Source organism: Dasypus novemcinctus, chromosome 10 (genome assembly GCF_030445035.2).
Source record: "Dasypus novemcinctus isolate mDasNov1 chromosome 10, mDasNov1.1.hap2, whole genome shotgun sequence".
In the NCBI taxonomy this organism is placed as follows: Eukaryota; Metazoa; Chordata; class Mammalia; order Cingulata; family Dasypodidae; genus Dasypus; species Dasypus novemcinctus.
This window is the reverse complement of record NC_080682.1, coordinates 22,634,920-22,707,008: the sequence shown is the minus strand read 5'-3', so window position 1 is coordinate 22,707,008 and position 72,089 is coordinate 22,634,920. Positions and strand designations below refer to the sequence as shown.

Sequence of the window (72,089 nt, the reverse complement as noted above, 5' to 3'; positions counted from 1 at the left end):
CATTACACTCTTTTCAGCTAAACAATCTGAGCAGAATTTTGTTTGTAACCATGTCCCTGACTAGGGTAAAATGGCTTATGGCAGCTACTCAATAAATGTGCTATATTAGTAGCAACAATAATATTACTGTGGTGACAATTGTTGCTTTTGTTTAATTTGTAATTGTTAATGAAGCTTTATATTACATAAATATTACAGAAAAAATATAAAGGTTTGAAATATTTCTGGAGTGACCATTGTTGGAGTTTAAAGGAGCAAATGAATGACCATCCTCTGGGACTCTGAATTAATTAAAGACAACACATCAGAGTTGGACATTAAAATTTCTAACAGGATTGCTGAAAAACTTGTATTTGAGAATTTTTCTTAGACTTATGTTTTTGTTCTACTTTCTTCTGACTTGAAATCACTCAGAGCAGAGCAACTAGACAGACCCTTCCTCATTCTTTCCTTGTGTGATCAGTCTCAGTCACATAGAGCAGAACAGGGTATTTTGGGTTCATGTGTGCAGTTGCAATGACCTTTTCATGATCTCACCCATCTCCATTTAACTGACTGAGGGAGAGGCATGGAGGGGATTTAGGGAGAAGAATTTGAAATGTCCTGGAAAACCTTTACCTCTGATATCATTTATACCTCTCCCACTCTCCTTCCTAATCTGCTTGGGACCCCTCCAAGATCCATTAAAGTAAATGAACTAATTTAATTTAAACCAACCTTGATATTAGACTCCAGAGTCTAAAATTGGATTTCTGTAATTAAGAGATAAGAAGAAAAGAATTTAGGTCATTATGGGATAAAGTGCTATTTCTGTGAAAAGTCTTTGAACTTACAACCCTTTTCTCACCATCATTATTTAAATATGCATTCACTAAGTCTTCACTAATTGTTGATTGTGCACCTAAAATTTTGCACAGATCTCTATAGGAGATACCAGATGAAACCAGATAATTCTACCTTCAAAGCATGTATAGTATAATAAAAGACATGGAAAGATAAAGAAGGAGACAAAGGCCATGAGGCAGGAAAAGAAAAGCACCAGGTGGAGGAAAAACTATTCCAGCTAAGGAGGTGATAATCACTATTATGGAAAATGCTTTGCAATTTTAAAAAGAGGAATACCTTCATAAATGCCCTTAATTCAATCTCAGTGTAAAAATTGGCATAATGTGTTTTCTGCATTTTCCAAATGATACAATGTGAATCTAATGATTAACTCTAAAACTAGGATTCTACCCATTCAAATGTGGCTTTTATAAATGCTTCCAAAAGGAGGCACAATGATAACTCCTGGTTGATTTATTGATGAATGCTTCAGGGACAGGGGTTTCAAGTTTAGCCATTCAGGTATAAATCTTCCCACATTTTAGAATTTGGGGGAGGCTAGGTGTTGGAGAAAAGTGACACTCACTGGGACACAGAGACTGCTGACTGCAGGCAGAAAGTTTATTGGGAAGTTCTCCCAATGGAGAGAGTCTGAAAAATAAACTTCAGACCATCCCTGGAAGGTGAATATGTATTTATACATTACATTTCTAAGTGGGGAAATGATAGTTGCTGGAAGAGGGGAGGGGTAGAGGGTTTGAGTTAGGTGCAGGGGACAACAGGAAGCCTTAGAGGCAAAAATTTTCCCTTGTGTGGCTAGAGGATTGTAGGTAAGGAGTTATGCACTCTTGAAAACCTGGAGGAGTCAGTGATGCTTTGATCTGGTAAGGGTGAAGAACTTTTTCTCAGTTTGCTCCAGTCTCCATGTGTTTTCTTTTTTCAACCTTTAGGGGAAGTGCTGTGCTTTTAGGCATGTTGGCTATTGGGGGTGGGGGGCAGGGCTTGTCTTCCCTCAGTGCATATCAGGGGGAACTGAGTAACAGGTTTTTAATTATTGCAAACCTAGTGTGGGGGAACCTCTAACATACCTCTTTGTTTATATATATACATTGGGACACCTGGGTATTGGGGTATACAGTACTGGGCAGGATAAGAGGGTGAGGGGATTAGGGGCATTGGCTTGATCTGACTACTTCTTGCTGTCAAGAGGCAGTGAAAGTTTCCCTTCCATCCTGTCCAGCGGTCTGTGGTTTCAGGTTCTGCAGGGGTTGATATTGATTGTTATGTATCAGGAAGATGCCATCCACATGTTCCTGGGTCATTGTTTGTACAATTCTGTGTATTAATCAGGAGAGGAACTGTAAAAGATAGAAACCAAAAGAAGCAGCAATAAGAGCACTAATGGTGTTGTAACATGTAAAAGGATTGATTTTAAGGGTGATAGTGTGAACTATGGAAGTTTGTATGGAAAGACTACAAAGGAGGAGTTCATTGACATATTGGAGTACTGGAGGGGAGTTGAAGGTCAGAGAGGTCTCAGTGTAAGTCCTGTTCAAAAATGTGGGGACTATCTCTAAGGCCCTAGGGAAGAACTGTCCATGTTAGTTGTTGGTGATTTAGGGAGTCTTCAAGGTCTATCTATATGAAGGCAAAAATGCCTTGGGAAGTCTCATCTAGGATAGTACTGAAAAAAGCATCTTTGAAGTCAATTACAGTGTAAAGAGTAGTTTGAGGAGGTATGTGGGACAGCAGACTACAAGCTAGGGGAACGTTAGGCTGTGTGGTTTCATTCAGAGTTCTAAGGTCCTGAACAAGGTGATAGCTTCCATTTGGTTTCTTTACTGCTAGGATCAGAGTATTAAAAGGTGAATTAGTTGGACACAGAAGGCCAGCAGAACAGAGCTTATCCATACTGGGTTTCAAGCCTTGTCAGGCAGAGATGTATAGAGGATACTGAGGAATATTTGTGAAAAAGGAGGGTTTCCTTAGGACTATACTGACAGGGAGATGGTGTGATGTGACAGGAGGAAATTGCTATCCCAGACCTGGGGACAAACTTCTGTCTGCTGAATAATGCCAGTATGAATCAGGGAGGGAGTGGATATGGAAGAGAGGAGGAGAAGGAAGTTGGTTTGGGAGGATGGGAATGTAAAGAAAATGGAGGAGTGGAGTTTAGACAGTATATCACAACCTAGGAATGGGGAGGGACAGGTAGAGATTATGAAAAATTTGTGGGAAAACGTGTTATTTTCAACTGATCGTATAAGTTACTTGGTTATTAAAGAATGGGATTAGTCAACTCCCACAATAGAGATTAAAGAAACAGATAAATGTCCTGAATGTTCTATGAGGGCTGAATATATGGCTCCTGTGTCAATTAAAATGGAGATTATCTCACCTTCAACCTTGATGATAACCCTCAGTTCAATCTTACTGATGCAGATGTGGGGTCTCCCCAAACCCAGGACACATCAATAGTCTTTTGTAAGTCCAAGAAGGTCTGAAAAGAAGACTTCTGCTCTGGATCTGTAGGGTGTGCTGGAGGAATTTTCCTGGAAACAGGGTTTTTAGGACAATTAGACTTCCAACGGCCCTTGCACTGACACACCAGGCAAGGCACTGATGCGGGCATTGGATCAGGTCAGGAGCCCAATGCCCTTATTTCAGCATTTGAAACAGGGTCTGGATGGTGGCTGAAGGGAAGAAGAGGGATTAGGTTTTTGAGAATTGACCCTGAGGGCAGAAGCAAGGAGGAAGGCTTTAACTTGATATAGCTTATGCTTTTCCAATTTGGCTTGCTCTTCTCTGTTATTAAAGACCTTGAAGGCCACTTTAATCAGGTCTTTCTGAGGGTTTTTAGGGCCATCCTCTAAGTTCAATAGTTTCTTTAAGTTTGAACCATAAAGTGAGTGTGTAAGTATAGTTGACCAGAATCTGAGTCAGTCTTTAAATTAGTATATTTAAGGAGAGACTCAGTTAATCTATTCATGAAGGCAGCTAGATTTTCATCAGGTTTCTGTGAGTTCTCTTTAATTTTAACATAATTAACTGCTTTAGGGGTAGGCTTCTTCATGTCTTCTATTATGCAGTTTAATAAATGGGTCTTATGAGCAAGGTTGGTGGAGCCACATTGGTAATCCCAGGGAGTTAACGATTAGAACAGCAGTGAGTCTGGTGGGTGTCTATAGGGATCTTGGGTATGAATGGAATCTGTAAAAATAGTAGCAGCAGCTCAAATGCTGTTTTTTCCCTCTGGAGTGGTGGAGGAGGTAATGATAGCTCAGGGGTTCTGACAGGTGAGGTCATATGCATGAGTGAGGTGTTAAAATTCTTTAATGTATGTAGCAGTGTTTTCAGAGAAGGACCCTCTCTTTGGCTTAAATCTAAAAATGAAAAAGGAATATGTACTCTGGCAATTCCTCAACTCCTGCTACTTCCCAGAGGGGTAAGAGAGGAGCTAGCTTCTGTGTGGAGTTAAGAGACTGCAGGCTGGAAGATGTGGAGGGCTGTGGCATGGAAGGAGGGGGAGGTAATCCCTGAAGCAAGTATGAGGAGGGAAGAAGGGAAGGGTGTAGAGAGTGATGATGAAGTGAGGATGGAAGAAGAGGTGGAGGGTGAGTTCAGAGATAACACTGGAGGATTAAATGGAAGAGGTAAAAGGGGGAGGGTGTGATCTGAGGGATCAAAGCCAGAGGGTTCAGAAGTTTTAGTGGGTGGAAGTGATTAGGAGGAAGTTTTCTGAAGAAGTTTCTAGTGTAAAAGAAGAATTTGGTAATAAGAACAGGATTGACAGAGGGATAGGCAGTTGCAAAGGTAAAAGAAGGCCTAAATATAAGATATCTCTGACCACTGTCCATTGCACTGAATAAAGTTCTCTAACTCTCAGTGAATTTGGAAATCAAAATGCCGTTCTCTGGCCATTGAACTTCACTTTGTGGCCACACAGAGGTTGAAAACAAAAAGAGTTTCTTGGATCTATAGTCTCCTTTCAAGTACAGAGTTTTAAGGTTATGAAGGAGACAACCCAGAGGCATTATTTTGGGGTGGGCTGAAAGTTAATTCCCCATTATTGATGATGTGAGTGAGACTAAGAATCTCTAGAAAAAGAACAGGGAAGATTCTGAGTGAGACATGTACCCATAAATTAGTCAGAAATCACCCAAGGCAACAGGAGACTGCACTTGGGACTAGGCATCTCCAGAGCCAATGGGTCTCTTCCCACAAAGACATGGCCCTCTCACCTGTGATGGCTCTTGGGGATGGTGAGGATCACGGTCCTAGGACTAGGATTTTTCAGTATGTTGTCCTAGATAATGGAAAAGGAAAGAGAGAGAGAGATCAGGATCCTCTGGAGGAGAAATCCTTGATTCACCCAGTTATGATTCAGTGTCCGGTGTTGGATGTGTTCTTGGCAGTGAAAGATTGGAGATTCCTTACTAATCAATCAGTCAAAACATGACTGCAGTACCAGGGTTTCAACACCAAATGTTGAAGAAAAGCAGTGCTCACTGGGACGTGGAGACTGGACATGGCAGGCAGAAAGTTTATTGAGAAGCTCTCTCAAAGGAGTGAGTCTGAAGAATAGACTTCAGTTCACCCCTGGAAGTGGGAATATGAATATATATAGTACATTTATAGGTAGGGGTACAATAGTCAGTGGGAGGGGGTGCAGGTTTTGAGTACGCTCCAATAGGAGCTGTAGCAGTATGCTATAGTTATGGATTCCAAAAATAGATATTGAATTATGTTTGTAAACTGGTCTGTCTGAAGTTTCATATTTACTTAATTAAATTATGATTAGGGCTTTGATTGGGCTAGGTCAGTAGGGCATTGAGTCCCCACCCCTTGATGTGTGAGAACTCACAGATAAAAGACATGGCAAAAGAAGACAGTTGGACTTTTTGATGTTGGAATTTTGATGCTGGGGTTTTGAGATGAAGCCTTAGGAAGTAAACATACAGAGGATCTTGGTTGTGAGGAAAAAGAAGAAAGGCCCAGGAAGAGCAGAACTCTGAGTTCAGGGAAGAATCCTTAGCCCAGAAAGAAGCAAGCCTCTGAGAAGAGAGGAACCCAGGAAGCCTAAACTCTGGCAGACATCAGCAGCCATTTTGCTCCAACATGTGGCAACAGACTTTGCTGAGGGAAATAACTTGTAACTTGTGCTTTTTAACCTGGTAACTGTAAGCTTCTATCACAAATAAATACCCTTTATAAAAACCAACTGATTTCTGGTATTTTGCTTCAGGACCCCTTTGTCTGACTAATACAAAATTTGATACCAGAGAGTGGGAAAGTACTTTTGCATTTACCAAAATGCTGGAATTGTTTTATAAAAGAGTAAAGGGCTTTTTTTTTGGAGGAATTGTGAAATGCTTGAGGGAAAAGGCCTAGATTGTTTTGAAGAGATTATTGATAGTAATATGGATAATAAAGAGACTTTTTATGATGTCTTAGAAGTAAATGATGAAACTATTATTGGAAATTTGAGGAAAAGAGATCCATGTTTTGAAGTTGCAGAGAACTTACCAAGATTAACACCTGGTGTTGCATGTAAGGAAGAATTTCAAAATGGTGAGCCTGGGCATTTAGCTGAAGAACTTTCCAAAGTAAACCTGGAGAATGAGGCTTGACATCTGATTGAAGCTTATGGCAAAATGCTAGACAGGAAAGATAAGCTGAGGCCTGAATTGTTGGGCACAAAGAAAACAGAAACTGATTCAGGGAAGTCCAAGCCTTTAGAAATCAAGCTCCAAGATAATAGTGTACCATTGGAGGACTTAACTAAACTTGAAACTTGTAATCAGGATTTTTTTTTTAAGATTCATTTATTCATTCTCTTCCATCCCCTCACCCCCACCCCAGTTGTCTGTTCTCTGTCTCTATTTGCTGCATCTTGTTTCTTTGTCCACTTCTGTTGTTGTCAGTGGCATGGGAATCTGTGTTTCCTTTTGTTGCATCATCTTGTTGTGTCAGCTCTCCGTGTGGGTGGCACCATTCTTGGGCAGGCTGTACTTTCTTTCGTGCTGGGTGGCTCTCCTTACAGGGTGCATTCCTTGCATGTGGGGCTCCCCTACATAAGGGCCACCCCTGTGTGGCATGGCACTCCTTGCGCACATCAGAACTGCGCATGGGCCAGCTCCACACGGGTCAAGGAGGCCTGGGGTTTGAACCACGGACCTCCCATGTGGTAGACAGATGCCCTAACCACTGGGCCAAGTCCATTTCCCCTGTAAATCAGGATTGTAGATGCAATTATCTCAGAAAGACTTGTGGAAAGTCTTACTGTCTGAAGGCTTGGACCCCTTCTATTTCCATGCTAAACCGAAAAGCTTTTTCAGAGAGTTGTATGAGCAAAACCCCTGTTAGCTTTGACTAAAAGGGACTTTGAAATGAGAGATTGAAGGAGAAACAGCTTTAAGAAGAAAACCATGGAAGCTGAGCTCTGGAATTAATACATTGCTTTGGGCCAAGAGAGGAACCCCACTCATGTGTACAGAGAGAGGGGGTTTCCCCAGCAGTTGTAAAGGGTAGTGGATGTTCTCACCTGATGTTCAGGGAGAGTTTTCCACTCAAGGGTACAGAGAAAGTGGAGCTCATTCCTCAAGGATCAGGGAAATTGAGGTCAACATTCCATAGGTCTGAGAGGGGCAGGCCTGTATCCCATGGATTAGGGAAGGTGAGGTGTTCAATTATTTGTTCTGTTAGGGTTGAAATTGTATGCCGAAGTTTAGGGAAAAAGTTGCCTTCACTTCACTGTACTAGGGAGGCTAAGACCCTAACCCAAAGATTGGGAAATGTATGAGTCAGGTTTCTCTAGGGAAACAGAATCAACAAGGGATATATGTCAATAGTAAGAGATTTATCAGTCTCTCATGCAGCCATGGTGATGCACAAGTCCAGGTTCTGCAGGCAGGCTGCAACCAGAAGCTCCAATGAAAGTCCAATGAAGATTCTTGATGAGCTCTGGAAGATGCTGGCTGTCCAAAGATGAACTGGGAAATTCTTTCTCAATGCTGGAATTACTTCCCCTTTTAAAGGATTCAATTGACTGGGTTAAGTATCACTCACTGCTGATGGCAGTCTCCCTGCTTGACGTAATTATAACCAGCTATCTATGATTTACCACTGCAAAAAAGTCAATGGTGACTAAATCCATAAATGCCCTTCTATTACAGTTAGTTCAGTGCTTGCTTGCGGTCGCCCCTCGGGCTGAAGTGTGGTTTGCTGGCCTGGCGAGGGGCGGCGGCCATGGTAGGCCTATTCCAAACCACTGCCCCCATAATAGGGTGGTTGGTCGGGCCCACCGCCACCCCTGAAGGAAGCTCAGCATGGGCGCAGAGTGCCCTCGGGTCTCCCCTTCTCGGCAGCCATGCTTCCGCAGCCGCTCCTCCTCCCGGATGGGGCCACACGATGCCTTGTGGGGCGGCACCCTTCTTCTTCTTTCTCCCTGCGCAGGCACAGGGCGGAAAAATCCAGTCTGCCCTTTTCCCTCCCCCCAACAGCAGCAATAGCCAGGTGTGGGTGGAAAAATCCAGTCTGCCTTTTTCCCTCCCCCTGACAGCAGCAACAGCCAGGCGTGGGCAGGAAACTCAAGTCTGCCCTCTACCCCAGCAACAGCAGCCACCAATCACTAAACCCTGCCACTTCCCCCAGCAACAGCAACAGCAACAGCCAATCCCTAATCACCACCCCTCCCCCGTCCAGTACCTCCCACTGACCTTTCTCCGACAACCAATCAGAACAGGGCATGGCTTCGACCAATCAGCCTTCCCCAGCCCCTATAAAACTGTTGCCTCTCCCTCAATAAAGTGGACTTGCGTGTTTACCTCGTCTCTGCGGTAGTTCTTCTGCCGTGCGCCCTTCAGTCCTGAGAGCCCCCGACAAGGGCCTGGCCTCCCTTGTCCCCAGTTTGTTGCCTGCTTCTCCGGGCAACCCCCTGATCACCGGCTTCGCCGGGCAACCCCGTCAGCTGAACCGCGCAACCCCTGTGAGACCGACCCCTCGTCTGCTGCCGGACCAACCCCTCGTCCCAAGTGGGACTGACCCCTCGTCCGCAGCCAGACCCCACCTCTACCGACCGAGCAAGCCGTCGCACTTGCTTGACCAAATAACTGGGTGCAGTTACCTGGCCCAGTTGACACAATAGCCTAACCATCACAGTCTACCCATTGTCAATTCAGCAACCATACACTTTACCTTAAACCATACTTGGTCTCTAAGTAAAAACAAAAACGGAAATAAATATATATATATTTATATAAATATAAATATTATTAATATAGATATATATATATATCTTTTTTTATTAAACAATGTTCAACTCTCCTGAGTTCAACTGGAAACACATTAATTCCATACAGAATAAGGTGCAAGTTCTTGGGTAATATTCACTCTCAAATTGACATCCTCAAATATTATGATATGAAATGGATGCAACTTGTTATATAATAAGAGGGAAATCTGGGGGAGAAGACAAAGAAATTCATTTTGTGTACATATACTATCATCATAATGAAACAAGGAAGAAAGATTCATGACCATTATAGCCCTCATTTCTGTAACTGGTCACATAGTCTGAGTTCATATTTATCACTACCTTCTTCCACTACCCATTCCATGTTTCCATTACCCTCAGCAAGCACTTCAGCTGGCTGTGGTTCTTTGCCTGGTGGGGTGACCCAAACTTTCATTCCTGAAGATTCTGGGCCATTGTTAGTCCTGCTTGGATTGGGTTGTTACAATTTTCCACTGGACATGGCAATACTAGGACATGCCCTAGAGGATCTCCTATATTCCAGGCAAACTCTTCTTTACTCCCATTATGTAGATGCAGTCTCATTTCCCCGTGATAGTCAGGATCAATTACCCCAGCCAGAACAGTAATTCCCTTCTTTTTCTGTTGATTCAGAGGTAAGAGGAACCCAAAGCTGCCAGGTGGCAGTTTTAACTTCCAGTTCAGTGGAATCATTGTTGTGGTCCCTGGTGAGAGCACTCCTCCTTTTGGGACCAAAACCTGTAGATCAGCAGAGTTTGAGGTTGCAGGGACAGGAAGCAAAACTTTTCCTACTGGGTCACTAGGGGTAATAGTGAGTGGTGCCACTCCCATTTCCACCCCTTGATTCCTGGATGCATGGATCCTGGTTATGGGAGAAATAGCACCATAGAGTGGATGCTGATTTAAAGCATACATAACCTCCTGGAGAACATTGCCCCAGCCCTGAAAGGTATTGCCACCTAGTTGGTGCAGTAATTTAGTCTTCAAAAGGCTATTCCACCATTCTATCAATCCAGCTGCTTCAGGGTGATGGGGAACATGGTAAGACCAGTGAATCCCATGGGCATTTGCCCATTTCCACACATCATTTGCTGTGAAATGGGTTCCTTGACCAGAAGCAATGCTTTGTGGAATGCCATGGTGGAAGGTAAGACATTTGGTAAGTCTAGAGATGGTAGTTTTGGAAGAAGCATTGCATGCAGGAAATGCAAACCCATACCCAGAGTGTGTGCCTATTTCAGTTAAAATTAATTGCTGCTGCTTCCATTGTGGAAGTGGTCCAATGTAGACAACCTGCCACTAGGTAGCAGTTTGGTCACCTTAATGAATGGTGCCTTAATGGGGTGGAGTGTGGGCCTCTGCTGCTGGCAAATTGGGCACTCAGCAATGGCTTTAACTGAGTCAGCCTTGGTAAGGTGGTCCATGCATAACCTCTCTCCCTACCTCCATGGCCACTTTTTCATGAGACCACTGGCAATGACAGGAATTGCTGGGGAAAGAGGATGAGCACCAGCCACAGGGTGAGTCATCTTATCTACTTGATTATTAAAAACTTCCTTTGCTGAAGTTATCTTCTGGTGAGCATTCATGTGGGACACAAAAATTTTCATGTTTTTTGCCCATTCAGAAAGGTCAATCCACATACCTCTTCCCAGACCTTTTTGTTACAAATTTTCCAATCATGTTCGTTGTAAGTCCCTGACCATCCTGCCAAACCATTGGCAATAGCACATGAATCAGTATACAAATGCACCTCTAGACATTTCTTCTTCCAAGTAAAATGAACAACGAGGTGCACTGATCAAAGTTCTGCCCACTGAGAGAATTTTCCCTAACCACTGTCCTTCAGGGGTGTCTCAGAAAGGGGCTGCAGTGCTGCAGCTGTCCACTTTCAGGTGGTGCCTGCATAATGTGCAGAATCATCTGTAAACCAAGCCCAAGTTTTCTCTTCTTCAGCCAAAGCTGTGGGCTGGGAAAGAGAAGGTAACATGGTAAGGGTGGTGACCATGGGCATTTTGGTGACTTCCTCATGTAACTTACTCATGTCTTTAGGACACACCAAACAGCATCTCTATTTGTCATGGAAACTTCCAGCACCATTGGATCTGCTGGATCATATGGCCAAAGTGGCAGTGCAGCTTGCACAGCAGCCTGGATGTGACACAGAGCCTCTTCTTGTTCCAGTTCCCAATTGAAAGTAGTAGCTTGTCTGGTACCCCAGTAAATGGGCCTGAGTAGCACACCCAAATGAGGAATGTATTGTCTCCAAAAAGACAAACTAAGCATTGTGCCTCTGTTTTGGTCATAGAAGAAGCCAGATGCAACAGCTTATCCTTCACTTTAGAAATAATATTTTAACATGCCCCACACCACTGAACAACTAGAAATTTCACTGAGGTGGAAGGACCTTGTATTTTAGTTGGATTTATCTCCCATCTTCTCTCACACAAATGCCTTACTAATAAGTTTAGAGTCTTTGCTACTTCTTGTTCACTAGGTCCTATCAATATAATGGATCAATGTGACCTCCATAAGCCCCTACTCTGATCAGTGGACCACAGTGATGTTTTGGGTCTTCTGGAATTAATGTCACTTCTGAGCCAATGTCTAATAATCCCCAAAATGTCTGATCATTTCCTTTCCCCAATGCAGTTATTCAGGTAAAAGGCCATAGATCTCCTTGAAGAAAGGTAGGAGGAAGATTAACTGTATAAATTATGGGCAGTTTAACGGGATCCTTCCCCAAGGAGACCTGGCCTCCTCCTCATTCAAGGAGTTCTGGGTCTGTAAACTATCTCAAGTCTGGGAACTGATTAAGGGGCCATGAATCTCTGTGTCTATAATTTGAGGTATGGTTTTGTTCATTTGACCCAGAACTCTTCTGTTTATATAGATCCCAGAGAAATTTAGTAGACTACCCATCTATTTCACTGGTAGGTACCCCAGGATGAATTAGCCAATGTCATAACTCTACATGACTCAGACTACTCTGAGGGCTTTTCTGAATCTTTCATTGAGGTAGCCACACCCACCTTGACTTTAGAGATTAACTCCTGATACTTGACTTTTACCAGACCGACATCCTATCATCCCCATAATGTTTAAGTATTTTAATTCCACCACTGCCCTCCCTACAGTAATATCTGGACTACAGAGAAGAGCAACCACAGGGCTCTTCAGGGAAGATAGAGTTAGTCTTACAAATGTATTCCTCACAGTCCTGGTTAAAGGTGTGTCCTCTGGATATTCCTGGGGGGGGGTGGGGAGCGGGGTTGGCAGCTTTCAAATGGTAAATCCATTCTAGCATTCCAATCTCCCTAAGCCTTCGAATTCCCTCTTCTACTGTGTACCAGGGCAAATCCAGCATCTCAACTTCAAACATGCTATGCCATCTTTTGGCCCATGTTTCAATCAGCCATCCAAACAATCTGTTAGAGTCCTTTTAACCCCTCAAGCTACAGCACTGAATCTAGAATTTCTGCTTAGTGAGGCCATATCAATAAATTCAGCCTGTTCCAAGTTTATATTCCTTCCACCATGATTCCATATCCTTAGTATCCATTCCCACACATATTCCCCTGATTTCTCTATATACATTGGAAAACTCATGCACTTCTTTATGAGTATACCTTACTTCTTCATGGGTCACACTTTGTATTTCACATTTGGGGGCTTGTCGTGATTTTGGTCTAGTAATAGGTTTTGGAGACAAGAGATGTAATGGGGGTGGATTAGGAGAAGGATTAAAAATGCCTTGCAAACTACTGACCTCAGGGCATTCCCTTGCATTTTCTTCTTTTATGACTGAATTAATCTTTTCAGGAGGGCTTGGAAGGCAGTTTCCTCAGTATAGACTGGAGGCTTGGCAGAGTGTGCTGGAGTTTGGCTGGTTCATGTCTCAGGGCTGTAAGTTGTTTCAGACTCCCTGAGGCAGGCTGGAGGCTGGATGATACAAGGTTGACAGGTGTGGTCTGGACAGGGCAGGCCATGGCAGGCTTATCTGGCAAAGTCTCAGCAGAATTTGGGGTTCCAAAGTCTCCATCAATATCATCATCATCCCATATGTCACTATACCAATTCTCTGGATTCCACTCTTTTCCAATCAATGCCTTCACTTTAACTGCAGAAACCCTTCTGGGAAGGTGTTGAGTCCCCACCCCTTGGTGGGTAGAAACTCACAGATAAACACATGCCACAAGAAGAGAGCTGGGGTTTTTGATGTTGGAGTTTTTGATGTTGGAGTTTTTGATGTTGGAGTTTTGAGCTGACGCCCTGGGAAGTAAGCACACAGAGGAGCTTGGTTGTGAGGAAAGAGAAGCAAGACCCAGGAAGAGAAAACCCTGAGCCCAGAAAGAAATAAAGCCCTGGAAATAGAGGAACCTTGAGCCTGGAAAGAATCAAGCCCTGAGGAAAGTAGGAACCCAGGAAGCTTGAACCATGGCAGGCAACAGCAGCCATCTTGTTCCAACATATGGCAACAGACTTTGGTGAGGGAAGTAACTTATGTTTTATGGTCTAGTAACTGTAAGATTCTACCCCAAATAAATACCTTTTATAACAACCAACTGATTTCTGCTATTTTGCATCAGCACCTCTCTGGCTGACTAACACAGAAGCACTAGAGGTGAAATTTTTCCTTTGCATGGCTAGAGGGTAGTGGGTTAAGGAGTTATGCATTCTTGGAATGCTGGAGGAGCAGGTGGTGCTTTGATCTGTAGGGGATGAAAGATCTTTATCTCACTTTGCTCCAGTCTCCACATGTTTTCTTTGTTCATCTTTTGGAGGAAGTGCCATCTTTTCAGATGTATAGGGTATAGGGGTGGGAGACTTGTCTTTGCTCAATGCATGTAAGGGGGAACTGAGTCACAGCTTGTTAATTAGTGCAAACCTAGTGAGGGGGGAGTTCAAACACTAAGGAAGCACTACACCTTCACAGGTGAGTCAGTGTGGGGTCCCAGGCTCTGCCCCAGAATCATAGACATAAGTTAAAGGTCAACAACCCTCCCCAGAGATGAGAGAATATATAGATGCTTTCAAAAAAAGAAATCTTCCTAATGTAGTAAACATCTTGATAAATATACTTCCTATGAGTGAAAAAATAACCTGTCTCCATACGTATGTTTCATGTGACACTAGCTGAAACAATGTTCTCATACCCTATGGAATATCCTTGTTCTGAAAACTCGTATATCATTCCTCATTTTTACATAGCTTTGTGGAGTACTATCTTCATTAATTAAACCACAGAGAGCCTCTACTGTCCGTATATCCAAATGACGCTTATGCTTAACTCAGTACAGATGTGTTCTTTGTTCTCACGGCCACAGAAACTCATACCCTTCAGGACTTGCGTTGGAACAGAAGGTAACCATGAAGCCACTGGTGACGTCAGAAAACTAAAAGATCTACATACCATGAAAAAGCAAATGTAGTGAGTTGGCAAAGTTACCTCATGATTTATTCATCCATTCAACTCATGCTTGTTTAGTACCTGCTGTGACTCAGGTCCTTATCCAAGCTATGGTGATAAGGCACAAATAAATCCCCTGCACTTACGTAGTTAAAATTGTAATGGAAGAGGGTAGATAACAAACATATAGCTAGATAATAATTGTAGGAAATAATAAGCTGTATGAGGTAAAATAAATCATGGTTCATGATTAGTGAATAATTTGAAAAGGGGCAAATTTACACAGGTGGCCAGGAAATACTTTTAAGAGGAGGTGTTATTAGAAGAGAGATATAAGTAAAGCAATGAAGGGAGCTACTCAATGCTTTGGGGAAACAGCATACTAGACGGAAGGAATAGGGAGCACAATAGATCTCCTTGGCAGAATGTGCAGAACAAGTTCAAGAAGCAGTGAGAAGATCAATGAGGCTATGAGTAGCACTGAAGGAGGAAGTCATCACTGATGGAGCATACTCACACTGTAGAAAAACTGCTACTTCCCTAAGTAGGCTGCAAAAATTACCATTTCTTTCTGCCTATATCTCAGCTTTCATTACAATCCTCTGTAAAGGAATACATTGTTTTTAAGAGCTCCAGTCAGACCAGTCTTAATTAGCATACCAAAAGACATGTAGAATTAAAAGAACCTTAATCTAGTAAAAAAAAAAAAAGTGCCTAAATATGATAGTTAAAACCACATTCACTGAAACTGCCATATATTAACCCACTAGAACAAGTCCTCCCTTATTAACTTGTTAAAACATTTGCTTTCCTTTTTTATAAATAATGAGGGGCTTGTCTAACCCAAGGATAAGTTTCTGCTTTCTTCTTTGCCCACAGAACTAACAGAGAGTAGTGAGGCATGCACAAAACTTAAAATAATCTGGAGATATAAAATTTCCCCTGAGCATACTCAAGGTGGGCAAGAACAACAGGAAAGAAAATACCAGACCTGAGAGAAAGCAAGAGGTCTGATAGGCTACAAACTCACTCCTCAATTTAACAGGACTCATCAGCCAGTAATAATAAAAAATGCAATCCTTAATTTGAATGTGGTCACAGCCAATGATAATAACTTGAAATCATTAATCTAAACTAATTTAAACTAACCACATTCAATGTGTGAATAGCACTAATATCCCTAACCCCACCTCCCTTTGCTTAATCCTTCACCTTTTCAGCTCAGAAGACAGATCTGAGGGAACTAACTCTTCTTCTTTTCACAGAGCTAGCCTTTGCTAGATTGACATTTTTCTTCTCAAAACCTAGCATTAAATGATTAATTCTGAGCACATCAGGCAAGGGCTCACTTCAGAAGGAAACCTGCAACAATAGGTAGGAATGAAGAACATTAGACATGGCGAATATACAGCTCTATTATATTTCTTTTTTATATTTCTTTAATAGACCAGTGACTATTTGAAACAAAAGTAGCCTCAATATTACATATGGTCTATAAGGAATGAAGATGTAAATTATATGTCAAAAATAACACTAAGAATAGGTGGTGATACATACTGTTACTGTAATACGTGAAGCTTAGCCCACAAAATTTAAAGTGGCAAAATATGAAGTATAAATACTGAATGTTAAGTTAATAATGGATATTTTTAAAACATCAAAATTATCAAGAGTGGCATAATTTAAAAAAAACATAAAGGAAATAAAATGGACTCTTAACAAACATCGGAATCATGAAAAGATATCAGAAAAAGTGGAACCAAGGTAAAAAGGAACAGAAGAGTGAAAGAGAATTGAGAAGGAGAGAATAAATAGAAAGTTGGCAGATATTTACCATTATAGCAATAGGAACATACCAAATACATCAATAACATTAAGTGTAAATGATTACTTTCATTAATTTAAAGCCATAGATTTCCAGACTGCAAAAAATTAAAAAATCTGCAATGTGCTATCTATAAGTGAGGCAATTTTACAATGCAGAAATAAATACAAAAATAAATGAATAAATAAAATCATGGAAAGTGATATAATTTGCAATAAATAAATTTTAAAAATCTGGAATAACAATAGATGGATAGATAGATATAGATAAACACAATAGTTTATATCAAACAAAATTTACTTTATGAGAAGAGGCATTGCAAGAAATAAAGAGGAATATTTAATACAGTCTGTCTTTTAGGACAAGTAGGTCATAAATCAATAAGGGCATACACTATCTGAATAATACTATTAATGAACTTTATTAATTTACCAAAATTAACACAACAACTGAAATATGCACATTCTATTCAAGCTTAGGTGGAATATTCACAGACATGGGTCATTTGTGATCCATAAAAGAGTTTCAATAAATTTTAAAAGATGAATATCACATGGAGCCTATTCTCCGCCAACAATTGAATTACCTTAGAAACCAATAACAGTAAAATATCTGTACATCCCTAAGCATATGTTAATTAATCACATGCTTCTTTACTACCAAGAGTTTAAAAGAAGACACTAGAGAAATAAGAAAATAACTCATATTCTACTATAGAACTATTGTGACTAGTAATGGAAGAAAATGTAACATTGATCTGGAGAAAGTGGCAGTAGTTTGTGAGGACAGGGAAAGGGAAGAGATGAGATGTGGGGGCAATTTTGGAACTTGGAGTTTTCCTGTATGATGTTGCAGGGACAGATGCTGGGCATTATATATCCTGCCATAACTCACTGAATGTACTGGGGGGAGAGTGTGGACTGCAACGTGAACTATAATCCATGTGGTACGGCAGTGCTCCAAAGTGTGTTCACCAAATGCAGTGAATGTGCCACAGTGATGGAAGTGGTTGTTGATGTGGGAGGAGTCAGGGGGTTGTGGGGTATGTGGGGACCTCTTATATTTTTTAATGTAGAATTTTTTGTGAACTGTGTATCTTTGGAAAAAAATTACAATTTAACAACAAAAAAATAATGTAACTTGAGTGATAAAAAGAAACTATCAAAATTAGTAACTGGCAGTTAAAGAAGTGTTTGGGGGATAATGTATAATTTTAAAAACTTTTATAGGGAAAGAAAAAATATCAAATCAATTATCCAAACTTTCTCTTTGAAAAACTAAGAAAGAAATAAAAGTAAACACCAAGATAGTATAAATATGGAGGATTGGAAATCTATTACATAGAAAACATATATAATGAAAACATATACAATAGAAAAATAGCAAAATTTAAAAATTGATTTTTGAATAGTTTCATTAAATTTATAAATCCTTTACAAGATGTAGGAAAAAATTAAGAGAAAACAGAAATTATTCATTCACAAATTATGCTGAAGGGATAAAATGGGGACATAGGAAGACTATTGGGTTGGTCTTTGCAAGCTCGAGGGGGCATAAGGTTAAGAGAATAGGTCAGATGGTCCTATTGGAATTGGAGGAAGGGTTGGAGGAAGAGGGTGAATATGGGAGATTCTCAACTATAATGCTGAGAAAACTCTTTAGAAAATATAATAAGGAAGAGTTACTGGTTTGTTATTATTTTGGGATTGCTCAACAGTCTTATCTGTCAGTTTTACATACATGCAGAAGAGTGTCACATAAAATAGGGTGACACCAATCATGTGAGAACCACATGTGGAGAATGCCTTGTGCCATCCTTCAGTTGATTTGATCCCAAGGATGGCAGCTATAATACAGGCATAAGATACCAGGATGATGGTGAGGGAACAGGAGAGGTTAAATCCTGCTGATACGAGCATGGCATGTTCTTGGACATAAGTATCAGAGAAAGAAAGTTTAATGAGTGGTGGTTCAGCACAGTAGAAGTGGTTGATGATGTTGGATCAGCAGAAGGTCAAGCGGAAGGTTAGAATGGCCTGGAACAAACCATCTGAAAAATCATAGACATAAGGAAATGTCTATGCAGACTCTCCTGGACATTTTCACACTGTATCACAGTGGATTGCATATGGCCATGAAACAGTCATAGGCCATTGCTGCCAGCATGTAGAGCTCAATAAGGAGGAGTGCAATGAACATACAATACTGTGTAAAGCAGCCAGCATAGAAAATGGTTTTCTTCTCTGATAAGAAAGCAAACAGCCTATGTGGAGTTGCATTCAAGGTGTAGCACAAATCCACAAAGACTAAGATAGTGAGTAAAAACTAAATGGATATTACTGATATTCTGCTATGGAACTATTGTGATTAGTAATGGAAGAAACTGTAGCATTGATATGGAGAAAGTGGCCATGGTAGCTGCTGAGGCTAGGGAGAGGGAAGAGGAGATATGATGTGGGGGCATTTTCAGGACTTGGAGTTGTCCTGGGTGGTACTGCAGGGACAGACACAGGACAGTAGCCTGCCGTGGCCCACTGGGTGGATCAGGGGAGAGTGTAAACTGCAATGTAAACCACTATCCATGTGGTGCAGCAGTGCTCCAAAATGTATTCACCAAATGCAATGAATATCCCATGATGATGAAAGAGGTTGTTGATTTGGGAAGAGTAGGGTGAGGGGGGTGGGGCATATGTGGGGACCTCTTTTTTTTTTAATGTAACATTTAAAAAAAATAAAGAGAGAGGAAAAAAAAAGTACATGGAGGTGTGAAGGTATAAGTCCTGTTTGATTAACATAATCGTGCCCAAGTTTCCTAAGAGTATGACAAGGTTAACAACCAGAAACAACACAAAGAGGAGAGGCTGGAGTTCTGGGAGTTCTGTAAGCCCCAGGAGAATGAATTCACTTATCGCACTACCATTTTTAATGAGTACCTCCAGAGATTCTGTGCTCTTGAAACAAAGGCAAAAAAGAGGACATAAATATATGTTATTGACAGTTGAAATCAAATCCTTTGACCTCCACATGTCATCCAAAGGTATATCTGGATACTACATAAACAGATTTCATATACCTACTAAATCATAATTTATTTTCCTTTGTATTAAATTACTTTTTAATTTTTATGTGTATAGCTATACCTCTATATTAGCTGTGCTGATACCTATACCAATACCTAGTTCATACCTCTACCTACACCTACACTATTTATCCACACAAGTGACCTACATGTCCCTTGTGTACTTGGAATTCTCTTTGCCTCTCAAAGTCTATTTATGTACAAGACCGTGTTCACAGGCTTCTCCTCTGAGAGGCATTTCTGATTTTTCATCTGACATGAGACAAAAATTTTGTATTTTTTCTATGCTTCTAGCTTCTACACATATTTACCTGTACCTGACTTCACTCTGCATAAATCAATGATCTATTATTCACAAATCAAGACAAGGTATAGTTCATTATTGTACCATGACTGCTTACCAAATATTTTTTTACTGAATTAAAAAATCAGAAAAAAAGGGGCATATTTCTCAAAGAACTAATGCTCTACAGTGTTTTGCTCAACTCTGTATCCCTGCTGAACTTTACATGGAATTATATAATTAGGAGAAGCAAGGGCTTTGTGAACCTTAGTGTATGAATCAATCTCTTGGGAAATCTGTTTTCAAGCAAATTCATGGTAAATTAATTTCAAATAATCATATGTGGTATACTGGTATCTTGTTTAAATGGAATATGTCAAATAAAAGAACAAAGTATTTTCAAATTAAATGAAGTGAATACCCAGGGTTTTGAGGATGGTAAATAGCAATGATTTAATGTGGTAATAAAGAAAATAAATGAAGTTTTTCATATTGAACATTTAAGCTATTAACCACAGCTTTTATATTTCTGGAGGTGTTACTCTTCATTCTAGCTTTTTAGCACTCTTCACATCACAAACTTTTTCTTATTGCTTTCTTTCTTTCTCTCAAGATGCTTTTATTTTTGCTCTTTCTCTCATCCTTAAAGTCTGTTTCCAGCCTTTTCAATTCTTATCTCCTTTAATAATGAATCACAAACACGTTTTAGAAGGCCAGTAATGAGGTGACTATTTGAATCTATATCTGCAGTATTAAGGACAGTAATTATTTAATGAACACTTTTTGAGTAAATTCCTAATACTTACTGCTATCATATATAGATTATTAATAACATAGCAGGTTGTAGTTTATGATCCTTGCATGCAATAGCAGATTTTATCCTCAAAAAATACTAGACGGTAGATACTATCATTAGTCTAATTTTATACACAATAAAAATAAAGTGCAAAAAGATTAGATAACTTGGCCATGGTCACACTTAAAATGAACATATGATATGAGACACCAACCCAGTCATCTTATTTGAGAACCTCGTTTATTAGGTGCAGCTGCAATGTACTTGCTTTCTAAACTTGAACTTTTCCCAGAAAGACCATAAATAGACACAGAAGGCCTTGAGAAACAAAATAAGAAACAGCTGGGACAAGAACACGATGACATCCTTGCATAGTGTAATGTAATTAAAGAGAGTTGTGTTACTCATCTTCCCAATATTCACAGGCATTTCCTACTATGTAGCTTACTGGTATACTCATATACACCTACTACATAGCTGTCCATGAACTGTGATCATCTGTACTCTCACATCAGCATATACCATACTTAGATGAAATAACAAAAGTTGCATGAGGGGTATATTGAGGCCCTGGATTACAATGATGATTCTTCAGATTAACTGCTTAGTAACTATAAACATATCACACCTTTTCTCCATTTTTAAATGTGTTTTATAATGGGTCCTGCATCACACTCAAGTCAATATGGATATGTAACTGAATAGTCACAAAGTAAATATTAATTAATATTTGACATATGCATCTAGGCACTGTTGATATATAAGTGAACCAAAACTTCAAAAATTCCTCCCTTTGGAAGCTCACAAATTCTAGTGGGCAGAGAAAGATTATATTGCAAGTAAGTGAGTCAATAAATTATATTTCAAATGGCAGGAAATGTTACGATGAAAACTAAGAACTGTAGGGAAAGGATGTTGAGACTTTGAAGATGCACATCAGGAAAACCTCACTGGAAAAGTGACATTTTGTAAGCATCAAAATGAAGGAGGAAGAGAACAAGTAATAAGGATTTCTTGAGAAAAGTCTTCCAAGAAAAATACCCTGAAGGTAGGAAGACACACCTGTAATTATTCTCTGGAAACATCTCATGATGTACATTTGTATGTGTGCATACACATGTGTATATGTTTTTGTGCAGCGTTCATGAAGAGAAATGCTGAAAATTATTGCTAAGAGTTTCCCTAAAATGAAAACGGTTCACTTCATTGACAGACTGTTTCATGTATTCTTATGACTTGCCCATCAAGGATATCAAGTCTTTACTAGAGAACAGGGCCAAGAAGTTAGAAGCACCTTCTCTTGAACAGTTGTGTAGCAGTAAATATTGCAAAAAAATAAAAATAAAATAAAATAAAAACCTATTTATTTCTGTGAGCAGCAAGATGCCATTTGGAGGTATTTTCATATGCCCCTTCACTGGTGGTGTTTTAATCTAATAAAAGTAATGAGAGAAAAGGAAAAAAAAACCTGCCGTAAGGCAGAACGTTCTTGTATCCTAGTGGTGGCTGTTTAATGGACCAAGCTGCAATGCAGTATTGATTTGACAGAGCCTCTTCTTCAATGATGTCTCCCTCAAAATGACCCCAAATGATTTCTGTACTGCAAAATAAATCCAAACTCTGAAAATCAAAACAAACAACCATACCAAAAAAATATAGTTGCCAAAACAGAGAAAAATGAAAGGAAAAGCTCAGAACATTGGGCTTTTAGATAAAATACATGATAAAAATGGGATGTGAGGGATTCATTGACAGAGGACTCATTCACTTAACTGCATATAAGGACTGCCTGGGTTTGACTCATAAATTCAATGACTTGGGTGGGATTCAGATTTATCAATTGAAACATTGGATAGTGGAAAGTTGTAAACAAGTTGCTATGAATGTTCAGTAAGTTTAATGAGAAAGATAATTACAGCAGGTGGGTTGCCTGTGTCAGAACAGAGTAAAAGGTCAATGCCTTCTTTTCCTTTTGCTTATATACTTAATTATTTTTTCTAAAGATACTTAGATTACATAAATGTTTTATAAAGAATGTAAGGGATTCCCATATGCCCCACTCCTTACCCCTCCCACACTTTCACACATTAACGACATCCTAGGCACCATTTTTGAACAAGGAAATTCCAGTTTTACAGTCCCTATCCAGGGAGCTTCTACCCGGTGGAGCAGGCTGAGGAAGAACCAGCTGGACCAGAAAAAGTTATGAGTAATCTGGAACTGACAACTGCTACATAATCCATATTGCCCAGTGCAAAATAAAAGTGCAGGGACTCTAGTTCAAAACTTATTAAGAATTTCAAAAGCTTTAAATCAACCTTCTGAGCACAGGAACCTATCCAACTACACAAGTATCACATCAAAGAAGACAGTGTTGAACCAAGAGGCTGACAAGGGAAGAGAGAGCAACTTACGCCCACACAAAAAAAGTAGAAAAGATGCAAAGGAAGTATTTCAGCCTAAGTGAGGGTGCCATCTCAAAGACAGTCTAGAGATATTTTATAGGTTTTTCAATTACACAATTACATGCTAATAATAAAAAATAATAATAAAAAATAAAAACAAAATTAAGAAAATATTGTTACATTAATTATTATAGGAATGTTCCTTAAGCTTCTTTTGTTTTGATATTACCATGAATTCTTTGAAAAATCCATACATTCTTGCAAGAATTGAAGGGGCTCTAGATCACCTGAAACAACTATAAGAACTTGTTCTCCAGTCACACTTTGGAAAATGCCCTTATGTGTGAGGTGGGAAGGATGTTTGGTTTTATTGTTTCCTTTGCACCAAAGGACAGTTCTGAAGAAGATTGTCAGAAAGATGACAACAAATTCTGACAAGCCTATTTTCAGGGAAATTAGCTGAGGGTCAACTGTGCTGCTGAAAACAGAAGGGATGGCTTGTACATATTTTGAGAAAATAGGGCAAACCAAAATTAATTTTTTCTAAGAGGACTACAGGGGGAAAGATCTCTTTGTCAATTTATACTTGCACAGATGTCAATAAGTAACATGTTTGAAATGAAGAGTGAAGACAATAATTATTCACCTTTTAAGAAGCAAACTTAAATTATTTAAAATCCTTGCAACTAGACTTGTCTCATTGACTAGAAATAGGAAGATGAGGTAAAAAAAAAAGAGAGTTAAGATTTCCATTTCGTCCTCAGGGATATATAAATTTCTATGCCATAGGGAAAACAGATAAACAAAAGTTAACTCCTCTCCTAATCTGTGTTCAAAATGATTTAGGGGAAGGAGAATAGATGGGGCTCCTCCAATTCCTTGTCATTGACCCTCTTTTTTCTTCCTCTAGGGGTAATTTAGAAATGTTCACATAGTTGATGAATAAAAAGAAATGATTAAAGTCAGGAGATAAGGTTCTTAGAAGGAAATAGTTAAGGATAAAGTATCAATTCCCTAGAGTCTCCGGAAGGTAAGAAAGAATGTACAGATAGTGTTCCAAGCTCAGATATGAGGCTTAGAGTCAGCAGAAGCCTTGAGTGAATTTTGACACATGCAACCCTGAGATGTGTCAACCCTCATTAGAATTGCACACTATCTAATGCCCCGTACAGCCCTGGGACAACACTTATGATGAGATGCATGTGGCCAGGGACTCAAGCAATTGCCAGTGTCCTGACCTTTCTCTCTGTTTTCAGACAATTCCCTCAAGCAAACAAATGTTCTAAATGGTACTAGGAGCCTATATTCACATCTGTCACCAACCAAGTCTCTGAGTAAAATGGAGTAACATTTCAGTTAGTTGCAATCAGTAGAAAATAAATGAACCAGATTAGATTATGCTGGGATTTGTCTTATCTCTTGAAAGTCTAAGAAGTCAATAACTGAATATTTAAAATTTCAGAATTTCATGAAACAAATGCCAATTAGTGACATGGATTCCAGCTATACTGTAAAAAACTACTGATATTGGAAAGACATTTAACCAGTTTTGTCTTTGTTTTCCAATTGTAAAATGTGAAATAAGGGTTTCATAGGGAATAAAATAATTCATGGAAAATGCACAGAAAAATGTCTGGGATAAAGCCAGCACATAATGAGTGTTTTAAAATTAGTTAAGACATTCATAAGTGACCTTCATTTTCTTCTTAACACATAGCTACTCTGAGATGGGCAAGTCATGTTTCAGGGACAAAACTGAACATTTCTGTTTTCCACTGATTTGCATAGTTAGAAAAAGTCTGTTTCTAAAGAGAGAAAATGCATACATTCTATAAAACTCTGTGTAAGATTTTAATACAATTTTTACTTCACTAACAATAAAAATTGTAAGAACAGAAAGACTTATTTTCAAATCTGATTTGCACCTTTTTTCTCAACCTCTGATTAAGGAATTTTCCTGTTGACTCTGCAAGCTGTGGAATTGTACTTGAATTTATAGTAGGATTAGGAAGGTGGAGATTCACTCCTTAAAGCAAATCTCAGAAGGACCAAGGAATACCACAGGGGTTTACCTGGGACACTGTGGGACCAGGAAGTTAATCATATGTCTCAGTACATTACTGTAATTTCAAATTTAACTGTGTTTATTGTAAAGTTCTATGGAAGGCACACAAAGAAATGTCATCTTGTAATTTTGACAATGGTCTGCTTTTTATGTTTGTATCTCCTTTTTAACTAAAATTGTCTCCCCTCCTAAAATTCACAACTCTTAGCAATATCTCTTTGGCACAGATGCTTTGGACTGGGTAAGCCATTAACGGTATTGTAAAATAGTGTAACTCTGGAAAAAGTTTGTAGAGTACTTCCCACATGTCAAGCACTTTCACATAAGTAGGTCAGTTGAATCCTCAAAATAATACTATGAGGCACATAGTACATCCTCAACTTTCTACTAAAGAGGCAGCTGTTCAACCAGTAGAATAGTAAATGTAAGGAAAAGGCCAAGTTTACACATAAAAGGGAAGGCAGAGCAGGTTCTGCAGTTGGAGGACGAAGGGAAAGGGGTTCTAGCAGTTTTGGTGCAAAGAATTTGAAATGTGGCACCAAAAGAAGGGCATTGTCAAAGCAAGGGTGGCCAATGGTGACAAGTGAGGGCAGGCCAAAGCGTTAGCCACAAATGATGAGAAGTGAGAATGGGACCAATAATGAAAGTAGTGCCAAATTTGAAAAATGGCGAAAGGAGTGAAAGTAATGTTGAGCCCACCCAGCCGGCTGGAATGCAGAGAATAGGGGAGCAGCAACTCATAGCAGAAGCCAGGTAACTTAGACCTCTCAGATAGGCTATAACCCCTAAAAACCCAATCAACAGGGAACAGGGGAGGGACCTGCGTGTTAGGTTTAGGGTATAAATGTCAGTGTTTCTTGCTGTTTGGCATGATGGCCATTTTACCCATGCTGTGTGCCCTTTCTGGCAAGATGGTTAATAAAATTCTTTTCTCCTCCACAATCGGGTGAGCTTTTGTTCTCTTACAGGTGCAACTTTCATTCTCACAACTTTGGGAGTTCAGCTGGAATCCAAACTTTGGAAGGGGATTCCTGGAGTACAAGAGGGAAATCCGCACCCCACTGATGGAGTATACTCAGACTCCGCCATTGGGGGCCCTCCTTTGACAACTGGAAGGACCCAAGACCAGATGCTTAGATCTGCCAATTATGGATGCGAAAAGGGGAAAGGAAAACCTGCCTCTCACTGACCAAGTAACCCTGTGTACAAGCCAAGGCAAGAAAAGGGATTGTTAAGTATTTGCTTGGTGGTGGGGAAATTCTGATTAGTCTGGGGTTGAAAGAAACCCAGACAAGACTCAGAATGGGGAAGAGAGGCAATTGGTTGACTGGGGAGGGGGTATTTTTAAGATCCCCTGGGGAAATTCCTCTGGATAGTCCCCTAGGGAGGATGTTGGAACATTGGACCAATAATGATCAAACCAGGGGAAGAAAATGACTACCCAATGTATTCTGGCCAAAATGTAGGACAGATGAAGATTGGCACTGTGCCAACCTTGCTTTCATAATTCTTTTTGTGTTTGTCTGTTTGTTCAGTGTATGTTTTAATACCTCCGGGTGGTAATATTAAATTGACAATGAAAATTCTTAAAAGAGCTCTATTCAAATGGCTAAAAATTTTTAAAAATTACTTATATTAATAAATAAAGTATGGTATCTTTGAAATGCCTAAACCGAGATGAATAGTTTATTCTTTTTTTCACAGAATGGAACGAGATATATGAGACTTAAGTAGATATAGAAAGGCATAAATGGTTTGGGAGTGCTGACCAGAATTTGGTAAGGTTGTTTAAAGGAATGTCTTTTTTCCTAAGATAAGACAGCTGGTTTTCATAAAATCAGGATGGAAGTATGTAGGGCAAAACTTGAATGCATATGGCAAGTTGTAGAAGGTATTGTAGAAGGTAGCATTGAGTAAGGGACTGTGTTTTATGGAAATGGAATTTGTCTTCATATGAAGCCAACTATTGTCTATGTGTTTATGGGTAGTTATAGAAGTTGGTAGAAGCAATGTTTAAACCAAAATATTTGAAAAGCTAATTCTAGTAAGTCATTATTAAACAGAAAATGAATTGATTTTAATAACAAAAGCAGCTTCATAACAGGAAAACTGTCAGAGGCCACCTTAATCTACATATTAAAGTTGTGGTAAAGGAAGATAATTTTGATTCCATTGGGCATTTGTATTGCTGAAGTAAAATACTTGTTGCTTAATGTCATCATGGTGAAGGTGTAGAAATAAAAAGCTCCATGGTGCTGAAGGATGCTAAGCACCAGGGTAGTAGAATACTGCATCCAACCTTTGTAGATTCTCTTTAGGGTCAACAGTGCTGCAACATGCTGGCTGTGTGAAGAATATGCAAGTGGAGCAGTGATTACCAGAGTACTGTGAGTAGGACTTAAACATAATTGGCATTATGGCTGCTCCTATATAGAGACAACTTGTATGGTGTTGCAAACATGGGCCTTAGATCTATTAATTGCAACTCAAAAAGAAACTTATGCAATCATTAGTGCATTGATTGGTATTAAGTACTGTACCTAAATCTCTCCTATTCTAGATATGTGCTTGATGATTATGCTGACATCTTTTCTAGATCATATGCAAAGGGATACTGAACATGTTAAAAGTTCCTGGTAAACTTCATTTTCTAAGTAGTTTATGAACATGCTTAATCCACGTCTCCCTCTTAGCCCTTATTCTAAAACTCTCCCACTCATATCCTGGGGAGGACTGGCAAACCCACATGCCATCCTGCCAGGGCTAAGCATTTTCCCACCAGGAAGGAAACAGTAAATGAGATCCACTTTAGCTTAACCTGTTCAAGATAGTCTATGGATAACTTTTCTCACCTAAGACCTGGAAAACAATTTCTGATGAAAATCTGCAAAATAAAGCCCATCAACTTTGAGAAGATGCGACCTTAGGCACCTGTCCTTTTCTTTTTTTGTGACCCAGTATCTTTTCAGTGAAACTTTATATCTGAAAATTCTAATTATGTTTATTTCTTCCATCCTGTTAGCCATATAGAGATTTCATCCAGTTTCACCCAGGGTACCATAGTTGTCTTCCTCCAACCATGATAGAATAGCAGGAGGGTTTTAAACCTTGTCAGATAAGGCCTACTGCCCCTAACCTGTGGAAAGCAGTTACAAAAGAGTGACCATCATCCTTCAGCACCCCTTTAAGAATGAAGATGTGAGCTCTCAGGGGGAGATAGAGGCTTTAGATGGCTCAAAGGGGCACTGGTGCAGGTCCCTGCTCTAGCCCTCCCTTCCTTTGAGAAAACTTTCCACCTATTTGTTACAGTAGAAAAAGAGACAACCTTGGGAGTTCTGACCCAGGTTAAAGTAGACCTGTAGCCTTCCTTTCCAAAATCCTGGATCCTGTCTCCAGGGTATGGCCTGTATGCATTCAAATTGTGTCAGCAACTGCTCTCCTGGTAGAAGAGAGCAGGAAGCTGACTTTCAGAAGAGCCTTAGTCATTAGTACCCCTCACCAGGTCAGAACTATTCTGTCTCAGAAAGCGGGAAGGTGGTTGACTGGTTCCCAAATTCTGAAGTATGAGGCTATCCTCATGGGAAAAATGAACTGGTATTGATAAGAAACCATAGCCTAAACCTGGCCTCCTTCCTTTGGAAGGGATCTGACCAAATGGAGGCTCCTGAGCTTGATTGTTTAGACCTGATAGTGTATCAGACCCGAGCCTGGTCCAAGCTAGGGGACCTCCCCTGCACTCAGTGGAAAAATTGTTCAGAGATGGGTCCTCCAGGGTCCTAGAAGGAAGTAGGCATAATGTCTATGGAACTGTACATAGACTAACTTGTGAGGTGAAAGAAGCTGGCCAATTGCCCAAGGACCTGTCAGCTCAAACTTCCAAATTGTATGCATTAATTCAAGCCCTCAAATTATTAGAGGAAAAGGATGATACAGTCTACACTGACTCTACGTATGCCTTTGGAGTAGTCCACACCTTTAGAAAAAATTGTGACGAGAGCAAAGGAAAAGGGGAATTAATAAAATAAGTATTGGCCAATCTACTCTTAGCCAGAGAAATATCAGTGGTGTATGTAAAAGGACACCAGAAAGGCTATACATTTGAAACAAAGTACAATAGGTTAGCAGATGAAGAGTCCAGGGAAGCCTCCTTTAGTTCCCCTTTGAAGTTGATAATCTTGATACCTTCCATTCCTAAAGAATCTGAAAAGGAGGTGAAACAGCTGGAGCAATTAGGAGCAACCATAGATGATCAAGGAATGTGGCTCTTCTCAGATGGCAGGCAAATGTTGAATAAACAAATGAAAAAGAGGTATTAGCCGTCTTACACCAAGGGAGTCATTGTGGGGTACAGGCCATGTGTGATCTGGTTCTTAAGTATTCTGGATGTGTGGGAATTTATACTGTAGCTAAACAAATAAATGATGTATGATTGGCCAAAAGGTCGATAAGAAAGACTTAAGGAGGCAAGAACAAGAGGGAAAGGAGCCAGGCCTCAGGCCATTCCAGAGCATTCAGGTTGATTACACTGAAATGCCCCCAATGAGTCAGCTAAAATATGTTTTTATTTTTATAGATCATTTGACAGGATGGGTAGAGGCATATTCACTGGCCTCAGCTATAGCATCAGCACCTACTAAAATTATCCTCAGAAAAATCATTCTTCATTATTGGTTAGTGGAAAATATGGACTCTGACAATGGTAGCCACTTTACATCCCATGTACTCCAGAATATTATGTGAATCCTGGGTGCCACATGGAACTTCCATACACCTTGGCACCTACCGTCTTCAGGGAGAGTGGAGAGAATGAATCATACTTTAAAGAAACATCTTTCTAAATTGGTCTTGAAATAAAGTTACCCTGGATTAAGCATTTACATGAACCCCACTAAGGATTAGAACTGCACCTAGGAAAAAGCTGGGAATCTTCCCTTATGAAATGCTCTTTGGCTTGCCTTTTCTTAAGAGGACTGGAGACCTCCCTTCCTTAGAGTCAAAAGATCACTTCTTTAAGAATTATATACTGGTTTTGTCCTCTACTTTTTCATCCTTCAAGTATCATGGTTTGCTGGCCCGAGCCCACCTCTTGAATTTACTGTCCATCAATACCAACCTGTCAGTTGGGTCCTAATCAAGTCATGGAAGGAGACCAAACTTTAGCCAATCTGGGAAGGACTGTCAAGTTTTGTTGACAACTGAGATTGCAGTCCAGACAGCAGAAAAAGGCTGGGTCCACTACTCTCAAGTAAAAGGACCAGTACTTGAACAAGATAATAAGTACCCAAAGACACCATCCAAGTCCTGGGAAATAACTCCAACTTCAGATCTCTTAAGGATCACTCTGAGAAGGCAATATGGGAGGACCTATCAGAAAGGGGAAGGGACTGGTTGAACTCTATATCAGTGAGCTTTGCAGAAATATATTCCTCCACTTAGACGGAAGGATATTATCTATATCCACTTTCTCTAGTGCCTTAAAAGACTACATTTAAAGTTTCTGAAAATGAGAATAATTATACTGACTATGTTTCAGATTCAGGTCATGACAAGACCTGTTAAATTGATAGTAAATAAAACCAAAGGCCCAAAGTCTCAGGCTGTACAGTTTGATGCTTGCCAAGTAATAAAATATGGGGATTTGGGACTCAGTGGTGGCTGAGTGGGTAAAAGAAATATCTATGCCCAGAGTCACTGAGAGTTTATCTCAACCTCCTCCCCGCCCACACACACCTTGATCGGAACTGTGGTAGACTACCTAGTACAAGGGGTGGACTGCTGGTACAGAGGAGGTCATACTCACTTGAAACTGTTAGAGGACAAAATAACCTTTTATAAAGGCGATACCCCATCAGACTGCAAAAATCCTCCAGTGTAATCCAGTGGTAATAACTTTAGGAAGGCAGACAAATTCAGCAATAACAACTTTTATTTGTCCCCTGACAGGGTCTATGGGATGGGGGTGGACATTACAGGTAAAGATCCTCTGGGAGGTTCTGTATCTACAATGCCCGCTCCAGTTAACCCTTCAGAGATACCAAGGGAAAACCCACCAAAGGTCACTTCCTCAACACAGAATGATCCCAAAACAGCCAGGATACTTAAGGCAGAGGATTTAAAGCAGACTATAGAAATAGAGAAAGGATATGGAAATGCAAATGTCTGGGTAGAATGTGTCAAATATACAGTCCAGAGTCTGAACAAAAGTACCTATTATGCTTGTGCAACAGGCTGACCACTGTTCATTTTGTACCCTTTCCATTAGGTATGGAAGAGCATGAAAAGAAATTTAAGTTCATGGTGCTCCTCTTCCAGAATGCTACCCCTGGTGAAAATTGTAGTATGTTGTCCTCTCTCTTTCCTCCTGTCAAAAAGGGAACCATCAAAGCTATACTGGCTTCCTGCCTTGGTCCAGGAAGTCAATCTACCTGTCTCTCTAGATGGGGAAAAGGTCCCAGGACCTTGGGACCATGGCCTTGTGTATACAAGTATGTAAAGTGAGTGAGGATAGTAAGGGTAATTTCCCCAGTTTGGCCATCCCCTGAGCAGACCTTTGGTGGTACTGAGGAAATAGCATCCTCCAACCGGTGATACCTGAGAAGTCGGAGGAACCTGTGCTCTGGTTCAATTGGCCATCCCATTTACCCTGGCTTTTGAAAAAGGAAGAAACACAAAACTGGGGAATGGGGAAGAAAAGTTTACCTGGTTCCTTTGATGACTGAATTTACCTAGATAGTATAGGAGTTCCCCAGGGTGTCCCGAAATAATTTAAAGGCAGAAATCAGGTAGCTGCAGGATTTGAATCTTTTTTGTACTAATGAGTCACCTTTAACAAAAATGTGGATTGGGTTAAGTATATATACTATAATCAACAAAGATTTATCAATTACATTAGGGATACAGTTAAGGGAATAGCAGAACAGTAGGATGCTACTAGCTGAAGGGCATGGGAAAATAAGATAGTCCTAGACATTATGCTTGCAGATAAAGGAGACATCTGTATTATGACTGGAGGTAGTTGCTGTATCTTCATCCCCAGTAATATGGCCCTAGAGAGGACTATAACCAAAGTCCTGCAAGGCTTAACAGCCTTATCTGAAGAGTTAGCAGAAAATTCTGGCTAACTCACAGGATGGTTAGGAGCTGGTTTGGAAAAAGGAAAAGAATGGCACTGTCTGATTGATTTCCCCTATCATCATGGCTGGGGTACTCAGAGCAGTTGGATGTTGCATCACCCGATGTGCCTGAGGGTTAGCTCAAAAAATCACTGAAATGGCCTAACCAAAGAGCTGCCCATGCAGTACAAGCAACACAACTTGTGCCCCCTTGAAGAGGAAGATCTCTATGGTGAAAAAGTGAGATGGCTCTTAGCAAATTTGAGAAACTAAATTGTGAAAACTATGAAGAGTCTAAAAGAAAGAGGAAGGATTTGTAAGGAAAGGGTTAAGTTCAATTTTCACATAAAGGGGAAGTGAAAATTGACCAATAGGAAATGTATTACCTGGAAAGCCTAAAGCTTAAAATCACTGATACTTCATCTCAATTGTGTTTTCATTGTGAACTCCCAAATCAGAGGATAGAAGCATCAGATTTGTGAAAGGCCAAGTTTGGGTAAGAAAAAGGATGATGAAAGGATGTAGAACTGATGGCAACTCAAAAAGCATGTTAAGCCATGTATACTGAATATTTGTAATGGTGATGAAAATAAGAGGGTAACTTCAGGATTAAATGTAGATTGTAATTAACATTGTTTTCATTTCATTCTCTTAACCACTGCAACTGGGTCAACAGAACTGGTTTCCAGGGCCTATGAATAAAAGAATTTGACTTTAAAGTCAAATTCTCTGAGATCTTTCAAAAAATACTCTAGTGTTCCAAACTTCCATATACTAACTGGTAGTGTACTATAAAGCTATCATATTAAAACAGACTGTAAAGATACAGGGACTGATAAATTGACCCAGAATAAAGAACCCAAAATCAAACTGATACAACTTTGATACATGACAGAGTACACATTCAAAATGTCATGAAAACAGTATGGATTATTCAATAAATGGAAAATTATTTTCCTCAAGAAAAGAAAAGTAGACTTTGCTTTGCACCATTTACAATTCCAGAAACGTTAAACACTTAAGCATAAAAGAACAAAAATTTTAAAATATTGGAAAATATATAGAATCTTTTTATAATAGGAAATAACTTTTAAGCAATGTAAACAAAGAAACCCTATAAAAAGAAGATTGATATGTTTGAAATAAAATGGACTTCAATGGAGGATATATTACATATATAAAAAGAAGTGAGCATGAACTACAAGCGTAGGTCTTAAAATAGATAAGAAAAAAAATGTAAGCACCAAACTTAAAAATAGGTAATACAAATAACCAGAAAAGGAAATTCATAAGATTAATTGATACTGGCACAAAAATATGGAAATGTTGTACAATCAAATATATAAACACATATACATACACATATATAAATATCAAATATCAAAATGGAATCTATTTTTTATGGGAAGAGAAGTGTTAATGAAAGAGTGGAGAAGAGGCATCACATAATGGTGAGGATCCTTGAAGCTTAAAAAGGAAATCATCTGAAAACTTTGGAATCTCCATCGAAAGCTTTATGAGGATTCCATTGTACTGGAAATCATTTAGAGAGATGATATGTGATATATCCCAAAGATCATCCTTGGTATATATTCTGTATAAATGAATAAAAACACATCTGCTGTGGTTGACAGATTTCTGCAAAATACTTCAGAAATTTTTAAGTGTTATCAAACATAGATATTGCCATAGCAACATGTGGTAAATCTGTTTCATAATCTTACACAAGCATGAGTACTAAAGATGGAATCACCTGTTCTGTTTTTGTTTTCTAGAACAATAACAGTAACTTCTGGTTCTGTATCTGAATTTCTACATATGTGTGTGTGTGTTTTCATTTCATTGATACAACATTGTAAACTCTGGCAAATAATTTGACACATTCTTACAACTTTCATATATGAATTAAGAAAGACAAATTATCCAATGACACAGGCGATTTGTTAATTTAAGATGCTCACTGATGTGTCAAATAATAAAAATATATTACATACCTGAGTCCAAAAAAAAAAGTGTGCCTTATTTAGCAAACAATTTCTTTTGAATAACTTCCCTTAAGGCTCTTTTAACATCTTTGTTCCTCAGGCTATAGATCAAAGGATTTAACAGAGGACTCAGAAAGATATAAAAAACAGCTACAATTTTCCCCTGTTCTACAGATGTCTCAGAAGGGGGCCTCAAAGCCATGCAGAAAAGACTTCCAAAAAAGATAGTGACAGCCATCAGGTGGGACCCACAGGTGGAGAAAGCTTTGTGCCTCCCCTCCACTGAGCGGATGCCTAGGATGGCTGTGAAGATGAAAATATAAGAGATGAGGATGATGGTGAGAGAGCAGGTGAGGTTGAAGCCAGCAGCAACAAACATGGCAGTTTCTTTGGCATAGGTATCTGAGCAGGCGAGGACTAAGAGAGGTGGCTCTGCACAGTAAAAGTGGTTGATCTCATTGGGTCCACAGAAGGAGAGACGCAGCATCAGGAAGGTCTGTGGCAGACTAGTAGCAAAGCCATAAATATAGGGAGCAGCAACCAGGGAGAGGCAGGTATGTTTTGACATTTTGCTCCCATATAGCAAAGGCTTACAGATGGCCATGTAGCGGTCGTAAGCCATTACTGAAAGCATATAATGATCTGCGATCACCAGTGCAATGAAAAAAGTGAATTGTACTAAACATCCAGTGAAGGAAATAGTTTTTCTCTTGGATAAGAAGTTAACTAGCATCTGAGGAGTGACAGTGGTGGAGTAACAGAGATCTACAAAGGAGAGGTGACTGAGGAAGAAGTACATTGGAGTGTGAAGTTTTGAGTCAATTCTGATTAACAAAATTATGGTCATATTGCCAATTATTGTGATAAGATAAATAGCTAGGAATACCACAAAAAGGACAGGTTGCAATTCAGCTCGATCTGTCAGTCCCAGTAAAATAAACTCAGTCACAGGTGTGTAGTTTTTCTCTAACATTGTATTTTCTTGGCTTCTAAAAAAGATCTAAAGAAAAGGATATGGAATTTATTTGTCTATTGTCATTTATCCATTACCCTAATCATATCATCTGAAATTTCATCCTCTAATGTCAAGCATGTAATTATATGTGACATAAAGAAATTCCAAGCTAGCATGTGATATTTTAAACATCTAAATTGATTAAGAGCTCCTAATGTAAAAAGGCAGTCTTACTGTTTTTAAAAATGGCAACTTTTCTATAAAAATTTTTGATTAAATATCCTGAAGTGCATTTACTGACATTTAGCCATGATACAACTAAACATAGAGACCTTCGGGCAAAACTACATCCTTATTGAGTAACACATAGCCAGGTATGACAATATTATGTCCCATTTTTTAAATTAATACATTGGCAACTTGGAAAACAGGTCATTTTGTAAAGTATTTGTGAATCCATCAGTTAAACTTTTTTTCCATTGTATTATCTCATTCTGGACATGAGGATTTGGAACCTATTGACTAAGGTAATAAGATGCAAGACAGGTCAAATAAGTAAATTGATTTATAATTATTTTGACTTTTACTTTCTTAAAGCTCATAAAATCCAAGTGAACTTTATCATAATAATTGCCAAATACACCAGTATTCATTCAGTGCCAGAATGCAGTGATAGCAAACATTTTGGACTTTAGTTCATGATTCCTCTTCTTGTCTTCATGATTTATTTAAAATGTCTTCTTGCTCACATCACTGAGTCTAGTATAACACAAAGATTATCAGATTTCCATGGTATTTTTAATGTCTCCTCTAACTGAAATATTAATCGAGAGTTGAAATAATCATCACTATTTATTCCCTCTTTATTGTGAGGAAATGAGGAAATGCAAGCAAATGAACTTTCCAGAGGATTTACTGAAAACTTTATGGTAATAACATTCATTTAAAGAAGTGGAACACAACATCCTGCATGGTTTGATCAAGGACACCTTAGAGGGAAGTGTTTGTAGGTGGATAAAAGCGACTGAGTTGTCCTTGACTATGTGTTCCTAACATTTAACTTCACCCTTAAGCCCTCTCGTGTGAATGCTTGTTGCCACTGCTCAGTCCACTAAGGCATCTAGAAGATAGGTCTTCAACTTTAGAAAGGGTGGGGTCTTCTTTACATGTAGTCATGGACAAAGTGGGAGAGAAAAAATAAATTTAGAGAAAGCAACTTCCTAAGATACATTTTAATTTACTTTAGCCCGATTAGCTAGGTATATATCTAACTAGCTAGCTAGATGGAGAGACAGATCATTAACCCAAAAAAATCCAACTCATCCTGAAGTGGGTACAGCACATTATGCAATATTATCATTATAATAAAAAGGTATCATTGTTAATTCAAAATAATTCAGAGAGTTGTTGAATAACATACCCCTTTTTGTTCATGAATCAACAGACAATAAAAATGCTTAGTTACTGAGAGTTAGCAGAGTGTGACAATTACTGGGAAATATTCTGGAGCCAAAAATCCTGGGTAGAAATCTTAGTTCCTTTAGTTTCTAGCTGTGTGGCTTTGGAAAAATCATTAATCTCTTTGCCTCATTTCCTTATTCATATAATGTAGTAAATAATAGCAACTCCCTCCATGCAATGGAGATAATTCAGGTAAAACTTTGTAAATGTGCATGCCATGTGGTAAGCACTTAATAAGTGGTAGATATGATTTTCACTTGTTGACAAAGTCAAGTCTAGTCCAGAACAAAATTCATCATCAAAGTGTAGAATCCTTAGTGTCAAGGATATTGTCTAATCTATAGCTGTAGCCTCAGCAGAACCTAGAAACAGTGCTTTCTCAATTGCAGATAGTAAATAATAGTGGATAGAATGGATTTTCTCTTATGTATATTTCCCTTTCCATTAAGTAAATATCACTCCATTGTACTTTCATAAATAACTGTACTCTGAGAAGAGAGGATAATAAGCTTTTCATTTTATTTTTTTGAAATATATCACTCATACATGAACACACATAAGCAATAACTATATAGTAAAGATTATAAACTTATAAAACAAACATATGTAATGTCATACAGGGGTCTCATACATCACCCCTCCACCAACTCTTTGCACTGGTGTGAAACATTTGCAACTGTTCCATTAAGCTATTCATTTTAATAGAGATATTTATTAAGTCTTCAGATTATGAATTTTGTTTTAACTTTCAGGTTTACTAGTTAAAAACTTATTTCTAGATTCCAGATCTAAAAAATGTCTAAATCCTACCTGAAAAAGGAGTGTGGTTTACCAGAGACATCGTAGACATGAAGAACTTGACGTATTTATAGCCTGTCATGTAGAGACCAAATCCCTACGGTTCAATTATTTATGGCAGGAAATTTTTTCTCACTTTGAGCACTGAGTACCTTTTAATTTTCTGATAATACCAAAGTCTTTGAGGACATGATTTTTACCCATTCTCCAATATCATCAGGAAATCAAATCTCCTAAGAATGGTGAGGTAATCGGATTCATTATTTATTTTATTTTACATTTAGAAGTTTTGATATTTTTTGACATAAGAATAGTGTATGGTATAAGGAGAAAGTTTTGGATTCTAAAAAACAGTCGAAAGACCAATTAATTTTTCTTGTTTTTCTTTATTTTTAAAGAAGTTTTATATTACCTAAAAGTTACATAAAAAATATAAGAAATTTTCATATATCCCACCTCCTCCCCTTCCCACACTTTCACCCATTAACAACGTTTTTAGTTAGTGTGGAACATTTGTTGTAAGTGACAAATAAATATTGAAACTTTACTAATAACCATGGTCTATAGTTTACATTTTGGTTATACTTTGCACCATAAATTTTATAGGTTTTGAAAAAATGTATAATGGCCAATAATTGTCATTGCAATATCATGCAGAACAATTCTAATGTCTCCAAAATGCCCCATGTTACAGCTATTCTTCCCTCTCCTTCCCCTCAGAACCTCTGGTGACTACTGTTTTCATATCAATGTTACAAGTTCTTCCACTACTAGAATAATAATGTCTACTTTAGTCCATATTTGCCTTCCTTTTTATGTGTGTTCATTCCTCAATCTTGAGAATTTTGGTATGGAGATGCCCACACTGCTTTCGATTGAGGGTAAATTTAGATCCCATGGAGCAGATGGGTGGAACTGTCTTGCTTAGTTGTAGATACTCCCTGTTTTGGGGAATGGGTGTTTATCCATCATCATTCCTTTGTTAGTTGTCCTGAGTGAGTTTGAAAACTGGAGAGTATGTGTTACCTGCAACTCTTCTGACATTCAGGACTCAATGGGCTTATGAACAGATGAAGATTTAAGTCCCTGGGACATATATTTAATAGGTATAGTGTTAATAAAGATTCAAATAAAAGAGACAAAGAACCGTGTGTAGGAAAATTGTAAATGAGTCTAACTCTGATGCGCTGAAGAGATAGATTAGCATTTATTCCACGGGAAGGCCCCCAAATGAGGTGCCTATTTCCTGGGGTTGTCTGACCTCTCTATGGTGATGGTGTTATGGTGTCTCTAGGGCCTTCAGGAGCACCCCTACTTGAGACACTAATTACTAGGGCAGTCAGAGGGAACTTCTTGAGACATACATAAACTTAACCTCTGAAATGACCTCATAACACACTTTGAAACTCTTTCATAAAAACTTTTGGTCATAAAAACTCATTTGTATTTAATATTTCCCTCTTTTGGTCAAGAATTTTTTCCAAATGCTTCACTTTAAATGATACCTCTGTGCCATGAAGGATAATCCCCAGGGTTCATGTTCCACACTGGGGGGAAATGTAGTGATCCTAAATGCTGAAATTGGCTTAGAGAAAGGCTACATTTGAGTAACAAGGAGATTTTCATGAGGTAACTCTTAGGCAATATATATCACTAGGTTAAATTTTAATTTTACGAGAATAACGTTCATAAGTGCAAGTATTCCTATCAAGGGCCTGGCATTCTGGTCTCTTCTATTTTGCTAGAAACTATGTACTCCAGAGATTCTTGCCCTTCTGTTAGAGAAAGTAGCAGGGCCCCTCAGCCCACATGGGAATTTAATTTTTTTTTGTTATTGTATGCATTTCTACCCACTGAGATAACACCCCATGACCATACCAAATTCATATTCCATAGAGGCATGCCCCAGGTGCCCTTTCACCAAATATTCCCCCACCACTGACCCCTTGCTCCAGTGGTCCTCCCCTTCCATAGCGCTAATTTTTCTCTAATCCAAAATACCCCCCAAAACAAAACCGATTAATTTTTGCATTGTACCTTCCATCACCATAAGATCTGTTGTATTTTATGTATACTGACAAATTCTTCTGTATGTTCCCCCAACTTTTATTTTTCTTTAGTCCTGAAAAGCTCTTGGTTGCAGAAACATCATATTGAAAATATAGAAGACTCCCATAATCCCCACACCTTCCCCTTCTCACATTTATTTTCCCCTGTTAATAACATCATATGTGAGTTTGGTACATGTGTTATAACTGATGAACAAAAATTGAAGCATTATAGTTTACATTATGGTCTATACTTTGCACAGTATACTTTTATAGATTTTGATGTAATGTATAATAGTCTGTAGCCATCACTGAAAAATTATGCAGCACAATTCCAATGCTCTAAAAATGCTCTATGTTCCACCTCTTCTTCCTTCCACCTCTTCTTGGAAGCTATGGTAACCATTAAATTTCAGTTTTTCAAGAATAAGGTTCATAGTTGCATCCACTAATATTAAGAGCTTGACAAAAACCGTTGAAAGATCAATTAATTTTTGGTGAACTTGGACTAGGTATTTACAGATTCTGAGCCCTGAACTTTAGCCTTTATATAGAAATAATTGTACATAGGTGTGTTTATAGATATTATAGGTGTTTGGGTGATTCTCCTTTTGCATCTCCTAATTCCAGCTCAAAACTATTCTTCTCTGCCTTGCTTTGTGCACCTGGATTTTAACCTCTAGAGTAGTTTGCAGGTGAGTATGACATTAGGAGATGCCAATGGAATTTTAGACATGGGAAGGAGAGAGGAGTTGTTTAATTTCTTTCTCATTCTGTCCTGCTTCATTATGAAGATAAGAGAATAACTGCTTTCCTCTACAGAGAACTGTGCCCAAGTTGTATGTTGGGATTGAAGGTGGCAAGGAATCTTCTTCTCATTCCAGCTTTCCTTGGGCTCTGGTGAACTATCCACTGTCTTTGCCCCTTCAGGACTTAGGGTGCAAAAAGCAATTTTTGCAATTGACCTCCAGGTGCTTCTCCTTCATTGGTTTGTTTCCTTAACCTTGCTCCATTCTCTATCTTTTCATTAAATTATTTTCAGCTAAAGCATCTGAGTGGAATTTTGTTTCATGCTGTGTCCCTGACCAGGCCAAAGCAGCATGTGGTAGTTACTCAATTAATGTGCCAGCTGTTTTAGCAGGAATAATAGTTATTGTGATGACCATTTTGTCTAAAGGAATGACCAATTTTTTTAAAGATTTGGGATATTTCTGGGCTCACCATTGATAGAGTTTAAAGAGCCACTGAATAACTCTCGTCTGGGATTGTGAATTAATTCCAGACTGAACACAGGAGTCAGGTATTAAAATTGCTAACAGGATTGCAGATAAATTTTTATTTGAGAATTTATCTTAGATGTCTGATCTTGTTTTCCATTTTTTGATGTAAAATCATTCAGATGAGAGTAGCTAGATAAATTCTTGCTCAGTCCTTCCATATGTGACCTGCTTCAGTCATATACAAAAGTGCAATTGCATTGATCCTTTTCATGATCTCTTCAAACTCCATTGACCTGACTGTTGCAGAATCTTGCGGGGCTGGGGGTATAGGGAGAGGAACTTGAAATGTCTTCCAAAACCTTTCTCTCTAATGTCATTTAAACCTCTCCCATAATTCTTACTAACAGGCCTGAACCCCCTGTTGATACATCGACTTGAACTAATTTAATTTAAACCAATATTGTAAATAGACCACAGAATCTAAAAATGGATTCCCTATATTTTGCATTTAATAGATAAGAAGAAATGATCTTAGGTTGTTATGAGATAAAGTGCTATTTATGCAAAAAGCCATTGGGTTTACAACTGTCTACCCATCATCGTTATTTAATTATTCATTTATTATCTCTTCACTAAATCTTAATTCAGCAACTAAAATTTTTGGATCTCTACAGGGGATACAAAAAGTAAACTGACATTAATTCTGTCTTCAAAGCATGTATGGTGTAATAAAAGAAACAGAAAAGAAAGAGGAGGCAAAGGCCATAGGGAGGCAAAGAAAAGCACCAGGTAGAAGTAAAACTATTCCAGCTGAGTAGGTGATAACCACTGTTACGGAAAATGCTTTGTGATTATGAAGACATGAACACTTTCATAACTGCCCTAATTTGATCCCAGTATAAAAATAGGCATAGTGTTTTTGCATTTGCCAAGTGATACTATGTGCATTTAATGATTATCTCGTAAATTAGGACTCTACCCAGTCAAATGTGACTTTTGTAAACACCTCCAAAGGGAGGAATAATGATGTCTCATGGGTGGTTTCATGATGAATTCTTCAGGGATGAGGGTCTCAAGATTAGCCTTTTGGGTATAAATCTTCCCACGTTTGAGTCCTTTGTGGAAGCTAAGAAGGCACCACATCTTCACAGGTATGTCTGAAGATTTTGAAAATCAGGAACTCATAAGACAAAACACATCATATTATTTGATTTCTTCCTATTTCCTCTCAACAAACATGGAATGAAATTAGTAGTGACTGTGAGAATTGTGACATTCATTGAAAACCACAGGCTTACTCTGACAAAGCAAGCAGGTGATTTATGATGTCAATATTAGGTCAGGTCAGTCCTGTAACCATCCCTTACCCTATCTACAGATCCATTGTTAGAACTAAGCTATGGTTACAAGGAATTCAGAAATTTCATAATGATACTTCCCTTATGATTTAAATGAACCTTTTCCACCACCATCAGAACAGATTCATGTCATTTGGGACAGGAAGGATAAACTTTTCTCTATTATATTCAGGTCCTTTTCAAACTTGCTCAACAAGTTTGACTAAAAGTTTCACATTTTGGTCTAAAGTTCCTACAAAAAGATTCTCTAGTGCTGAGAGTTCTATTTCTCTTTATGTTCTGCCTTTTGTATAGAACTTTAAATCTGCCCCTATTCTGTGTATACCAAGGTTCTTTACAATAATTCTACTATTTAAACTGGAGTATCTTTTATACATTTAATTATTAGTTATATTCAATTAAAGTCCTTATTACACCATTTTCTACCTGGTCTACCTCTTGGAAGGAGAAAACAATGCTGAATGGTGGAGATATTCTCAAAAATTGGGGATGTGTCTTATCTGTAGAAGCATAAGTCATAGTATGTAGATGTATCTGAAAAATCCTCGGCCCAGATAAATTTTGCTGGCTTTTATAAATCCTGAGCACTTTAGTGTGGATGAGAACGCAGAGCCTTCCTGCCTATGGTAGATCAGTTGTGCACCCTAGAAAAGGTGTGCTCTTAACGTTGGTCCAAGTTCCTGTGCGTATGAACCTAGTAAATAGGATTTCTTGAAGATGCTATTTTTAGTTAAGATGTGGCATGACTGATTGAAGGTAGACATTAATCCAGATACTGGAGCCTAATAAAAGAGAAAATCACAGGGAGAAAGAAGACAGAGGCCAGAAGTCAATGGAACCCAAGAGAAGAAAGGATGGACTTTTCCATGTAACATGAGACAGGAATACAAGCCAAGGAACCTCAGGGATGGCCGGCAGCCAGCACCAGACTTCAATACACTTTAATGATGCCTTAATTTTGGATTTCTCCTAGCTTCAAAGCCATGAGCTAATAAATCCCTGTGGTTTAAGCCAACCCTTTGTGTGGAATTTATCATAGCAAGTGGGTACACTAAGAAAATACCAGAAATCCCCACTACCTGAAAGATAACAATACAAAAGTTCTAATTTCATAGTGTGTTTATTCATAGGTCTTTCCCCCCAAAAAACCCTGGTGCTGTGTGTAATAATAAGATGTTATGACCATAGGTAAGAAAGCTTACTTTTTTCCTCTCCTGTTTCTTGAGTGCAAGAAAAGTTGAGATAGGTTCATGGGGGCTGTCAGGAAAATCTCTTTACAACTTTTTTGAAACCAGTAGAAAACTACAAGGGCTAAAGTCAGAGGCTGGGACTTTTCCCTGTACACAACTGATGAAGAAAACATTTGTGTATGCCACTGATGGCAAGTTCTATAATTAGGGGCAGGAGAAACTTTGGTAGACATCTTACAACCCTTTGTTAGAAAAAAACAGATGTTATCAGAGGGAAAACTATGTGAAAGCAACACTTTTATTTGGTTTAAACAAGGTCATTTCAATTGCCTAGCTGTGACAATTATGCGAAGACCTTTTAAAATACCAGTGTATGTCCTACCTAGCTATGCTGGGCTGGAATCCAAGCATCAGGGTTGTTTAAAGGTCCATACCTGGTACCAGTATGAAGTCAGGGTTGATAACCACTGATCTAATGTTAGCTTTTAGCTTCTTGGTCATGTGATTGTAATAAAACTGTTTAGGCACTCTTTAGAACATCAACCTTCTCTGTCTTCTTGGTTTTTAAAAATTTGTTGTGAGGATTAAATGGTAACTTACTGAGTGAATTTTGACCTAATTTCTAGCAGTACAATCTGCATTTTCTAACCATAAGTTACTGAAGTTTTGTATCAGGCACCATTATATCCAGCTTGTAGTACTACAGCAAACCACTAATCGATCTTCTCTCTATATGGGCTCCCTCCTGTACATGTTCCAGAGGTTTGCTATGAGTTTTTAAAGAGCCTCAATGTCCATGAAGGCACTGGTGATATTAGAAAGCTGCAAAATCCTCATACAAGGAAAAAGCAACAATAGAGACTTGGCAAAATTTCCTCCTGATTCATCCATCCATTCAAGTGATTCTTGTTTAGTATCTACTATAACTCAGGCAATCATCTGAGTGGCACAAATAAATTTATTGCCCTTATGTTCCTAAAATTTTAATGGGAGAGGACAGACAACAATCATATGAATAGATAATAATTGCAGGGAGTGATAAGTGATATGAAGAAAAATAAAACATATTTCACAAGTAAAGAATAATTTGGAGTGGAGGTAATTTAAGCAGGTGGCCAACAAACTGACTGAGGAGGTGTTATTAGAAGAGAGAAGTAAATAAAATGATAAATGGAGTAATTTAATGTTCTGGGGAAAGAGAATTCTAGGTAGAGGAAAAAGCAAGTGAAAAAGCTTTAAGGTGGGAATGTGCTGAACCTGTTCAAGGAACAGTTAGAAGATCAATGTGAGCAGAAGGAATAAAGGAGAAAGTGGTAGAAAAAGAATTTGAAGAAGTAACTGGGAAAATATCATATAAGCACTTACAGGAGAGGGTAAGGAGTTTAGATTTTAGCCCAAAAGAAAGTGATTGAAAGACTTGGGCCATTTTAATTAATCACTAATCTGTTGTTTAATGTTTATAATAGCTCCATGACTGATGTTGGCCAAAAGAGGATTTCAAGTATGAAAGAAGGGAGGACATTACAGTAACTTCAGCAAGAAATGGTTTTCTCTTAGAATTTATTGTTAGCTGAGGAAGTGTTTACAAATGGTTTACAAATTCATTATATCATGTTTTGAAGGTAGAGCTGACAGGATTTCCTGATGCTTTGAATACAAGTTATAAGGGAAAAATATTGAAATAAAAGGGTATACTGAGATATAAAAGAGCTGTGACGTAAGAGGTAGAAATTAGGTGAGAACAAGATTCAACTTTTCAGTGTTAATCTGGTATAAAGGAACTGGGAAGGAAAAAACACCATGGACCTGGAGAGATTCCTTATTACTAGGGAGGAAGTGAGAAATGGGAAAGAAACTGAATGAGTTTGAATGTATACAGAACAAAGAACAGAGATTATGCCTCTGCTGACTTATGGCCTTCAAGGAGGTTGTGCTTCCCAATTTACAGGAAGTTTGCCTATGGTGGCAATGATGTCTAGTTATCCGAGAATCACCCAAAGAATTTTTGGTGTCATGATCTGACTGTGGATGGGGATATGTTTAGCATCAGGAGCCCAGATTCCACGGCTTTATTAAGGACACTAATGGGTAAGTCAAATCCCATATGTGTTAGCAGAGTTAAGCTGGGAGTTGCAACACAGTCAATGCAGAATGCATGGACTTCAGAATCTCATTTTCAGATGCATTGTCCACCTGGATCACCACATCAAACCATGATAGCATCAGTTGTAACTCTCCTATCTCTAAGGGAAATCTTTTTAAACCTCTCATTTCAAAACCAGTGTGTTTTAATGCTCATTGATTTTGCCTATTCTTGGACAGCATATAATTTATATCTCTTTTTTTAATCTGGAAAATACCTTTTCTCTTATTAGAGAATATGAAGATGAAGATAGTTCCCAAATGCAATGGCACTGAGACAACTGAGTTTATTCTGCTGGGATTAACGAGCAAACGAGAGCTGCATTCCATTCTTTTTTTGGTTTTTCTCCTGATTTACCTCATCACTCTGACTGGAAACTTTGGAATGATTTTGCTGATCAGAATTACTCCCCGATTGCAAACCCCCATGTACTTTTTCCTCACTCATTTAGCTTGTGTGGATATTTTTTATTCCACTAATGTCTCTCCTCAGATGCTGGTTAACTTCTTATCTGAGAAGAAAACAGTTTCTTATGCTGGATGTCTGGCACAGTGTTTTGATTTTGTGACCCTGCTCCTTACAGAATATTACATGCTTGGTGCCATGGCCTATGACCGGTACTTGGCCATCTGCAATCCCCTGCAGTATAACAGCCGAATGTCCAGGCCAGTTTGCATCATCCTGGTCACTTTCCCCTACATGTGGGGTTCGATGGTGGGTACAATGCAGGTAATATTGACCTCCCACCTGTCCTTTTTTGGATCCAACACTATTAACCATTTCTACTGTGCTGACCCACCCCTCTTAATGTTGACATGCTCTGACACTTACATAAAGCGAACCGCCTTATTTGTGTCAGCAGGGATCAACCTCACAGCTTCCCTACTCATCATTCTCATCTCCTACATTTTCATTTTCACTACCATTATGAGGATCCGGTCCAATGAGGGACAACGCAAAGCCATCTCCACCTGTGGCTCCCATCTGACAGCTGTCACTATGTTCTATGGGTCCTTATTCTGCATGTATCTGAGACCAGCGAATGAGCAGTCTGTGGAACAAGGGAAAATTGTATCAGTATTTTGTATTTTTGTGAGTCCCATGCTAAATCCATTCATTTACTCTCTGAGAAATAAGGAGGTGAAACAGGCTTTGAACAGAGTGTTCTTGAGAAGTCTTCGTAAAAAGGATGAAAGTTCAATTTCTGGAATTTTCCAATTAAAAAGAAGATAAATATCAAAATCAATACAAAATATCTGTCCTGTCCCACACTTTGGTATGTGTGAATGCAGATCTTGAAATCGCAATATAAGCATAGTTTGGGACTGAGTGAGAATCAAATGGTAATAATGAATGTGAAGTGATGATAGGAAACACAAGAGCAGAAGTCTTCTTCTTATGATAAATCAGGGTTATGTTTTTAGTCTTACTCAATATTTCATTTCCAACTTTTGACTTAGCAAATTGGTCCTTATTTTCATTCCCTAGACCATCATACTGAACATCACTGAGCTACTGTTATCAGCTAAGGTAATTGGCCTATAAATTTCTTCTGAACTCAAAAATGATTGACATTCATGTGATATCGTACATCTTTTCCTCTAATTAAAGTGGATTGACTTTTCATAAGAAACTCCTATTTTTAATTGCAGATTTTTTTCTCATTACACTTCCATTGCATTTTTGATGCGAACTTTATGTAAATTTAAAACCTGTGTTATGACATTATGGTTTGTTTCATCAAAATCTTTGTCAAAGAGATTCACTTCTTAATGGGAAATGACAATTCTAATTTTTAATTTTTCTTATGGCTGAAAGGGATATATAAGTGTGCTATTAAATTACATTAACAATTACTATTTAATTTTAGTAATAAAATTTATTACCTTCCATTTCTCATCTAACACATACTGTTTTTAAGACAACAGCTCCTCTAAAATGCATGAAAATTTTATTTTAGTGTTTTACAGATAACTGTAACTAAGCACAATCCAGATTGCCTTATACTCTTTGAAATTAACTTTTCTCTTAAGGGCATAATATAATTTAGAATTAACAATTTGCCACATTCTACTACATCATTGAGAGGAATTTTTCATTCTTTTTCCTTCTCTGTATGGAAATTTTCATAAATAAAAGCTATTGTTTCTTGTCAGTTATTATATTAAAATAGCTTTCCATGATTTCTTTTCTTACATCTTTTTGCAATGCTTTTTGTGGGGGAATGTGTGAAATCAAACCAACAAATGTGTACTGTTGTTTCACTACATGGTCAACAGTATTGGAAGTTTTTATTTTTATTTTGTAAATCTGATAATTTAGTAGATAGAAAATCAACACAGAAAACATTTATGCACCCTATAACATTTATGGTTACAAACCCTCCATAGATTATTTTTCTACTAATGCTATTGTATTATACTGTGATATAATGTTTATGCTTGAGGGGAGGAGTGACTGTAATTACCAGGAAATATCTTTGGAGAAGTAAGTGTATTTATGAATGAAAGTAGAATTTTTTTTTAAGATGAAGAAAGTATAGACTGAGGTACTGATGATGACTCTCCTCTCACTTGTGACAAACAAATAACCATATCTTTACCCCTGAATAATTTCGAACTATTCAGGTACAGAGTTCAACGTGTTATAGAGCAGGTTTTTTCCTCCCTGTTGTTTCCTACTTTCATATTCAAGTGCTAATATTAATAAAGACACATTTTTATATTCTAAAATCTGGAGTATATTGGTAATGAACTTTTTTTTTGTTTTTGTTGCTAAAAAAGCAGTAATTGCTCAGTATGGAAAAATTTTGCCTAGATATGCAACTTATGTTTTCTTAATCTTACTATTCTACAATGTTGATTATTACATATATATTTATTTTGTAACCTATTTCAAAAAATATTATATAAAATGATTTTTTCTTTGACAGGAAATTTCAAAACAAAATATTTTAATGACTGTATAGCATTCAAATCTAAAATATTGTCACCCATCATTTATTGAATGTTAAAAAAAAGGACTAATAATTCTTTATAGGTTCATTTGCGAGGATTCAAATAGATAGTTATACTGATGAATTAATAATCAAAATATGGTATATACATACAATGGAGTATGACTCAGCTGTAAGAAGGAATGAAGTATTGACACATGCAACACCAGGGATAGATCTTGAATAATTTTGTTGAGTGAAGTAAGCTTATTAGTGTGGAAGATATGTTAGGTGAAAGGATGGAAATAGACTGGGGTAAACTGATGTTCAGTTTGGGCAAAACCCATGATAAGGTGGAACGCAGTGGTTTAGCAGTAGAGGGAGCTGATGGTGGTGCAGGGATGTGAGTAGAGTCCATTTCCCCCGGAGATCTAAGCTCCTCTCAGTAAGAAGCAGAGTGGTCATCACCATCCCAAAATCCTCAAGATAGAGGAATGAACAAACATAAGGGGGAATGCAACTATGGACTAAAGTAGACTTAATATTATTCTAGTAATGGAAGAACTTGATATGACCAAAGCCTGTTGAGGAGACCTGTAGAACTAATATATAAACAGTGGTCACCAGAGCTGAGGGGTGGGAGAGAGAAGAATAAGTGTAATATGAGCATTTTTGAGATATAGAAGTCATTCTGCATGATATTGAAATAATGGACACAAGCCATTATAGAGTTTGCCAAAACCGATAAAATTATATGGTACAAAATGTAAAACATAATGGAAACTTTAAACTATGCTTAGGAGCAATACTTCAATGCGTTTTCGTCAGTTTTGACAAATACACCACACTGGTGAGAAATGTTGTTAATGGGGGAAAGTGTAGGGGAGGGGAGTGGGTATACGGGAATCCCCTATAATTTTGATGTAACGTATGTAATCTAAAGCTCCTTTAAAAATAAATAAATAAATAGTTTCATAAAAGGAGGTGCTAAACCAACACTGAATTTATCTGTAGTGATTTTTATTCATTAGTTTATCCTTGATCCTATTTAAACAGAATTTGTGAGGTGGTTTTCACCCAAAGACTCACACAATGGGAATATTTAAACATAAATAAAATAAACACATAGAATTTAAAATAAAGACTCTAAGTACTTCAACCATTTGAGTTAAGGAGGTTGCCAAATCTAAGCTTAAATTTGTCTCCTGAAGGCTTCTGTATTTCTAATATTAGAAAATAAAAGGAAGAACACAGTTAGGCAGGCAAAAGATAAAGTATATTTCACACTAATTTTAAAATACATTCTTCAAATGGATTATAAATTTAACGATTAGACCATTCTATTGCTAGTGGAGGAAACACAGTTGTTTATTAACAAAAAGGAAAGGGAATTTTCCGTGGACTAAATGATGGTGGTGTCCTTAAGGAGACGGAGGCAGGAATTCTTCACTATCAATACCTTCTGAAACTCATTTATAGATTTCTGTGTCATCTCCCTGTAGTCAGCTGTTCCTGTTGCCTAACTATCATAGACAACACCAAAGAAATCTACAAACAAACAGCACTGAAATTTAACATAGTATTCTACTCATTCAGAAAACACATTCTCTCTTTTTTAGTTTCTGCTTCTGAAAGACTTTGATAGGTCCAGTCATGTACAATCAGCTAAGATTAATCTATGGGGACCAATTTTATAAAAATTAGTTTAAGAAATTTTCTGGAAAATAAATTTGAACATTTTACAGTAAATGCTAGTGAATTTTGCATGAGCAGTTCTTATCGTTGTGCTAAGTGCACAACGATAAAATGCAAAACATTTAAAGCAATTTAATGAAACTTAAATATATATGATCCAATATGTAATAATCTAGTTGACAACAATGCATGAACAAATGTGTATGAATTATGTATCTTTTCAAATATCCTTTGCTACTATTATTTTCTTTTAATGAAAGTTTTGATAATTGTTGGACTAGGTGCATTAAGTCAAAGTTTCTTAAAATTTTGGAGTAACAGGACCCTTTTTGAACAAAAATAAACACTTGATCTTGTCCTCCAACACGTCTACTACTTTGTGTGTTATTTCAAGGTATTATTGGATCTGCAAAGCCAATTAATAGAATCTATTAACTCTTAGTAAATTAGCCCTAAATCAGAGCTATGAAACCTTTCATTTATCCAAAGGACTGGAGTGCCATTACTATATTAGTGATTGAAATGGATCATTACTTTTGGAAACTCATAAGTAGATGTTGTCAGTTTATTTTCAAAACTGAGGACGATCATATTGATAGAAGGTAAAACAATGGCTGTAACATGGATTTGGGGGACACCTAGAGAAAACCTAAACCTATGATTGACTCAAATATTTAAAAATTTGGCAAAGCAGTTTTTAAAATATTGTTCTGCACACACATTGGAGTAGAAAATATTTTATCCTTGAAATAAAAAGTACAAAACTAACATTTTATCTTGAATCACACTAAGGATCTGTAAAAATTTACCCCCAAGTGAATAAAACATTAAGTAATTATGTGAATTCATGAATGTCAATCAACTTATTATTGGAGGATCCCTGCCAAATAAACCATTTTTAAATTAAGTATTAAAGTTTTGATTAAAATGATCTGTCTTCATAATGTTAATTTCTGGAGAAATCAACAAGAGCAGCCATTCAGAGTTCATGATGATAAATCATAACTCTAGAGTAATAGATTTATCTTTTGAAGGGAGTAACTATGTTATCAAAGCCTTCAAATGAACAGATATCTAATTTACAATTTTGTGGAAGAGATTTACCTTGACTACTTGCTGGAAGGCATGGATCACATCCTTGTTCCTTAGGCTATAGATCAAGGGGTTCAGCACTGGGCTCAAAAAAGCATAAAAGACTGCAATTGTTTTGGACTCCTCTACAGACTTCTCATTTGGAGACCTCAAGTACATGCAGAAGAGAGTTCCATAAAATATAGTTACCGTTGCCAGATGGGAACCACAAGTAGAGAAGGCTTTGTGCCTGCCTTCAGCAGAATGAATCCTCAAGATAGCTGCAGAAATGAAAAGGTAGGACAGGAGAATGATGAAGAGAGAGCTAGAGAGAGTAAAGCCAGCAACTACAAACATTGCCATCTCTTTGACAGAGGTGTCAGAGCAGGCCAACATTAGAAGAGGAGGATCAGCACAATAGAAATGATTGATTTCAAGGGAACCACAGAAGGATAAGTGAAAAGTCAACAGTGTCTGAGAGAGACCATTCACAAAGCCACAAGTATAGGGGAACATGACTAAAGATATGCAAATATTCTTGGACATTCTGGTTCTGTAATGGAGAGGGCTGCAAATGGCTACATAGCGATCCAATGCCATTGAAGCAAGGATGTAAAATTCAGTGATTACCAGGGCAATGAAGAGAAAACACTGTATGAAGCATCCAGCATAGGAGATGGTCTTTTGGTCTGAGAAGAAATTGTACAGCATATTTGGAGTAATACTGGAGGAATAGCAAAGGTCTACAAAGGAGAGGTGGCCCAAGAAGAAATACATGGGAGTATGGAGGCGGGAACTGGTCCTGATGAGCACAATCATGCACAGATTCCCTGCCAATGTGATCAGGTAGATGGCCAGAAACACTCCAAACAGGATCTTCTCCAGCACTGGATCGTCTGTGAATCCCAACAGAGTGAATTCAGCCAGTGTAGTGTGATTTGGGCAGGACATTTCCTCATCCTTTGAAAATTGAAAATAGCAGGAAATGTGAGATTTCTATCCAATCCTAATTTCTCATTTATTTCACCCGTTTTGTCATTGTCTCATTGATCTCTTCAGCCATTGATAAATGTACATAGATAATTTACTCTTTTCAACAAGTACATTAGAATATCTATATAAAACATTTTCACCCTTTATCACTGTTTTACTCATTTCTACCCATCTTTCCCTCTCTGTCGAAAACTCTCTCTCTCTCTCTCTCTCTCACACACACACACACTAACGTACTTATATGTAAATTCTATTTTTTTTCAAATTTCATGGAAAAAAGTAAAAAAAAGTAAACAGGGAAAGAAAATTAGATCTGAAAAGCAGCATGTCCTTTACATCATTTAATTAGACAAGTGAAATTTTTATCTCTCAGGACATTCAGCTCTGTATACTATTTTTTCAAATACTAATTAGAAGATAAATGTTCAGTACAACTATTTGATTTGAAACCCATATTTCTATGGTTTAATTTCTTTCAAAACACACTGAACTATCTAAATTTATGTCTTGATACATGCTTACATTGTCCTTTCTATTTTGTAAACTGAGACACCCACTTATTCATTTATAATCCAAAGTCAGATTTCTTCTAGGCTAAGATCTAGGGTAAGAGCAGTGAACAAATTCCCAAACATTTTGGCACATATATTTCAGTAGAGAGACCAGATATCAAACAAATAAAAAAATTTAAAAAATATATATGTCAGGTGGAGTCAAGCACTATGAAGAGAAATGCTGGTGTGTAAGGGATGATTGAAAGTAGCTGTTCCAAGAAGGCCTTTCTGAGAAGGTGGCATTTGAACAGTAAATAACACATGCAAATATCTGAGAAGGTGTACATTTTGTGGTCCCATAATTTGTTCCACCCAGTCATGAAAATACTTGTCTTGGGAAGTACAGATAATGTTCAAATATAAATTTGACTCCAGCTCTAGCCATTCTTTCTTCATTCATTTATTATGAATATAAGATTTTGTTGCAATACTCTTCAAGGACTGCTCCATAGGCCATAGCTAATTTAGGTGGCAGGCATATAGCAGAACGACTTTGCACATAATAATTAATTTAGAGATACAATGAATCGTTAACATATGAATAGAAAAGTCAAGTGCAATTGATGAAATTATTGTTCTTTTCAACATTGTTGAAATACTAATCACAAAAGGAAAAAACAAGCTGTATTTTTTAGTGTACAAATCAAGAAAATGACATACCTGCGAAAGTTGGTTTACCATATTTTGTCAGATGGTAGAAAGATTGATAGTGTATATCTTAGGTATTTTCCCTCAAGTGTTTTATGAATAACTCTAAAGAGGCAATTAAAATATCCTTTGCACCTCGAGGGTATAATATTAATTTGATGTTTTGTTGCACTAGATTCTCCTTTGAGAATGAAATCCCTGCCTAATATTTGTGTATCCTGCTTGATATGTGAGTGCACGGATTCTTAACATTGACTAAGAAATTAGGGATGACTTTTAAGAATATAGAAGGGAAAATATGTGATGGTGAGTTTTTATATTTATTTTAGTAAAGGTGAGAGAGTTCGCATCAGAAGATTTTAGATTTTCTTTTTAAGTTCTGAGGTGAGGTCATATAAAGAGTGCTAGAAGTAGGCCTGCATGGTTGATGAGAGAGGAAGGATCTGAATTCGTCTTAATAGCAGGAGAATGACATAATCAGTGGAAGGAAGAATAAATACTGGTCCAATCTGAGCATCCTTTTAAGAATGGACATTATGGATCTATACTGAACAAGACTGACCCGTTGACTTTATTTTGTCAAACTACTTTTACTCAAAGACAGGTCTGAGAATGAGGACCATTCATAAAGTTAATGATTAGGTGGAGGCCTGAAAGTAATATAAAGAATAGTTGTATTTTATCTATCATTGCATTAGAGGATAATAGAACCAAGAAACATTTTCACTTGTCTGCATCTACTGGTTTACTCACTCTTCCAGACCAAAGTATAGTCCCAAATTTTGGCAAACCTTCAAATTATGGGTTAAGTTGTGAGAAAATAAGCAGAGAAAAACCTATAGGTCAATATTAAAAAGTTCCTTATTACCAACCCATGAAACTGGAATATTTGAGCATTATTATAGTAGTTTTCTCATATTGAAATGGAAAGATTGCTCTATTGTAATGTTTGTATTTTTATTTCCTGATATCTTATGCAAATAATGTAATAAAAAGGAAGAAAGTACAATCTTACTGCTTGAAATATTGCTATGGAATAGAAATTCTTATTGTTTGACCTGTTAATGTGGAGATCCCTTGTCTGCATAATAAATAAATACTTAAAGATTTGATTTTTCTTAAAACAGGATGATAACTCTTCTTTGAAAAAAAACTCTTCTTTATTATTTTCTAATTTAGTAATTTCCTTATATTCATTAATACAGAAACACATCATAATACTTTTTCAATTTATGAATTTACTTTGCCAACAAGAAATGACTGGCTTTAAATTAAGTGAATGGGCAGGCACAAAATAGAACATTAGGTAATTTAAATCTGGATGGTCAGAAAATCCACACTTTTAAGTTCTGTAACATAACTGAAAATCATCATCAAAAAAAGTGATGAAAAGACTTGGGCCATTTTCATCAACAACATGAAGTTTTATGTTTATGAAAGGTCACTGACTGGTGTTGATTGAATAAATTCTTTAAAGTATTGAAGAGGGGAGAACATTAAGTAGCTTGGAGAAGAGATTATTTTATCTTCGACTTAACAGGTAGAAGAGGAAGTGTTGACAAGTGGTTTTCAGATTCACTATAAATATTTTAAATTTTGAACTCACCTCCTCATTGTTTGGATGTAAGGTATTTAGGAATGGCAGTGGGATAAATGAGGATTTTTGTGAGATAAGAGTAGAATTCTGACATAAACAATAGAAATTAGGTGAAGAAACAGTCCAGATTTTCAGTTGTTAATTGAGTGTGAAGGAACTGGGAAGGATAGGACACCAAGGGACTGGGAGTGTTCCACTGATGTTAGAGAAGTGGGAAATGAAAGAGACCGAATGAGTAGGAATGTATAGCTCAGACTGAGACTTAGGACTCTTAGGAAGGATACACTTCCCAACTTATAGGAAGTTTGCTTTTGGTAGCAATGTTGTTTAGTTGAATCAGAATCACCCACTGAACCCGTTGCCTCAAGTATTGTGTCATGATCTGACTATGGGTGGGGGGCATGCTTGAGCCTCAGGAACCCTAACGGGCTTAGGCAAATGCCGTATGTGCTAGCAGAGTTAAGCTGGAGTTACAACTCAGGCAGCAGAATATGGTGAATGGACATCAAAATTGCTTTTCAAATGCATTACTCACCTTGATCAGCACCTCAAACCATGATGCCACCTATTGTAACTCTTCTAACTCTAAGCGAAATATTTTTGGTCCTCTCCTTTCAAAACCAGTGTGCTTTAAAGCTCATTGATTTTGCCTATTCTTGAGCTGCAAATTATTTGTTTCTGTTTATATCTGGCAAATTCTTCTTTAAAAGAAAATATAAAGATGAAGATAGTTTCCAAATGTAATGGCACCGAGGTAACTGAGGTTTTTCTTTTGGTAATGGCCAGCCAGTCAGAGATGCACTCTGTCCTTTTTTGGGTCATTTCTACTGATATGCCTCATCACCCTGACAGAAACCGTGGCATGATTTTACTAATCTGATTAGCTCCCAGGTCCAAACCTCCACATACTTTTTCCTCACACATTTGCTTGTGTGGATATTTTTCATGCCACTGTCTCTCCTCAGATGCCTTGTTACCTTTCTCTTTATCTGAGAAGAAACATTTCCTAAGCTGGGTGCTTGGCAAAGTGTTATTTTCTTCTTTTATAAAATTTATTTTTACTTATTTATGTTTTATTAGAGAAGTTGTAGGTTTACAGAAGAATGCATTAAAAAAAAGATTCCTGCACACTACCCCACTAATAACACCTAGCATTTTTGTGGAATATTTGTTACAATTGATAATAGTGTACATTTATAATTGTACTATTAACTAAAGCCCTTGATTTAAGTTAGGATTCCCTATTTGTATAGCATAGATCCATGGATTTTAAAAAGAGTATTCAGTTACCATGTAGTCTTAACATTTCCCCTTTTCATTATATTCAAATATGGATTTCAGTGATGTTAATTATGTTCACAATGTTGTGCTACCATCAACCCCATCTACAACCTAAACATTTCCATCATTCCAAATAGTAACTCTGTACATTTTAGACCTTAACTTTCCATTGCCTATCACCAACCCAGCCCCTGGTAATCTATATTCTAGATACTGACTCTATCATTTTGCTTATCCTAATTATTTCAAATTGGCAAGCTCATAACATATTTTTCCTTTTGTGTCTGACTTACTTCATTCAACGTGATGTCTTCAAGATTCATCCTTGTTATATCACAAGGGGAAATGTTAGACCATATATATATGGTAACTGAATAATTTTTTATATCTGTGTATCTATGGTATACATACAAGGGAACTTAATGAATAATATTTCATTGCAGGCATCCATTCAAGAGCTGATGGACATTTGGGTTGATGTCATTTTGACAATCGTGAACAATGCTATTAACATTGATGTATAAATATCTGGTTGAATTACTGCTTTCAAGCCTTTTAGTATATACCTTGTGGTGGGACTGCCACATCATATGGTAGTTTTATATTTAGATTTCTGAGGAAATGCCGAACTGTCTTTAAAGGGAGCTGCACCATTTTACTTTGCCATCAGCAATGAATGAATGTACATATGCCTGCATCCTAACACTTGCTATTTTCCATTTTTAATGGTAGGCTTTCTAATAGGAGTGAAATGGTATCTCGTTTTGATCTGAATTTTCCAGATAGCTAATGGTGTTGAGTTGCAGGGCTTTATTTTTATGACCCTGCTTCTTAAAGATTATTACATGCTCAGTGCCATGGCCTGTGTCTAGTACATGACCATGTAATTCAATCCCCTGTAATATGGCAGCCCAATATCCATGCCAGTTTTCATCTGTTTGGTCACCTTCCTGAATCTGTGGGGTTCTATGGTGGGTATGATGGAGGTAATATTGACCTCCTATCTGTTCATTTGTGGATTCAATACCATCAACCATTCCTACTATGCTGACCCACCCCTCTAAGTTATGCTCTGACACTTACATAGAGCAAACTACCTTATTTGTGTCAGCTGGGATCAACCTTATAGCTTCCTCGTCTCCTACATTTTCATTTTCATCACCATTATAAGGATCTTTTCCAGTGAGGGGCTGTACACTAGAACCTGTGGCTCCCACCTGATAGTTGTCACCATGTTCCTATTCTGCTTGAATCTGAGACCAGCAAAAGAGCAGTTTGTGGGACAAGAGAAAATTATAGCAGTGTTCATATTTTTGTGAGTACCAGGTTGAATCCATTTATGTATAGTCTCAAGTATAAGGATGGGAAAACAGGCTCTCAACAGTGTTCATGAGAAACTTTGGCAAAATAGAGAAAAGTTCAATTTCTCTAGTCATCTACAAAATAGTGAGTTTCAAAAACAATCAAAATGTACCTGCCCCTTTGAGACTACATAAACACTGTTCTCTGCAGTAGTGATAATAACATCTTTCATGTATGCATAGCTTGGAACCAAGTAAGGGTCAAATGGAAATAATGACATGAAGTGATGATTGATAGGAAACCCAACAGCAGAAATTTTCTGTTTATGATAATGCAAGGACACATTTTAGTATTACTCAAGAATTCATTTCCACCTTATTATTTAGCAAAGAAATCCTAATTTCTACTCCCTAGGCTGTCACAATTGAAGATCTTTGATCTATACTTATCAGGAAAAGTGAAGTGATACACAAATTTCTCTTGAATATGAAAATGATTTACATTCATGTGATACATTACACAGTTTCATTTGATGAAAACTAATTTTCTTCTTAAAAGAATCATATTTCTAACTCCAGATATTTCCATCACCATACCTGGGTCATTCCTGATGAAAACTTATCATGAATGTAAAACCATATGTATTTTAATATTTCAACAAAGAATCTAATATTTTATATACATTTATGACATGCCAATTTATTTCATCATTTTTCTTTAATCAAGAGAGATTTCCTAAAGGGAGATTACATTTCTAACTTTCCTTTCTTCCTAAGGGGCCTTTGATATTTTGTACCCAAAATATCATTAACTACTATATTAATTGGTGTTTTTAAAATTTATTTGTTTTACCTTCCAATTCTTCTCTGTTCACATACTATTTATTATTTTATTTTTTATCTACTTTTTAATTTTTACCCACATACTATTTTAATATAACCACTTCTTTAGTATGTAAGAACATTTTTATAGTATTTCATAGTTAAATTTTAACATAAGCATGTTCCAGCTTGCTTTATACTCTTTGAAATTAAGTTTTTCTTAAATGAAAAATATAGTGTAATATTTATATGCCAAATTTTATTGTATCATTAACATTTAGACAGTTTTTCTTTCTTCTGTAGGAAAATCTTCATAAATATAAACTCTTGCTTCTGACAGGTGTTCTACTAAGATAAATTTCCACAGCATTCTTCTTACATATTTTTGTATTGCTTTTTACACAATCAGGCTATTGGTACCCAAGTTTCACTACATCATCAATGGCTTTATGTGTTCCATTTTCCTAACATATACACGAATTTAATGGATATAATATCAATGCAGAAAATATTTATCCATCAAACAGAATGCATTGAAACTCAAATTTCATTGGTTTCTCTTCTTCCTAATGCCATTATATGCTACAAAGTGATGTTTCAGACCAGAAACACAATTATTGTCTATAATTTCCTTCCAAGAAGTATACTTCTATATAAAAAATAAGGTTTGGTGTTCCACATCTAGAGACTGTAGATAGTGGAATTGACAGTGACTTGCCCCCACCCTTCACACCTAATAGATACATGATCATATGTTTACCCTTAAAGAATTCCAAACTATTAAAGCACACAATAATAACAAAGAAAAAACTAATAAAAGTTAAATTGGAAGGAACCTGAAAGACCGTCCAGTTTTCAATACCTAATATACAGCAAATTTGTAACTCCCAATTTTTTCCTACTTTCATATTAAGGTGCCTATTTTAACAAATATGATCCTTTTATTATATGTTCTAGAAGCTGGACTTACTTGCAGTTTTTTTGTTCATTTGTTTTCTTGCTTATCTAAGCAGTAATTTTTCATTATGAAAAATGTGCACATGGTTATAAAAAGGAGAGTTTTAGTTCCCATTAATCATTTTATCTTACAAAGTTGACCATAATATATATTTATTTTTGGAACATGCTATCTTTATAAAATACTATGTAAGTATATTTTTCATTTTTTTGGTTTCAAAAACATCGTTTTAATTACTAACATTTTAATCCAAATATTCATCACACAATGTTCAACCACTAATTTATGATCACATACATCATGTCCATACTCAGTTATTAGTCATTTACAGCCAACTTCTATTCTATCCAGCAGAAACTTTGTCTTTTAGTTATTAAATGTAGGTTGCCTCCCTTTACACCATTCCGTGGGGACTGAGAACTGTGCAAAACAAGGGTGCTTCCTGTGTAGGCACATTTTAGTTAACAGAGTACCATGCAAAGTAAGGACTGGTTGCATATTATATATTACTTGTTTTTTTCTCTCATTTAAAAAATAACACTACAAGGAAAATCTTCACCCAAATTTCTTTTTATATCTTTGACAGATTATTTTTTTTATTTTTTTATTAGAGAAGCTATGAGCTCAATAAACAATAACTCATAATGTGTAGAATTGATATATACCACCCCTCTACCACATCTTACATTGTTGTGGAACATTTGTTAGAGATTATGAAAGAACATGATTAGACTATTGTCTATAACTACAGTCCTTAGCATATACTTGCTGTATTTTTTCCATACATTCCTTATGATAAATGAAATAAGCCAGGCACAAAAGGACAAATATTGAATGGTCTCATTAATTCAATCTTTATCAGATACTCAAAATCATGATAGTTGATTAAATTGTACACATATTTTTAATTTTCCTTAAAATATTATGTTCTATAGATTCCCAGAAAAATTGTATTAGTCTTTTTTTCTGGCAATGAATGATAGTGCCAGTCTTTTTTAATTCTTTAAACATAGAAATATTAAAAACAGAATCAGTTCATATTTTGATTATTAATATTTTTACCCATGAATTTTGGTACTTTTATCAATTTTCTATTCATTACCTTTAACATTGTTATATATCAGGACTGAATTGCTTTAAATTAATTCTATGAGTTTTTAAATATCTTAATAATTTTACCACTATATTTTATTTGTGGCAAATACTTTGCAAAATAGCTGGGTGCCTATTAATTTTAAATCCTTGCATTGTCAAAATTGAATAACTTTTCTATTGTGATTTCTTCCACTACTAATAAGATCAGAGAAATTTTCTTCTTATCACTGAATGGCTATTTTAATAGCCATTTTGGTTCTGATTAGTCACAACATGATTTTCAGCATCTGAAATGATTAGTCCCTCTGATAGGTATGACTAGGCATTTCTGTTTTCTTAGTGGAGTGGTTGCTGACAATAGATCAGCCTGGTTTGGTATGAGATTCTGTATTTACAGATCTTTGTTGAAAAAAATAAAGTTGCATTAGAGGAGCACAGTACGGTATAAAAATGAATGTGTAAAAGTCAAGTAAATCCATTGTATTAACATATCATGGTTTTTCTTAAATGGTCCTTTCTATAATCTGCCCATTAGATGTACAGGGACATGGCTAGAACAATATTCGTCATACTAGAAATCTTGTTTTCATATTTTTACAATAATTTACAATGTATGTGTATTGCATGTATGAGCACATATATATATGCATATAGTTTCTATATTAATTATATAAATAATTCTGAGTTAAAATTTTGGATAGTTATAAAACATCTGATTTGCAGTCTCCTAAGATAAATTTGAAAAAGAAACATTCTGAAACGAATTATTCTACAAGAAATTGAAACAAAATTTAAGTGTACATTAATTATAATAATTCAGTTAAAAACATATATAGAGATTGGTCAAATGAATAGAATATACATGTCAGAAATGGACTACCTTATGGTACAATTAAGGTGAATCGACTTTGTAACTTGGTAAACAAAGGATTGCTTAATAAGTAGTCCGAGGAAATTTGTTAAAATCGCAAAAGAAAGAGTTATATAATGTTATATAACTACAATATTATTTTCAAAAGAAATGAAGATATATTTCTAATATATGACCATGAAAAATAAATGCAAGTATGGATGCATGTTTATTTAATATCAGGTTGAAGAAATTTTTTTTTAACATACCAATCTTTCTTTTTTTTTTTAATTATTTATTTTTAAAAATTACATTAAAAAAAAAATGAGGTCCCATTTAACCCCCCGCCCCCACCCCCCACTCCCCCCACAGCAACACTTGCTCCCATCATCGTGACACATCCATTGCACCTGGTAAGAACATCTCTGAGCATCACTGCACCCCATAGTCAATGATCCACATCATAGCCCACACTCTCCTACGTTCCATCCAGTGGGCCCTGGGGGGATCTACAATGTTCCATAATTGTCCATGAAACACCACCCAGGACAACTCGACGTCCCGAAACCAGCTCCACCTCTCATCTCTTCCTCCCATTCCCCAAACCCAGCAGCCACCATGGCTACCCTTCCCACACCCATTCCACATTTTCTCTGTGGACATTGGATTAGTTGTGTCCATTGCACATCTATGTCAAGTGGGGGCTTAGATTCCATATGGATACTGGATGCACTCCTCCTGCTTTCAGTTGTAGACACTCTAGGCTCCATGGTGTGGTGGTTGACATTCTTCAACTCCATGTTAGCTGAGTGGGGTAAGTCCAATAAATCAAAGTGTAGGAGCTGAAATCTGTTGAGGCTCTGGGCCTGGGTGTCATATTATCAGTCCAGAGATTCAAATCCCCTAAATATATCTTAAACCCCAGCACCTATTACAATTCCTATAAAGTAGCATGGAAATCTTGTGAAAAGAGGTCCCCTCTGAGTACAATTCCATCATGCAGAAACACAGGCTCCAAAGAAGGGCCATCTGCCATGGCATTGAACCCCATCTGCCATGACCATAGAACCCGTGGGTCTCTTTATCCCTCAAAAGAACCAATACCTGGGGTTGTATCTACTTTGTCTGTCTCTCAGACTCTGCTCAGTTGTGCATAAGGGCATTCCTTCTGACAACCTCCAGACTCTTTTTTAGAGACTCATGGCCTTATAATCTCATTTCTCCTTTCCATTTCCCCCTTACACTAGGTCAATCAGCATTTTGAAGTCATGTTGTTATATGTAGACAGGGATATTCTGCTGATCCGTATTGAACCTTTAATTCAAGGTCATTTTCTAGTTGTATCTTCAGCTGGTATGTAGTAGTGGTCCCTCGGTGCCAGGGAGGCTCATTCCCGGGTGTCATGTCCCTTGCTGGGGGGAATGCAGTGCATCTACATGATGAATTTGGCTGTGAGAGTGGCCACATTTGAGTAACATGAAGGCTGTCAGGAGGAAACTCCCAGGCACAGTGCTACTCTAGGCATTGTTCTTATTGCAGGTGTACAGGCTCAAAAGCATAGCCATTAGTATCAGGAGCCCACTGTTGGGCCCTCCTTCCTTCCTGGTTCTTGCTGTTGCACCTGGGGGACTGCTGCTGCTCCTCCAGGGTCCACGACAGTGACCCCCCGGCCAGGGGCCCGGTACCCCCCCAGCTGTTGTTTTTAATTGTTTCCACTATGAGTATATCTAGACATTACTATATACCCTGGGCATATGCCCTGTATAACTCCCTGTCAACCCTATATATCCTGTCAATAACATCCTATATCAGTATTCCTCCGCTGCCATTGTTGAACCACTCTGTGATCCAAAACTTCCCGTAAAGTGAATCCCAACAAATTGTCAGCTTCACAAGAGTCTTAGATCACTGAAATTCATATATACAATATACAGTACTTCCCCAGATCCACCATAAAACCTTTTCCCTTCCGCAGTGATAATCTTTTAACTTATTCATATCATATTTCCTGAAACTGATGTAGAGATTCCGAGACAATAGCTTTCAAACAAGGTGACAGCTGTACTTACTATGTGGTCCATACTTTAGGTTGTACAGTTTTCTAAATTTTTTAGTTATCCTATGTTTTGCCTTATGGTTTACATTATTAGTCTGTCATCCCCTATATGTTTTTGGTGTAATATTACATGTTTTATATTCATCCTTGTGTACTCTCACAAAACTCCTCCCTTGCCCCCATATTTACCTTGGTTCCATCCATTCCACATCCATTTTCCCCTCCCCTTGGGGCCCACAACACCAGCCAATCTCCATTTCCCAAGAAGCCACGTCCAGAGATACTTGCAGCAGTATTCAGGGCCTGACTTTCTCAACTGCCCTGTTGCTCTGGGAGCCATTCTTTCTCACGAGAGATACAGTTCTCTCTATTTGACGGCATTAGTCTACTGAAGGATGTGGGTCCACCCCAACTGTCACTTCTTGGGTCTCTTCCCAATGGTACTACCCAACTTGGCATAATGAGCCTTCAGCTATTCCCCTGGAGTCCTTCCTGCATCAGACAATACCCCCTGAGCATCCTAAACAGGTAACCCTCCTACTTATACCTTGATGCGAGTTTCTCAACATTTTGTTCTCAACAAACACCTGACACTCTCCCATGTTCATATGTTGCCCCTCCCTCCCCCCATTTTTTGGATAATATTACCCCTCTGCCCATCCCCAGCCCCCCTCCAACCCACAAAGCCCCATCCGAAGGCAACCCCTTGCCCCAATTTTGTCCCTTCTTTGTGCTCATACTTACCGCCAGCTCATCACAGATTCCACCCCTGCAGATGTTAACTCACATCCTTCCTCCACCCCCCGATTTCCTGTAAGCCTCTTTTCCACACTCTAGCTCTCTGAGGCAGTTTGCTTATTTCATATCATTGAGGTCATGTAGTATTTGTCCTTCAATGCCTGGGTTGCTTCACTCAACATAAGATTCTCAAGGTTCATCCATGTTATCATGTGTGATTGTAGTGTATTTGTTCTTACAGCTGAGTAGTATTCCATTGTGTGTATATACCACATTTTATTGATCCACTCGTCTGTTGATGGACACTTGGATTGATTCCAACTTTTGGCGATGGTGAACAATGCTGCTATGAACATTGGTGTACATATATCGGTTTGTGTCCTTGTTTTCAGATCTGATGGGTATATACCAGCAGTGGTATTGCTGGGTCATATGGCAAATCTATGGTTAGTTTTTTGAGAAACCGCCAAACTGTCCTCCAGAATGGTTGGATCCTTCTGCATTCCCACCAGCAGTGGATGAGTGTTCCCCTTTCTTCACATCCTCTCCAGCATTTGTATTCTTCTGTTTTTTTCATAGCTTCCAATCTTATGGGAGTAAGATGGTATCTCATTGTAGTTTTGATTTGCATTTCCCTGATAGCTAGAGATTTGGAGCATTTTTTCATGTGCTTTTTAGCCATTTGTATTTCTTCTTTGGAGAAGTGTCTGTTAAATCTTTTTCCCATTTTTTAATGGGTTGTTTATCTTTTTGTTTTCAAGATATATGAGTTCTTTATATATGCAAGTTATAAGTCTCTTATCAGATATATGGTTGCCAAATATTTTCTCCCATTGTGTGGGTTCCCTTTTTACTTTCTTGACAAACTCCTTTGAGGTGCAGAAGGCTTTAACTTTTAGGAAGTCCCACTTATCTATTTGTTCTTTTGCTTCTCGTGCTTTTGGTGTGATATTCATGAAGTCATTTCCTATTACAAGGTCCTGTAGATGTTTCCCTACACTGCTTTCCAAGATCTTTATGGTCTTGGCTCTTATATTTAGGTTTTTGATCCATCTTGAGTTGATCTTTGTATAAGGTGTGAGATGGTAATCCTCTTTCATTCTTCTACATATGGCTATCCAGTTCTCCAGGCACCATTTGTTGAATAGGCCATTCTCTCCCAGCTGAGAGTGTTTGGTGGCTTTATCAAATATTATACGGCTATATACTTGAGGTTCTATATCTGAACTTTCAATTCGATTCCATTGGTCTTTGTGTCTCTCCTTATGCCAATACCATGCTGTTTTCACTACTGTAGCTTTGTAGTATGTTTTGAAGTCAGGAAGTGTGATTCCTCCTATTTCGTTTTTCTTTTTCAATATGACTTTGGCTATTCGGGGCCTCTTTCCTTTCCAAATAAATTTCATAGTTAGTTTTTCTAGTTCCTTAAAGAAAGCTGTGTTGATTTTTATTGGGATTGCATTGAATGTGTAGATCAGTTTTGGTAGGATAGACATCTTAATGATATTCAGTCTTCCTATCCATGAAAAAGGAATATTCTTCCATTTATTTAGGTCTTCTTTGATTTCCTTGAACAGTCTTGTATAGTTCTCGGTGTATAAGTTTTTTACCTCTTTAGTTAAATTTATTCCTAAGTATTTGATTTTTTTATTTACTATTGTGAATGGTATTTGTTTCTTGATTTCCTCCTGATCTTGCTCATTATTGGTGTACAGAAATGCTACTGATTTTTGTGCATTGATCTTATAACCTGCGACTTTGCTGAACTCATTAATGAGTTCTAGCAGCTTTGTTGTAGATCTCTCAGGGTCTTCTATGTATAGGATCATGTCATCTGCAAATAATGAAATTTTGACTTCTTCCCTTCCAATTTGAATGCCTTTTATATCTGGTTCTTGCCTCAGTGCTCGAGCAAGTATTTCCAAGACAATGTTAAATAGGAGCGGAGACAATGGGCATCCTTGTCTTGTTCCTGAGTTTAGAGGGAAGGATTTCAGGATTTCGCCTTTGTAAACAATGTTGGCTGTAGGTTTTTCATATATACTCTTTATCATGTTCAAAAAGTTTCCTTGTATTCCGATCTTTTGGAGTGTTTTTATCAAGAAGGGGTGCTGTATTTTGTCAAATGCCTTTTCTGCATCTATAGATATAATCATGTGATTTTTTTCCTTCAATCTGTTTATATGGTGTATCACATTGATTGATTTTCTTATGTTGAACCATCCTTGCATATCTGGAATAAATCCCACTTAGTCATGGTGTATAATTTGTTTAATGTGTTGTTGAATATGATTAGCAAGTATTTTGTTAAGTATTTTTGCATCTAGGTTCATTAGAGAAATTGGTCTGTAATTTTCCTTTCTTGTGATGTCTTTGTTTGGCTTTGGTACTAGGATAATGTTGGCATCATAAAAGGAGTTCAGCAATGTTCCTTCTGTTTCGATTTTTTGGAATAGTTTCAGTAGGATTGGTGTTAGTTCTTTACAGAATGTTTTGTAGAATTCACCTGTGAAGCCGTCTGGCCCTGGGCTCTTCTTAGTTGGGATATTTTTAATGACTGATTCTATCTCTTTGCTTGTGATTGGTTTGTTAAGATCATCAATTTCTTCTTTCGTCAGTATGGGCTGCATATGTGTTTCTAGGAGTTTGTCCATTTCCTCTAAATTATCATTTTTGTTGGAATATAGTTTTTCAAAGTATCCTCTTATGATAGTCTTTATTTCTGTGGGGTCAGTGGTGATATCACCTTTCTCATTTCTTATTTTGTGTATTTGCATCTTTTCTTTTTTTTTCTTTGTTAGTCTCACTAAAGGTTTGTCAATTTTGTTGATCTTCTCAAAAAACCAGCTCTTGGTCTTGTTTATTTTTTCAAGTGCTTTCTTATTTTCTATTTCATTTAGTTCTGCTCTTATCTTTGTTATTTCCTTCCTTCTTCTTCCTGTTGGGTTACTTTGTTGTTGTTTTTCTAATTCCGTCAAAAGTGCAGTTAGTTCTCCAATTTTTGCTCTTTCTTCTTTTTTGATATGTGAATTTATGGCTATAAATTTCCCTCTCAGTACCGCTTTTGCTGCATCCCATAAATTTTGGTATGTTGTGTTATCATTATCATTTGTTTCAAGGTAGTCATTGATTTCTTTTAAGATTTCCTCTTTGACCCACTGTTTTTCTAAGAGTGTGCTGTTTAATTTCCAAATTGTGGTGTGAAGTCTGGGTCTCTGTCCCTTGCAAATTTCCAGCTTCACTCCACTGTGCTCAGAGATATTGTTTTGTATGATTTCGATCTTTCTGAATTCATTAAGCCTTTCTTTGTGGCCTAGCATATGGTCTATCTTGGAGAATGTTCCATGTGCGCTTGAGAAAAATGTATATTCTGCTGTGTTTGGGTGTAATGATCTATATATGTCTATTAGATCAAGCTCTTCTAATATACTGTTCAAATGTTTTGTTTCTTTAGTGATTCTCTTTTGAGATGTTCTGTCAAGAGTTGATAGTGGTGTATTAAAATCCCCCACTATAATTGTAGATGCATCTATTTTTTCACTTAGTTTATCCAGCGTTTGTCTCACATATTTAGAGGCGCCCTTGTTAGGAGCATAAATATTTATGATTGTTCGATCATCTTGACAGATTGTCCCTTTCACTAAAATATAGTATCCTTCTTTGTCTCTCACAATTGTTTCGCATTTAAAGTCTATTTTGTCTGATATTAATATAGCTACTCCTGCCTTTTTTTGGTTATTGTTTCCTTGTATGATTGTTTTCCAGCCATTCACTTTCAACCTCCATGAGTCTCTGGGTCTAAGATGTGTCTCTTGTAGGCAGCTTATAGATGGGTCATATTTCCTTATCCAGTGTCCCAGTCTGAATCTTTTGATAGGTGAGTTTAATCCGTTGACATTCAGTGTTATTACGGTCAGAGAGTTATTTATGGTAGCCATATTTTGGTTGGATTTGCGTTTGTTATATTTTGTTTGTATTATTTTATTTTCCCCTTCTATTTTTGTCTTTCTTGTTGCTTTTACACTCTCCTCCATCTCTGACTGTCCTGTTTTTTCCTTTCTTCCTGCAGAACTCCCTTAAGAATTTCTTGAAGGGGAGGTTTCTTGTTGATATACTCTTTCAGTTTCTGTTTATCTGTGAATATTTTGAACTCTCCATCATTTTTGAATGCTAGTTTAGCTGAATAGAGTATTCTTGGTTGGAAATTTTTTTCCTTTAGTACCTTGACTATATCATACCATTGCCTTCTTGCCTCCATCGTTTCAGATGAGAAATCAGCACTTAATCTTATGGAATTTCCCTTGTATGTGATGGTTTTCTTTTCTCTTGCTGCTTTTAGAATTTTTTCTTTGTCTTGAGCATTGGATAATTTGACAAGTATATGTCTTGAGGTGGGCCTGTTGGGGTTTATGACCAGTGGAGTGCGCTGTGCTTCTTGGATATGTACATATGTCTCTTTCAGTAGATTTGGGAAGTTTTCATTCATTATTTCCTGCAACACTCCTTCTGACCCCTTTCCCTTCTCTTCTCCTTCTGGAATGCCTATAATACGTATGTTTGAGCGTTTTGCATTATCATTAAGGTCCCTAAGTCCTATCTGGATTTTTTCTACCTTTTTATTGACCACTTCTACTATCTGTTTGATTTCCAATGCACTGTCTTCCACATCACTAATTCTCTGCTCTGCCTCTTCTAGTCTGCTGATATTTGCTGCAAGTGTATTTTTGATTTCTTGAATTGTGGTGTTCATTTCCATCATATCTGTTATTTTTTCGTGCATGTCTGCAATTTCCCCTCCAAGTGTTGTCTTCATGTTGTTAACCTCTTTCATTACTTCATCAAATTTGTCGGTGATAAATGATCTGAGATCTTTCATTGCTTGTGCGAAGTCCTGCTCCCCTTCCTGATTTTTAGTTTGTTGATTGGATTCAGCCATGTTTTCCTGATTACTTGTTTGGTTTGTAGATTTTTGTTGCTGTCTTGTCAACATTTTTTCTTGATGGGTTTAATCAGTTCCTTAGCTTCTTTGTCTAGTCTTGGAGATTAATTAGCTGTTGTTTTTGCATAATTTTTATATCTTCTCTTTGTCACTTTGTTCTTCTTATTCCAATTTCTTATTGCTGGTTAAGCTCACTTTAAAGGAAGGTATTAGTGCTGGGGAAAGGCAATTGTGTAAGGAAGGAAAAAGTGTGAAGTAGTATTGATGATATATGTTAACAAGCAACAATATGAGTTCTGGGAGGATGGAGGTTGGATCATGTAAATTGTGTAGAGTTATAGTAGTAGGAAAGTACCTATAATGAGGTATATGACTGAATATGGGGGGAATATGGTACGTACTAAGAAGCTATTGTTTTCGTGAGAGAGGAAAAGAGAAAAGAAAGGTAATAGTTTCAGGGATGAATACCAGATGGAAAACTAAACAAAGGTATTAGAAATTAAGAGTTAGACACTTTGTGGATCAAAGAAAGGGAGGTGGAATATAGGAGAGATAGCAGATGGTGGAGGATATCAAGTTGTAGGGGAAAGGGGATAGTGTAGATAGGCTAAATCTATTCACAGAGAAATGAGGCAGTGGAGGATGAGGAAACCCAGCAAATGTGAGGTGTTTCCTGTAGGACCTATTGTATTGTTAAGATAAAATAGAATAAGAAGAATATTGGGGACAAGAAAGAGAAGATTAAAAAAATAAAATAAAAAAATAAAAAATAAAAAACAAAGAACAGAAACCCCGCCGCCGGGCTCGGCTGGGCTCTCCTGGCCGCCGCCCGCCGTGGCTCGGCTGGGCTCGGCTCCCCGCCCACCGCCTGCCACGGCTCGGCTGGGCTCGGCTGGGCTCGGCCGGGCTCAGTTCCCCCGCCCACCGCAGTGCAGCGTGGCTCGGCTCTCCTGCCCGCCGCGGCACGGAGCGGCGCGGCTTGGATCCCTCGCCCGCCGCCCGCCGCGGCGTGGCGCGGCTCGGCTACCCTGCCTGCCGCCCGCCGCGGCGCGGCTAGGCTACCCTGGCTGCCGCCCGCCGGGGCTTGGCGCAGTGCTAGCTGCCTCGGCTCCGCCTACCCAAGGAGGGAATCCTCCACACGTAGCTGGGATCTCCGTGTATATTTCACAGACGGATCCTCTCTGTTACTTTCCCTCCAAATCGATATCCAGACACCTCTGGACCAGGAAAAATCCCGAAACAGCCTGGTCCCAAAGAGTCTCCAACGCCGCTCAGCCGATTCCCCCCAGGAGCTAGTAACCAGGAAGTTCACTCAGCCGCCATCTTGCCCCCCTTTAAAATCCTTAGAATTTTTCCCAATAATAAGTATTTCCCTGTCTTGAATTATCAGAAGTAACATAAAAAGTAGCCATCAAACTAATATATATCTTTTATTGGTTAGATATATAGTTCAATATTCTTTTGCTCAAATTTAAACAGAATCCTAATCTTTTCCTAAGAAATTTTGGTTGCAACAACAAAGCAGCAAATAATTTCATATAATGTTTTCCAATATTGATGAAGTTGCAGGAAAATGGTTACTCAAAAACATTGCTATACAAGGTATAAATTGCTATAAATTTTCTGTAGAAGGATTTATCTGGAGTTTTAAAAATGTTCAAATTTTAAATTAGAAATTCTACTTCTAGAATTATATTATAAAGGAATAATTAGAGAAATATCCAAAGAGGACTGAGTCGTTTGTAACAGCAATAGGATACATTGATACGATGCAATGATGGTTGGCAAGATAAGTCAATTGGAAGAAATACACCAAAGTGCTTAGAACACCTATCTATAAGTGCTTATAAGTAAAATTTGCTTCTATTCTTCATGTCTTTTAATATTTTTCCATTTGTTTTTATTACAATAAAAAATGTACTGTTTTTAATTAAAATTTACCATGGTTTAAATTTGAAACAATATGCTGTATTAAATATCTACTGTGTATGAAAATGCAGACACTATACTATCAAGTGAAAACAAAAGCTCAAATTGCATATGGCATTTGACCCCAATTTTGTATTATTAATTATAATAATATATGCATACATACAAATGTATTGAGAGGATGTATAATCCATTTGTTTAAGATAAGAAAATTTACTTCTGTCTGTATTTTCTAGCTATTTATAATGAATCTGTATGCATTTATAATTTGGAAAATAGGTTAATAGTATGTAGTTGTAATGGAAATACCACATATCAAAATTATGTACTTTTGCATTGGGTAGTAAGATAATTCTACTTAAAATGCACACAATTATGATGTTAACCTGAAATACCAGAGAATGTCCATCTCAATTATTGCTAGAATAAATATCACTATTATCAAAAGCAGAAGCACCATAATTTCATCCCTAGCAATAATTGCATCATTTTCTCACCCAAAACATGCTACGTGGCCTTTGCAGTTTGTTGAGGAGTTTGATAGCCCCTGCAGTGTGTATTAGAAAGAGAAGAAAATGTGGAACCAAAGGACTTGCTTTTGAGCTACGTAGTAGCTAAGTGACTTTAGAAAATTCGAATTAAGCATCATCTATAATGTAATTAAGCATCATCTATAGCAATTTTATCTATTTATCTTGGTTTATTTTCTACCCTATCTCTACAAAATTTCTGATGTGTTTTTCAATGAGTACATTAGAATATCTACATAAAACATTTTCACCTACTATTTGTTTTATCTGTACTTCTGCCTCTGTTTTTCCCTCTCTTTCTCAAATTCACTCTTTATCCCTCTCTTTCATAGACACACACTCATATACAAACACATACACGCCATATGCATACACACACCCACTTGCATCCAACCACACATTCACACAATTAGATATCTTCTTGGAGATCTCCATATTTTTTAATTTTTTCAAATTTCATGTAAAAAATGTGTAAAGGGAAAGAAAATCCATTATGAAAAGCAGCATGTCCTTTGCGTCATTTAAAGGGACAGAGGAAGAGTGTGATCTCTGAGGACGCTTCAGCTCTAATATCCTATCCTGTTTTTCAGATACCAATTAGTACAATAGATAAATATTCAGTATAGCCTTTTCACTCGAAAACCATTTTTCCCCGGACTAATGTCATCACCAAATATCATAGCATTTTCTAAATTTGTCTCTTAAAATGTAGCTATTTTGACCTCTTTGCTTTGTAAATTGAGTCATTCATTTATCCGCTTACACTCAAGGTTTGATTTCTTCTGTCCTAGGTTCTGTGGTTATAGCAATGAGAAAATTTCCAACCCTTGTGGAACACGTACTGTAGTGGAGGAAATAGATGTT

General features: G+C 37.5%; 3 protein-coding genes and 1 pseudogene across 3 annotated transcripts; 1 reads left to right on the top strand and 3 right to left on the bottom strand.

Moving 5' to 3' along the window:
- The window catches only part of LOC139439905 (olfactory receptor 5M11-like), a 23,222-nt pseudogene extending 632 nt beyond the window's left edge, over positions 1-22,590 (bottom strand).
- An 11,504-nt stretch (positions 22,591-34,094) lies between these two features.
- LOC101441822 (olfactory receptor 5M5-like) lies at positions 34,095-35,033 on the bottom strand. Its single transcript, XM_004484662.1, has one exon. It carries the CDS (start codon positions 35,031-35,033, stop codon positions 34,095-34,097), a length of 939 nt encoding a protein of 312 aa, XP_004484719.1.
- A 10,437-nt stretch (positions 35,034-45,470) lies between these two features.
- On the top strand, positions 45,471-46,466 carry LOC101441382 (olfactory receptor 5M11-like). The gene has a single exon (XM_004484661.1). The coding sequence runs from the start codon at positions 45,471-45,473 to the stop codon at positions 46,464-46,466; it is 996 nt and encodes a 331-aa protein (XP_004484718.1).
- Positions 46,467-50,937: 4,471 nt separating this feature from the next.
- On the bottom strand, positions 50,938-51,885 carry LOC101440949 (olfactory receptor 5M10-like). Its single transcript, XM_004484660.2, has one exon. The coding sequence runs from the start codon at positions 51,883-51,885 to the stop codon at positions 50,938-50,940; it is 948 nt and encodes a 315-aa protein (XP_004484717.2).
- Between the last annotated feature and the right edge of the window lie 20,204 nt (positions 51,886-72,089).

What these genes read in the sequence shown, in the direction of transcription:
- LOC101441822 (XM_004484662.1), bottom strand. Translation starts at nt 35,033, where the DNA reads ATGTTAGAGAAAAACTACACACCTGTGACTGAGTTTATTTTACTGGGA.
- LOC101441382 (XM_004484661.1), top strand. Translation starts at nt 45,471, where the DNA reads ATGAAGATGAAGATAGTTCCCAAATGCAATGGCACTGAGACAACTGAG.
- LOC101440949 (XM_004484660.2), bottom strand. Translation starts at nt 51,885, where the DNA reads ATGTCCTGCCCAAATCACACTACACTGGCTGAATTCACTCTGTTGGGA.